The 72,089-nt window shown below is 34.2% G+C and overlaps 1 protein-coding gene across 1 annotated transcript; it reads right to left on the bottom strand.

Annotated features, from left to right (window-relative positions):
• Positions 1-24,698: 24,698 nt before the first annotated feature.
• LOC149192831 (delta-selinene-like synthase, chloroplastic) lies at positions 24,699-28,767 on the bottom strand. The gene is made up of 10 exons (XM_089406454.1): positions 28,545-28,767; positions 28,207-28,394; positions 27,987-28,099; positions 27,195-27,415; positions 27,001-27,098; positions 26,815-26,907; positions 26,109-26,324; positions 25,826-25,967; positions 25,374-25,622; positions 24,699-25,289 (listed from the first exon to the last, which is right to left on the bottom strand). Exons 1-10 carry the CDS (start codon positions 28,671-28,673, stop codon positions 24,987-24,989), a joined length of 1,752 nt encoding a protein of 583 aa, XP_089262580.1. The 5' UTR covers positions 28,674-28,767; the 3' UTR covers positions 24,699-24,986.
• Between the last annotated feature and the right edge of the window lie 43,322 nt (positions 28,768-72,089).

Below are 72,089 nucleotides of genomic sequence, written 5' to 3'. Positions count from 1 at the left end.
TTTCCTTTTCAACAAGTTGGTATGTCAAGGTATCTATAATCATATTCTTTTCTTCTAAACATATTTTGAGTTTATATATTTCTTCATGAAAGTCTTCCTCTTCTAAAACATCCCAAAAATTATCATCGTCATAAGCCATGAGAAGTCTATAATCATCACTATTAGATAAACCATCACTATCCTCTTCTAAAATATCCCAAAAATCATTGCTATCATAAGCCATGAGAAGTATGTAATCTTGGCCAGTTTCATCTTCATCACTATTAGATAAACCATCGCTATGTGTTTTTCCTTTTCAGCAAGTTGGAATGTCAAGGTATCTATAATCATATTAATTTCTTCTAAACAGATTTTGAGTTTAGAGATTTCTTCATGAAGGTCTTCCTCTTCTAAAGCATCCCAAAAATTATCATCATCATAAGCCATGAGAAGTCTATAATCATCACTATTAGATAAACCATCACTATCCTCTTCTAAACTATCCCAAAAATCATTGCTATCATAAGCCATGAGAAGTCTATAATCTTGTCTAGTTTCATCTTCATCACTATTAGATAAACCATCGCTATCTTCATGAGTATAGTAACTCCTTTTATTCACAACTTGTTTTCTATTCCCTTTTGCATATTCCTTTCCTTTTTCATATTTATCTTTATGAGGACATCTAGTACCGTAATGATTGACTTTGCCACAAGCAGAGCATTTGAAGGGTAGCTTACCTCTAAACCTTCCAGAACCCCGTTGAAGCTTCTTGACAAAGTTTACCTCATCTTCTTGTTCTGAAATATGTCTTGATTCATTGTGTTCTTCCTTTCCTTTTGCTGAGGCTTTATATACAGCTTCTCTCATATATGATGGTCCTCCTTTTCTCATCTCAAAGGTAGTTAAAATTCCGTGAAGCTGTGTCATAGTGATATTCTGCGGATCTTGTTTTTCTTCTATGGGAGACACTTTTGATTCAAATTTACTAGATAAGGATATCAAAGCTTTCTCAACTAAGGTAACTTCCTTTATTTCTTCACCCAGATTCTTCATACAATTAACAACCTCATTTATACGTAAGAAGTAACTAGCTACACTTTCATCACTATGCATCTTAAGAGTTTCATACTAAATTCCTAGAGTTTGAAGCTTAGCACGTTTTACCAGAGAGTCTCCTTCATAGCTCTGAACGATTTTGTCCCATATTTCTTTGGGTGATTTGAGTTGCATGACTTTGACAAACTATGATTGTGACATACTTCCCAATAAAGTATTGACAATTTTGGCATTGGTTTCATATTGCTTTTTACCTGCTGTATCTGTAGGAATTGTTGTTGAAAATGTATATCCTCCTTCCACAATTTCCCAAACATCTATTCCAAGCAATTGTAGATAGGATGTGGTTCTTATTTTCCAATAAACAAAGTTGCTCCCATAGAATATTGGTGGTCTGATGGATCCCATGCTTTCTTGATTATTCATGTTGATGGATCTCCCTTCAAGCGATCAAGCTTCTTCTGAAGGACCTGCTCTGATACCAATTATTGGAAATAATAATGAGAGGGGGGTGAATCGGTATTATTAGATCAATAATTTTATTTCCTAAACAGATTTATATACGCTACTTCAGTGAAGTGAGCTAGCATGTACACGCCATTGTGATTAAGGAAACTAGTGTATATCCAGAGAACTTGTGATTTAGACAGTTTATCATGTTTGATCTTAAAGCAGTATATCAGAGATTTATTAGATAGTGCAGTAAAAGCAGAATAAAGCATCACACATAAGAAACACACATGAACACCAAGATCTAATGTGGAAACCCAATGTGGGTAAAAACCACCTACTACTGTCATCTTTGTCTTCTTTTAATAATAAGAAAATCTGTTTACAATCTTGTACTGGTGCAGACTCATACCAGTATGCAGGCTTCTACCTGCAGAAGGTTACAACCTTCTCTCATTCTCCAGCTTCTACTAGAAGTGAGCTACAACCCCCTAGCTCTTGTACTAACCAATATATTTACTAGTACGTAGGTGCCAACCTACAGAAAAACTCCACTCTTCCACCAGCGACCACGTTTCATGAATTTTCAGACATGATACTCCTGGATCACAACACCGCAATATGAAGGCCACGTTTCATCAAATTTTCACACTGGACCCATCATAACTTTTAAACTTAAACTGCATCAACCAATATTCAGATAATCTAAACAATCAGATCACTGACACCAGAACACTGTGTTGAACCTAGAACCCTGCATCATCATTTAGAACAAGCTGTAACCGCAAAAAGAATGCATTAGAGTGTATACGCTACTTGGCTACACCCAAACTGCGTGTATACACTACTTCCGTTAAATGAACCTACATATACCTTCAAAACTACTGGAAACATAAACTTTTGAATCAATTCTATACCAACTATCAATATTCTTAATATCTACTATCAACTTTCATAGCTTTACACAAGCGGGGACAGAGATCACTTCTTATCACTTATACAATCATTCAAATTCCAACCTCCTTATGCATTCAGTTTTACATTCAGATCGAAGAAGACTTCATTGACAGACAATAGTAAAATAACAGAATTTTATTAGATAGATCAATCATATCTGAAAAGAAGTTTTTCTTTTGTATACACTACTTGAAAGAACCGAACCTACATGTATACGCTCTTTGGCTGAGACGAACCTGCATAAAAATCTACAAATATTGACTCAGAACTTTTCTGCAATTCCAGACTTCAGACAAACCTAGATCATGATAGATAATGAATAGAATAGGCGCAAAACATCAGATCTAGTCTCACCCAATATCAGATCATTCAAGAATAAGTCATTTCAAGTCTCATGATTCTTGATCCAATATTGAACTCAAGGTACACATGAATATTTCAGATCTAGTCCCAATCATAACCCTGCAACATAAAATATACCTCAGATAGAAGTATTCCTTAGAATCTTATTGCTTGCTCTTCTGGTCGAATGATCTTCTCCTCATTATATACTCTTAGGCCTTTCTCAATACCTTGGACCAAAACCACTTAGGATCAATACCTTGGACCAAATACCTAGGGTCAATACCTTAGACCAAATACCTCAGACCAAATACCTTGGATCAATACCTTGGATCAAAATACCTTGCACCAAATACTTGGTTTTCCAACATGTACGTTCTTTTCCTCCTATGAAAGTGTGTGTATACATTATATGCTACTTTTGTTCTGTTAACCCGTGTGTATGTGCTTCTTGGACAAAGTGAACCAACGTATACCTCTCTTTATTCATTCTTTGGAGTCTGATCTGTAACCCTTTGTTGTTAACCTTCTGCACTGTGAACTGTCATCTGAGAGAGTTGCCATCAAGGACAACACCTGTATCATAATTCCAACAATGCACCCTCCAAGTCTCACGAATGGCATCACGATAGATACATGTATGTTTCAAAAGCTGGTGAAAGGGTAAACTCACGAGAAATGTATCATAATTTAAGGTCACTGGTGGGTCACGACGCAATGTTGGTGATCTCCTAATCTCTTCATTTAATGGAACATGCGCAATAGCCAATGGCGCTCGCATGTTGTCTGCAATAGTCTCCCATGTCTCACCACCTAGCTACAACAACTCCTCTAGCTCTCTAGGTAATACCATGCCCCGATATGGTAGTGGAAATAATCTCAGATGTGGTTTCACATGCCTAGGGTCGCTACAAGCCCCCTCGTACTCATAGGAGCGTCCCATTCTGGTACCATAAAAATGAGATCTGGTATCAGAGCAATCTGGCCTCCTATGTAACACAAACTTTGCATATAAATTCTTAGAAAAATAAAATGCAACCTAGTCATGGTTGGGGAACTAGCACCAAGCTCCAATGAATCTATCTTACATGAAAGGGGTTGCATGAATATTACTAAAATATTTAAGTGGGATTGGACCTTTATGTCGATCAGGGTGATCAGGAGGGATTTCAAGCAACTCCCCATGAACTTAAATGTCCATGGTGGCCTCTTTCACCACCTCTAAAGAATCTGGACCTCTAACCTCATGCCTCTTGACCCTATGTATGAACTATAATATGTGGCTATGTGGGCTTGACATCTGGTATGTCTCGATCAACCTAGTCATGTTATCTAGCATCAAAGAAAATGCAACATCATTCAATGAATTGGTAGGGGTATTCTTTATCTCTTTTGTGATCTGTGTATGACTAGTCGTAACATCATATAATGTGATATGATTCATAGCATCATCCCGCGAAGGGATCAATGTTGCACTCTGAGCCTTAGCTTCAGCCTGCTTAGGACATGTAAATCATAAACATAATTTAACATATATATAATTAACAAAGTAGAAGCATAATAACATATACATTAAATTCAAACACATAAGTTGAAGACAATTTAAAAATTAAGGAAAATTTCAAGACATAAACACATAAAGTTTAAAGATGATTTAAAAATGCAGGAGGTGCGCTTGGAATAGGTAAAGATGGTCCACTTGATGTACAAGAATGGTCATCAATAAACACAGAAACACTACCTCTGACACTCCGACTCGCGTCGAAGGCAAGATCTACTGGGGAAGCACAAGCTCTTAGTGGGCTACATGATCTATCATGAGCCTGACCGCGTATAACAGACACTCTTGCACTATGATGGCCTAAAATTGGGGCGCGTATATGGGGTGCCTCAACATATTACATATAATACATATAAACTAATCCAAGAAAAAATTGTTGACAAAAAAACCATTTCTAAACTCAAGCAGAATAATCAAACGTGAAGTCCTAAACTTTAGAGTCCATTTTTTGATAATTTATCAACCAAAATACATTGAGTTGCATGTAAACACAATTGAAAGAAGTGATCAAATCTACCCTCATACTTTTTCTAGTTTCTAAATAATTAATTTTATTCATAGCACAACTATATGTAAAAATTTGAAATAAACCTATTTAAAAAACTAATAAAATTCCATGTCAACCAAGTACTCCAATGGACTTTATGTTCTTAATTTTTTTACTTTGAAACATGACATGTATTAGGTACAAGTACTTGAAGACAATATTTCTTTTACAACACACTACATAATGAAGCAATATGGTACAAATTAGAAAAGAGTCTAAATGTTTTTATTCACTAGACCAAATTCTCTTTTCATGATGGATTTAATTTATCTATCAATAATGTGTTGTTGAAACATGAACTTATATATATAATTATATATAGTTATATGTTAAATGATATATATATATATATATATATATATATATATATATATATATATATGATGATGATGATGATGATGGTTAATGTCCGCTGAGACCAAATAATGATCTATCGGACCTAAAAAGACAAATTATTTATTTATTTTGACTTAAGATTTTATTCATGTGCTCAAAAAGCTTGGAGAGAAGCCTCCCGAGTTCACTATAATTTTGGCATTGTAAAAGGCTAGGAAGGTCAGTATATATATATATATATATATATATATATATATATATATATATATAATAATGTTAAATAATTATAAAACTATGCTCTGTTAATTAATTTTATATTATGTTATAAACAGTAAATATAGAACTATAATATATCTAGCTATGTGATATGTTGTAACTTTATAATCTAGTTAAATACATATAGTTATATTTAAATAATTATATGATTACATAGTTTTGAAATAGTTATAGTTACATTACATGCTATGTTATATGTGAAATTTAACTTTATATTATACATGTTAAATAATTATAGAGTTACATGTTATAACTTTATGTTATGAACTAAATAGTTATAGAACTATGTTAAGTTATGTTATATAGTTATATATATGTTGTGTAAAATGTTATAATTATGTATAGCCACATGATATCTATATATATATATATATATATATATATCACAAAATTTAATCTTTTTAGATTATTAATTTTAAAGATTAATATCTTATTTTTAAAAATAAAATCGTATTATATTTATTATTAAAGAAACTAAAATATAATAAATTTAAATTTAAAATAATTAAATTAAATTTATTATATATAAGTAGAGGTTCACTATGATCAATCATATTTATCATGTTAATCTCAAGCCCCTAATTTACTTATTTATTCGTTATAGTTTTTTTGTTTTGTGGTTTTGTAGTTTTTTGGGGTATATTTCTCGTCAAATTTGCTTGAAATTTAAAATGAATTTAAAATGACAAAAAAATTAAAAGTTTTGAAAATTTATTTCACAAAATCCTAAAGAAAAATTTTAGAACCTAAAAGAATTAGAAAAAATAAATTATTTTTACGTTTGAAAATCAGAAAATGTGCATTTAATAAATAAAACATTACATGTAAGAAACAAATTTAAAACATAAATTATAGTTTTTTTGTGGTTTCAAAGTGTTTTCGAGGTTGTTTTGAATGATTCTTTTATGGTTTTCTAGGTTCATTTTGTGGTTTTTTAAGTTGTTGTGAAGGTTTTTGTTTTTATGGTTTTCTTGGCTGGTTTTGTGATTGTCTAAGCTTTTTTGAAGTGTTCTTTTGGGGTTTTCGTAGTTTTTGTATGGTTTCATGGTTTTGTACATGGTTATTTTTTTAAAATTAATTTATTACATTCTGCAAAAAAACAAATAAGAAAGACAAAGAATAGAGTACCTACCTCTATTTGAGACTTTGCAATGTTGGCGAGGTGGTTGACAATATTGATTTGAAGGCTTCATTGCTTGATCAAGCTCCAATAATCTCGAATGAGCTATTATCCAAATCTCTATCGAGCTTTTGTGGTCTATGCAAATGGCGCGCACATACCGCTGGAGAAAGGGCATGATCGAGCCCTATGTCTTGATCAAGACTTAATGCTCAATGAAGGGTTAGTTTTTAACAATCAATCAAGCTTCTGTGTTAGCACCCAAGGAGATCGATTGAGCACTCAAAAAAATCTAGATTATGCACTTAAATGGCTCGATATAGCTATTATTGTTTCCACCCAAATGCGCCCTATTTTGCCAAAAATGTATCCCATCTCCATTTTTTTGCCTACGATCCAATAGTGTATTACAACACCCTACAAACTAGCTAGTTCATATCTTCTTCTTTGATGCCTAATAGGGGATACTTCTACATTATAACTTGGTTCTTTAGACAAATAAAAACTCTTATCTAAATGTGTAGGTGAATAGTGATGTATTTGAGTTCCGGTAGCACTTCTTAGGTGGATGTATTCTCTATAGTTATCCCTCCTTACATGTGTTCATATTTCTTCCTCATGCCTTTAACTTAATCCATTATCCATTTTCCTTTGTAACTAACCTATACTTTGAAGCAACTAAATATTTATTAAATTCTTCTCCTTGTGTGCTCTTACTATTATTTCATTTTGAGTTCTATAACTGTAAACTTCCATCCTAAAAATCCTCATATTCTCTACCATTTATGTTAGCTCCACTATACTTCTATGTCCATTTGGTTCTATCTCTTGATTAGAACAAACTATGTTTTAGGCCTTTAGCATATCAACCTTAATTGTAGTCTATTTGTGAATCTTGAATGTTTATGATCTAAAATTCCTAAGCATGGTTTCTTCTACATGTACCCTTAATTATGAAAGATGTCTAAGAAACCATTGTTGTTAAAAATTTATGTGTATTGAAATCTTTTGTGAATTAAATCTATAGTTAACTTTGCATCCCAATTACTAAAGCCTATAGGTACACTAAAATAGATTCTAATCCTTTGGGAACATTTTCCTCTGAATTATCTTTCTAGTGACTATACGCATGCCTCATTCTATTTACTAAGATAAAATTTACAATCTTAAGAAATTTTCCATTTCTATTCCATTATAACCCATTTTTACTATGTAGTTATTATTAGAGGCTAACTTGTTCCACTTACAAAAGAAAATATACTAGGAACCAAGAAATTTCTTATATTAAAAATAGATAATATTATTGATTTTTAATACACTACAATTTCCATATTGGAAATTTGATGCTCAAATTTAATTTTATATTAATATAGAATTTTAAAGTTTTCTATTTTTACCTTTTCTACAGTCTTAGCATTTTTAGAAAAAATGGTTCTCTCTCATATAGAGCATTTCCAGAAAGACTTCAATAAGGAAAAAATTTCTATATTAAAGTGTAGGTAAAATGTTGAGTAAATAAATACTTCGAATTTTGTGATATGGGTCACTATTCCTCCTCGTCTATGGAAAAAAAAAGAAACTCCAAAAAATTCCCCTAAATATTAGATTTTGGACTCCGTTTGTGCCTTCATTTCAAGCCACTTAAAATTTGACAAAAACCCTAATTATGTATCCTCATGTATAATTTTTGGATTTACTACAAAAATTTCATCAATAATAGGGCCTCTATGAAAGGGTAGTACCATGCCCTTCAAAAACCACTAATTTTGTTTTCTAAAAAAATGTAGAGTTGGCCACAAGCTCATGCTAGCACTCTTATATCTCTTGGAATGGTATATTTAACTAGAAAATTTCACCCAAATTTGGTGTTAATCTACCCATTTCATGGTCAAAACAAGCATTTGAATCCTTGTTTTTAACACATTTGTCTTCGTTAAATGGTAATTGGATAACATGTAATGATGCAAGGATGATGATAAGGCACCGATGTCCATTTTTTAGCCCCTAGTTCAGCCATGTCATCATCTCTCTTAGCAAGATCAAGAATTTCTTTATCAGTATTCATCCAATTCTCCCATTCAAGGTTCCTTGATTTTTTCGATTACAAACTATAAAATCCACTTTCATAATCTATAAAATGGTTTCATAAACAATTTTGGAAATTCTTTCCTTTTGGTGAAAAACCTCTTTGCCATTTTTTACCTAAAAGTGTGTTTTGGCAACTTACAAAATGGATCGAGTTTTTGTGAACCTGGAAAACCTCTTTCTCAGCAAGCCTTGAAAACCCTTTGTGAAATATTCTTGTAGATTCCTTGAAATGTTTTTAATGGATTTTTGAAAATTCTTTAAAAGGCCCTTTTGGTGGATTTCCCAAAACTCTTTTAGTAGTTTCTAGAAAACTCTCTAAAATTGCTCCTTTGATGGATTCGTCAAAACTCTTCCTATGGTTTTAGTGTATTTTTGAAAATTCCCTTAAAATATATTTAATGGGATTCCCTAAATATCTTTGGAGAGATCTTGAAAAACTCAACAAAACCTCACTTCATAAGCCTTAAAAACCCTCTTTTAATTGGCAAACTTTGAGAAACTTGCTTTTCAGGGATCCTCGAAATGCAATGAATTATTTTCAATAGTAGCCAAAATGTATTAGCTTCTTTGTAGCGTTGTTCAAAAGAATTCTTATTTTTGGTGATTTTGGAAAACCTTTTTTCGAAGGTCTACAAAAAACATATTCAATGAACTGAATAAAATAGAGATATTTTTAACCAACTTTACTATGATCTAAATCTTCTATTTCTAATCAAAATAATCTAGGTCAGAAATGGTTGTACATAAATTTTCAACATTTACGGAGGGACGCAACGAAATCTCTAAGCTTATTTTTATATGGGGAATTCCAACCTACTACTCACCCATTCAATGCTCCATGACCATCATGGACACAATTTAATCTTAGAATTTGAGTGCCTTTTAGATTTAACTATATTCACCCAGTTTTAACATATATTTAAACTTTGCAATCATAAATTTGACAAATTAGCACTACTCTTTGTTGATAGAGGTCCAATTATAGAACCTTTTCTCTAACACCATAATGTAATATGTCCATCTCAAAACCATGGTAGCAATGAAAATTTAAAGGGAGAAATTTCGCAAATGGGGTATTTTTTAGATATTTTCTGAACAAAAAAATATTCGCCAATTTGGTTGAAAATTCACCTACCTATATATATATATAATTAAATAGATGATATTCACCAAGAAATTACCAATTTTAATAGTAAATTACATGTTTTTTATTAAATATTCACCTACATTCTATATGTATGAATTTTCAAACAAGAATAATTGCCTACAATATTATATATAGGAAAAATATTAAATCCTTAAAAATCACCCTCTATGGTAGCTTAAGAAAAATTCTCTACTTTTAAAACAAAAAATAATGTGCCCAAAGCACAAATAACCTCAAGAACTCTGTTTTTAAACAAATTTCCAAATTTCGATACTAGTCTAACTTTAAAAAATAAGCATAGAATAGAAACAACTCATGCAAAATTGGGCACACACACATACACAAAAAATATTAATTGTTTAGAAACAAAAAGGTAAAAACCATAACTCATTAAATTACATCATGAATCTTCACATTCTAATATTTAAACTTGGAATTGCAATTACAAATAATATTAAAATTTACACTCGTACACATATAAGATAAAATAGGGTAGAGACAACTTGACAAGCTAACAAGATCAAATATCGTGACGCTTGAGTTCAGGGAAACTCTAGCTCAATAAATTCCACTTGGTATTTGTGAGTAACTTAGTGGTGCTAAGCTTGGTATTGTGTGATGACATCCCCAAACTATGTAATAGTGCCATTCTGGAAGCATACTCTAGCCTCCATGGAATCTGGGAACAAATATTTGGAACTAGTCTCTACTTCCTTTCGAAGCATGATCAAAATTGTTAGCACTTGGACAGAGACACCAATGTAGTTGTCCATCTTTTATTTATTCACCTCCAAGTTGTCCTTGGTGGAAATATGTCTCACCTGCTCCAAGTATTCCTCTATCTCTTTTCTGACCTAGCTCCTGGGTTTGGCTTTAGTGAGTAAACCAACTCATGGGATATTGTGGGTCTTCACCAAGGAATCCAGACTGTTGTATACCCATACATAAGAGGCCTGCATGTTACCAATGAATGAGGCAAGTTGTTTGTTATTTTGGATCAACATTTTCACTCTTTCTTTCTCTAGCTCTGCCTGTGGCCTCATTTTATTAAAAAAATCAAGCGGTGCCCCTTTGTATCGCATTTTATATTCATGCATGACAACAATTATAGCTTTCACATTTCTGAGAGTTTGATAAAGTCTTGACACTATTTTTGCAAGCCAAAAACATGGAAAACTTCCTTATGCATGGTAAAAATCTCCTCATAAAGATCTTTCATGGTGTCTCCAAGTGTCGATACTTCATTAAGTATAGTTGCCTCTTCATTTCCTCTAAGTGGAATTATGCATAAACTGCGTTCTGAGCTACTCCGCAGAGCTATTCAACCTATTTCTTGGGAGTCTGTGAGTTTAATTGTAGATCTAACTAATTATAGGTGAATCAATGTGAAGCAATTGTAGAAACGTAAAAAGAAAGAGGAAAAAAATGTGTGAGGAGAGTTGCTACAAAGGCGATCACCGGCGTGCAAAAAGAGGAAAATAAATGCAACACTTATGAAAAAACCGAAAAAGTGAAAAAACATTTCTAAAAGATAATACAAGTTAAAATGCCAGCAACCATGAAGAGAAACAAGTAAAAGAACACTCATAGAAGAAAAATGACAAAAAGCAATAAAAAAAGCGGCAAAAGGTGACAAAAGAAAAAGTCATCCGGAAAAGCGACAACAACTCCAACGAAGGTTTCGTGATTTCCTTGGGAATCCTAGAGATCCAAGATCGAATGTAAAAATGAGCTCTAGAGGTTTCCATTAAATATATTTTGGTGGATTAGGGTTTATGACGTGCATGCCTAAAATCAAGGAAAAAACAACACTTGGCGGAAATTTCAAAAAATAGAGACCATGATACCTTCAAGAAACTAATGATGAATCACTATTTTCTAGGGATTTATTTTTTAGTTCTTTTTTTTTTTGTTTTTTTCTTTTTCAAGAAACTCGGCATGCACACTGCTTGGAAATATTGGGAAATTATATGGAACTGGGAAATTTTTTGTCTCAGTGCATTGCGTAGTTTTTGAGCTCAGTGATGGATTGCCCAGTTTCTGGGCTTAGTATTGGGTTGATTTCCATGATTGCATAGTTTATGAGCTCAAGCGATAACTTCTAATATAGATTGTGCAATTCTAGTCATCAAGGTTGGCTTGCCCTCATGGATTTCACAGTTTCTAGAGGCAAGCCTAGAATTGTTGTAAGGCCAAGTCAAGAAAGTTAGATTGTGACTTAGAAAGATCATCTTAGTGTGAAAACAATAAAACACAATCATATATGAGAGGGATAAGCCTCAATCAAAACATGAATACTTGATTATAGTCCAAGGTGAGCTCATCTGAACAGAAAGGGAGGCTCCAAAATTAAAGCATAGGAAAAATTATGGAGGGTGGTTGTAACCGCTACAACACTTGGCAACACAATGGTAGAACTCCATCTCTCTGTATGATCTTGTCTCATGAAAAACAAGCATAACTCTTTAGGAATTGTTTTATATTTCATTGATTACCATAGCTTATTCACTTATCTTGCATTAAAAATAGTCTCTACCATTCTCTTCATAGGCGGCACACTAAACCAAGCTAAGTCATATTGAGATTTTTCAATTGGGGATTAGGAGAATATAGCTACAGAAGTGAAAATAAATGTCAGAGTCTTAATTTTCATCTCTAGTGTTCCTCCATTGCTAGCAAGCCTAGACAATAACTCGACGAAGTCACTTGAGGAACACAAACATTGCTCTGCTGCTAGAAAGCCTTGAAAGTACCCTAGCGAAGTTGCTTGCTTCACCTATATGCATAGGGAGCCTTTCTCTTCTTTCACCTTTATTTTTATTTTTTTAATTTTTGTCATTTTTTTCATAGAACTGTACATAAGCACTTATTTATTTAGGTTTATTGCTTTGTATCTTCACAATTAACTTTTCCAAAATGTATACTCAAATGTTCTCTCAACACTAGTTAGTGTTAATAGCTATTTTTTTCTTACCCAATCTTCCATTGCTCCATTCTCTTTCATACTATCATCTGTTAGTTAGAATAGTACATAAGAGTAGTTTTAGTTTCATATGTGTGTGTGTGTGTGTTTCCTATTTATGCAACTAATTCTTAGGGAACATTGAGTTCCTTATGTACTTGGGTACTATTATGTGCTTTCCATACCAATAATCAGGTTTTCTAGATCCTCTATACACTTCTACAATTTGTAGCAAATTAGATCACATACTACTGTAAAAGGTTTCTTCTAATTGCACCTATTTACATAGCTATCCTTCCATTTAAATCCTTAACAACCTTTCATGCAGTTCTAAGTCTTTCCATGCCCTTTCCTTTTTCTATTTAATTTACTATTATAGGTAATCATACATAGATAACATGAATTACTTCTACCTATATACCTTGTGCATATTCACATACTAATTTACAGTGTATTAATCAACATGTGTTGTCTTTGATTAGAAGGTTGTATGTTGTTCATAATAAAAATTAGCAACAATTAGCAAATTTTGAGTTTCAGTAAGTTTAACGTGTGCATATTTCCAAAAATTTTCAATCATTTTCTTCTCTACAAACAACTACTTAACACATGCATGCATCAATGTGAACTGATCTAAGCATATATTTTCGCTATCCACTAAATTCTTGAAGTTGTCATATGTGACTCTTCCTCATTAAGGTTTGTCATTCTCATTTCGAGCACTATCATATGCATTTATTTTCTTTAAGGAGTCTTATGTGCCCTCCTCTGCCTTTGTATCTAAAGGTTTGTGATTTTACTTTTCATTCAAATATTGAGTGAACTTTTCTACTTTCCACTTGCCTTTAAAAAAGTTCCATTGTTGGCAACGATACCAGCCAATTGTTGTCTCATGTTTTTTTCTATTTCCAATAATTGGGTTCGTGGAGGTGAAGTTTCATCTCCCAACTAAATCCAAATCTAATCTCAAGTTTATGTCATTGTTGTATCATTTTCTTTTTATTTCATAACACCACCATAGTAACAATTTAATTAGTTTTATGAGACAGCCAATGTACAAAATTAAAGATATGGTTTAGGCCTTAGGCCTCCAAATTTGAACCTACAACTCCAATACCATATGTAACATACCCTTCTCAAATACCAAAAAAAATGTCCTGATTGATATAATTACAAGATCAATAACATATTATTCCCTTATTTCTTCACACTTCTGAGATTCACTATAATATTCCTTCTTCATTTTCCAAAATTTTATGTCTTCATTTAACACTTTCATAAGGAATTTTTAATAATGTTGGAGCCTTGATTATTAATTTTATCTATTGCATTTGTAAACTTGTTTCTTATATGTAGTTACCATATGTTCCTTGCTGTCTACTAACTTTATTTTCATGATTACTGTGATTCTTAATAGATGTATTTTCATCTAGGCATAGGTTTACATGGTTATGATCTTTATATACCATTTATGGTTCACATGTGTTGAGTTAAGATTTTATTTCTTTATAATTTTTATCTGAGTTATATATTGTCTTGATACATATGCGCCCGTTAATTCCCTTTTTAATTTGAAGGTGCACTTTATGTTTGGTTTCATTATTCATTAACCATATAAATTCACTCACTCACTTTCGAAACCAAAAGGGTTAAAGATCCTTCCATGTGATTAATAACACTTGTCAATTTTTAATGGAGCCAACTCACTACATTCACATGTTTTTCATGTTCCATGGCCAAGATTTAACACAGAAATTCAACGGCTAAGGTAAGAGAAAGGAATAGAACTAGGTAAAGTTTTTTGTTTATTGTTCATTTTCTTTTGTCATTTTTTTGCCACTAACTTGGTTCTTTCATCTGGCGAATCCGAACAAGGGTTTCAAACCCTGCCCTTTTTTGATGGCAGGTGTTCTCGATTTCCTTGGCCATTTGTAATTTTAGGGTATTCGACTTCCACTTGGTCAAGTGTCTTCACGAACGTTTTTTATTTCACAGAGGTAGCTTCAAATTTCTCCCCTTATTTCACTGAGTTTTTATTTTGGGACTTTTCATAATACAAAATTGTAATTTCTAACTGCTACAACCTTTTTGTTACAGAAGAACATAATATTATTTTCTTATGCACCATTCTTAGACTTTGTTTGACCCCTTTTTAAGGTCAATATCAGATTTCTAGAGGACTTCAAGAATTTTCTTGTTTACCCATTGGTTCATGTATTTTTTTCTCTATCCCTAGGGTTCTTATTTTGTAACTATGGTTAATTTCATTTTATACCTTTATCTTCTTTGTGTATTTTTTTTTTTTGAGTTCCCATGTTTCCAATTCATTTCTCCTTCAATTTTTTAGGAGGAATTTAAGAGACAAATTCTCCATGGGTCCTAACCTTTAACCCTACACGTAATTCCCTCATGCCATTTTCCTAATTTCTACTACTGCTTCTTAAAATGGAATTTCTCCTTTGACTGTATATCATTTCGAAATTAAACCATTAAGGGGTTTTCATCAGTTGGTATTCTAAAGCTGGAACAAAAAATATGGCCTGCTCAAGGTGTATATATGGTTAACGAGCTAGGTTTTATCCCAACCATTATATTTAATCCTTGATTTAATTTTGGTCTATATTCTGAGAGTTCTTCTTTTAACATTTAATTGTTTCTAATGGTGAAGGGTTTTTTTGCAATTACTCACTATTGACTCTATATTTTATAACTTGACATTTCTTTGAGGGTTTAACCTTTTATGTGATTTTCATCACATAGGTTAAATTTTACTACTTGGCTTCCCTTCTCTACCAAGTACCTCCTACTTCACATACTGATTCCAAATATATCATTCCCTTTATTGTAATTTTTTCATACTGAAGGAAATAATTTCTTATTGGTGAATCCTTACACGTAACTTGAAATTTCTTTATGTGACTCCTATTCATATCCTTGTCAATATAAGGGCGAGCTCAAGCTTCATCCCGAGAGTTTTATTACATATTTTTGACCTGTGCAATGCCTAAACACTTCATTAATGTTGAATGTAGCTTTATTTAAGTCCACGGTTAATCAGTTTCACTCATCCACACATGCCCAATCTCACATAAACTTTGTATATTCAATTTTTTTTTTATAAAGATATTTTGTACATTGGTTCCCTTTTAATTCTATAGAGTAGGTTGTTCCCACTTTCCCTTGTATTTGGTCTTCTAAACCATTTCTCTACCTATCAATAGATTTTTTTTTGGTATATGTTGTGTATTGAGTAATTGTTCCTTGAGAAAACGTTATATTTACTACTAGCATTGATTTCATACTTGGGGAATGAATTCCACTATATGTATGGAAATAATATGTACAATTCCTTTATGTTTACCTCATTATATGCACTCTTTGCATCAACTTGTTAGAATATATTATTGATATGAAGTGTAAAAGCACTATCATCACCTCTACGGAGATCTCTCATTAGTTTTCAATTTTTCATTTTATGAATTGGGAATTTAATTATAGCATATTGTTTAGTTACCATTGCTATGATGTTCATTTCATGTTTTCTTATTGGAAAATAAATAATTAGTATTTCTCCAATTTCTAGAAGTCAATTTATTGTTTTAAAATAAATTACCCTTGTATTTCGTGTTGGGGTATTATTTTGTTCAATAGTTTCCTTTTAGTGTCTATGTTGTCTAAACATATAAATATCATTTCCTTGTGACCCATAGTTTAATTCATTGCTCCCAATTTGTCATAAATCCCTTTTTATGCCTTAATCAATGTCTTCTCTAGAAAGGAAATTCCATTGGAAATATGCATAAAAGATTAATCTAATGACCTTATATATGTTATACCTAATTGCGGAACTATATTATATTTGTATGTACCATTTTTCCTTATAATTATATTTAATATGCACAAACATCAATTTATATCCCTTCTTTATCCCCCTAACTAGATTAATTATGAATATCCATTCTCTTCTATATCCTACAACCATATCAGTATATTATTAATCACTGTCATGAGTTATAAAAATCAATATATATCTCTTTTCTAGTCTTTAACCAGACATACCCATATATAATTAATGGTGCATGCATAGAGAGTATAAGAAATATCACATAACATTCACCCCTAGTAATAATGCAAATTTAAGATTTCCTAACTGTAATAGCATTGCTACGAATCCTACTGGATAGAGCACGTTCCTCTCAACCAACCAACTACAATAAACAAATTCCCCTTGAGCTGAGACTTTTTACCTCCAATAATAACAACTTCTTATGTATTCCTTAGTGGTATTTTTATCTCTTCCTAGGAGACTTTTCCTTGGAAATATCCTGGTTTTTGTGCTTTCTTTTACTTTTCACCCAACTTAGTATTTCTCTCTAGATAATTTTTTAACGTAATATTTCTCTCCCATTATAATAATTTCTAATTATTAATTTGGCATAATATTTCTTTCCAATTATGTTATTTTCTTAATAATTGATTTCTCTCCCATGTGGACTTGGCCAATTAATAGCTTTTGTAGAATAGGAAGAAGTCTCTATTACTCATGCTCTCTTTCACATAGTTTTCCCAATGTAAAACATTTATTGGAAACATAAAATCTAATTGCATAACCCCTTGTGTAAGACCTTCGAGTTGCGGACACCGGGCGAGGTCGTTCACGAGGGCGCGCGGGTAGGCACGCGGGCGCATGGGCGCACGATGCGACGGACTTGCGACGGAGTGCGGAAACAATGCGACATAAGTGGGATGATACATACGACAATGTGCGAAGTGCTTGTGCGGCTAAGTGTTGGAGCGCACCTTTATATGCGATGAACAATTACATACAAGCCGACTTGTAATAGAGTTATATGTGGGCGTGTGGTAATGAACTGTGGGGTTGGCCATGGGGCTGGACACTCCTCCAAACTCATGCAGAGGTGTGTATAAACAAGGAGAGCCTTGAGCTCATTTGCACCAATGAACTTGGTGTCTTCTCTACGCACAAGTAAGGGGTAAAAACCTGCGCAGATTTAGATAGTGCTGCGCATAACTCATGCGCATTATCCAAGTGCAGTTTCGAGAGTTGTCTTGTGCCAGTTGAAGCAAGGGTATGGTATACCCGGGAGTTCAATGTATGTTTGTGCAGGACTTGGTGGAGAGATATAGGTGGCTCGGGTGAGCACTTCTCTTTGTGCAAGGGTGCACACGATTGTAAAAGGATGTTCTATGCCTTGGTTGTAAAATATTCTAAGTATAGACTTGGAGTTTTGCCAAGTATACTTGATGATTGTATTATTGAAAAACTAATATAATATATTGTCGGGCAGACTCACATTACGGGGAGTTGCCCCTCCCCTTTATACTTGTTGCAATTGTTGTTCTCGGTTTAATTGCATGACGATAATGAATGAGTATGGACTTCATTAAGTATAAAGGATAATTGCTTTTACTTAGTTGCGAAACACAAACTAAGTATGTTAATGTGAAAGTAGGCGTAGTCCACGAATGTTAGTATTGGTGAAAAGAACGCATTCGGTGGTGCCGCACCTCGCTATAAGCGGTTGGAAGACTACCGCATGTGTAGGGGCATGACAGTTGGTATCAGAGCAAGGTTTGCTCGTGAAGCTTGGGAACAGGTTCAGGTGTTGAAGCATTGAAGGCAGGGTACACTTGACAGGTGAGAACAATACTTCGGTTTGAAGCAAGTGTGCATACACTTGGAAGTTGGTGACAGGTACTTGCAGGTGAAGGAAACCGTTTCACACGAAGTGGAACAAGGGTTGGTTCAGGTTGCAGGTGACTTGGTAAAGATGTCTATCTTGCAGAAGTTGGGTTATGCTACCTTTGAAGAATTTGAAGGAAGTCTACTTGAAGAGTCAGCAAAAGTAAAACAAGGATTTGCAGAATGTGGCAAAAGGTTGTTTGAAACAAGGGATGCTCTTCGTGCCTTGGTCAAGGAAGGGATTTCTGATGAGAATAGAGAAGAAGCCCTTCAACTTGCAGAGGAAGCAGACTTGATTGAAGCAGAACTCAAGGAGCTTGAGATAAGACAGAAATTGAATCAGAGGAAGTGGGATTGCCTAGCTCTTGAAGTGAGGTATCTCTTAGCCTTGAAGAGGAAGGCTGAGTCTGATGGAAAGAATGAAGATGCTTCTGTGGGGATGATGCAGATACTTGGTGCTTCTGCTACTACGGAAGTGGCCTCTAGAAGGGATCCTGAAAGGAACAAGTTGGAGTATGTTCGAATGAAGGTTGGAGGTGCTGATGTGCTCACTATGGTGGATAGTGGGGCTTCTCACAACTTCATGGGCGAAGATACTGCGAGAAGAATTGGGCTGAAGTTTGTACCGGCAAAGGCACAAATGAAGACAGTGAATTCTCCTCCTATTGAGATTCTTGGTATAACTGAGAGGGTGGAAACTACACTTGGTGAATGGACCGAGAAGGTGGACTTCACTATAGTACGGATTGATGACTATGAAGCTGTATTGGGGATGGAGTTCATGAAACAATTTGATGCTATGATCGTTCCACATTTGAAGAAGCTCTACATTTATGATGGAAGGGAAGATGTACCCATTGGTGTGCCAACCATTGGTGTGACTAGGCCTAATTGTAAATTGGGAGTAATGCAAATGAAGGATAAGGAGAAGATGAACAAGCGGTAGTCTAGTGTTGAGGCAAAGCTTGTGGGGCAGTCATTGGTCATCAAGAAACTTTCAGATAGCATCTTGGATTTGACAAGAAGGCTAGAGCTGGTGGAGGATGATGATGATGATGAGGGGGTATATGTGAGGCCGGATGTCCAGAAGGAAGACCAGGTCGCTTATCTACAAAGGATGGAGATTGAGGATCCTGATAGGCGGATCGAATTGATTAGTGAGGGAGAGCCTTCAAGCTCTACTCCCTCTACATCTTCTTAGATGGATGAAGAAGATGGGGCTCATTGTTAGCTGCTCATGGCAGTGAGCCCTTAAGCATGTTTGAGCAGGTATGACTGATGGTGCAGGGATTGCTTGGCATCAAGCATCATGACATGTTGCAGATGAGATGGATGGAGTTTCCATGGACCTGAGCATGGATTATGGAGATAGATTCTTGATGAGTCAAGGATGTGGCAGATGTTTGAGGAACAGTTGATGATGGCATGAGGATGTTCACTCCCATGGAATGAGCGTGATGGTTGGATTAGCTACCCAACTAGTTCAGACATGAGGTCCGGAAGTGTACAGAGATGTGTTGGCATTATGCTGGAGTATCATGACAAGGTTCACATGGTGATATATGGATCGAGATGACATCTTATGGAGAGCATATCGTGGAGGTGCATACCTTGGTATGGTGAGCTTGGTGGCAGTGGTCATTGAGCCGGGACATAGTGGAGAAGAGTCTCTACATATGTTGCAAGGATGTTTGCCTTGCGAAGAGGAGTTCACATCACAGTTGAGTGATGATCTTGGTGGATGGCTACCGGGATGATATGTTGTCGAGGACGACAACGATTTCAGGTGGAGGAGGATGTAAGACCTTCGAGTTGCGGGCACCGGGCGAGGTCGTGCACGAGGGCGCGCGGGTAGGCACACGGGCGCGTGGGTGGGCGCACGGGTGCACGATGCGACGGACTTGCGACGGAGTGCGGAAACAATGCGACATAAGTGCGACGATACATGCGACAATGTGCGAAGTGCTTGTGCGGCTAAGTGTTGGAGCGCACCTTTATATGCGATGAAACAATTACATACAAGCCGACTTGTAATAGAGTTATATGTGGGCGTGTGGTAATGAACTATGGGGTCGGCCATGGGGCTGGACACCCCTCCAAACTCACGCAGAGTTGTGTATAAACAAGGAGAGCCTTGAGCTCATTTGCACCAATGAACTTGGTGTCTTCTCTACGCACAAGTAAGGGGTAAAAACCTGCGCAGATTTAGATAGTGCTGCGCATAACTCATGCGCATTATCTAAGTGCAGTTTCGAGAGTTGTCTTGTGCCGGTTGAAGCGAGGGTACGGTATACCCGGGAGTTCGATGTATGTTTGTGCAGGACTTGGTGGAGAGATATAGGTGGCTCGGGTGAGCACTTCTCTTTGTGCAAGGGTGCACACGATTGTAAAAGGTTGTTCTATGCCTTGGTTGTAAAATATTCTAATATAGACTTGGAGTTTTTCCAAGTATACTTGATGATTGTATTATTGAAAAACTGATATAATATATTGTCGGGCAGACTCACATTACGGGGAGTTGCCCCTCCCCTTTATACTTGTTGCAATTGTTGTTCTCGGTTTAATTGCATGATGATAATGAATGAGTATGGGCTTCATTAAGTATAAAGGATAATTGCTTTTACTTAGTTGCGAAACACAAGCTAAGTATGTTAATGTGAAAGTAGGCGTAGTCCACGAATGTTAGTATTGGTGAAAAGAATGCATTCGGTGGTGCCGCACCTCACTATAAGCGGTTGGAAGACTACCGCAGGTGTAGGGGCGTGACACCTTGGTTCCAATCCTAGCCTACATAGTTGGTACCTTCAAATTTGGAATGGTCGATTTTTTTCCAAAGTGTCCATTCTTAAATGTCACAAAAATAATTTATTTAAAGATAAATAAAGATGAGATTCACCTAATTTTTTTTTATTAAATTTACCATAACAAACCCAATGGTAGTTACCAAAACTAACGTGACAAAAAAATTAATTTAAAGAAAAACAAAGATGAGATTCACCTAACTTTTTATTACATTTACCTTAACAACTTTGGTTTCCAAAACTAATACCAAAACTATTGCAACAATTCCTACTTCATTTATGAATTTTTGTAACGATTGAAGAGGAATATAAGATTGATTGTAATTTTCTTATAATAATAATATAATGATAAAACAACAAAAACTTCGAGATATTTCCCTAACAAAAAGTTAGAGTTTTACTATGCAAAATATTATATACTATTGAATTTTGTGTCATTTTTCTTCTGGTTAAATGTTTGCATAGACTTTCAAATATCAACAATATTAACCATAAATAAAATATTTTAGTTTTATCATTAAGCAAAATAAATTTATATAAAATGTTAGAGTTTTACTATGTAAAATATTATGTACTATTCAATTTTTTGTGAGTATTCTTGTGCTTAAGCTTTTGCATAGACCTTGAAATACCAACAATATCAACCATAAATAAAATATTTTAGTGTTATCATTAAGAAAATTAAATTTATATCAAGTTTATATATAGAGATATAGTAATTGAAAGTAAGAAAATTCCTTAAAAAATAATCTTAATTTGGATGACAAATTGAATAAATCATTGTCCACTTGATATATATATACCTATAGATTTGGTTAGAAAATACTCATATATATATATATATATATATATATATATATATATATATATATATATATATATATATATATTCTTTCATAGTTAAAGTGGCGTGGACAAGTTCTCTTTCTCTATATATATATTTCCAAACCAGCATAGATTTGTCTTTACTCTATATTTATCATGTGTATATATATCTGAACTAATATAGATTTATCTTAACTCTATATATATCATGTGTCAAGAAATACCAAACCCTTTATGGTGCAACCCATTTAGAGAAAAAAAGGGTGAGTAAATATTTACTTCTCTAAATATTTGATCCCTCTAAAATTATTATGGATTCCAAGATAAGATGAATCTAAGTTGATATTTTATTTCCCCAACCATGAATTCTATTAAAGTTAAATTTTTTATATTTATAAGAATATTATTAGTGATTTTCTAGACACATAATGACATATACTTAAATTTTGTATTCTTATTTGGTTGTTAAACATTTTTGTAGATAATTACAAGGGTTTTTACAAACTCTTCTAAAAATCTCAATTACTTTAAGTCATTGGAACATTGCTCATACAATTACTGCTATAACCAAGAGAAGTTAAAGGGACTCTACAAATCATTAGATATGTACCATAGCATTAAATTTTTCAAAATAGAAAGGATAATTATAACAATAATATGTTGATAGGTTTGTCTATTTTCGAATAGGGATTCTAAATTTTAATTAATTATCAATAATTATGAGGTGAGTGGTAGGGACTTAATCTCTATGAAATATTCTAGAATACACTTAATAGTAAGCATATGCTAAGGTTGATGTTTATCTCAAAATAGTTATGCCCTTGGTTCCATTTTAGTTATATCTACTAATTTAAAAAATGTCTTTTAAACATGAGTTTTAACAAACTTTATAATAAAAAAGAGGCCAATCTCCTTGATTAAAAATGTTATTACAAATTTTATTTATATATATCTATCTATCTATATATATATATATATATATATATATATATATATATATATATATATATATATATATTTGTCAAAAAACAATAACCTGAGTGTTGTTAACAAATTTAATTCCCCATTCACCAACAAAATAATTGAAAATATTAAAATAAATATCTTTAATCTTACAATTTCACCAATTATTTATATATATAAAACAAATATTTTAATAAACCATTTAAATTATATAATTATAATAATAAAATAATAAACCAAAACCATACTTAGTGTTCTCGTTTGTATTGTAAAAATCTTACACGTACAACCATATTACTTTATATGCATTTTTAATATTTTACCTAATAACTAATCATATTTTGTGCATTTTGATACTTATCGTTCTTTTCTTAAGTGTTTATTGTATGGTACGAATTTAAACCTATAACTAAAATACTTTATATACATTTTTAAGATTTTATTTAATAACTAACATATTAAAGTCTTATAATTAAATTGCTTTGCGTATTTTAATATTTTATATAATAATTATTATAACTCAATTAATTTATATACATTTTGGTATTTTATATAATAGCAAACCATATTAGAAGAAAAATGTAGGTGAAGACATTTTCATCTAACACTTATATAATATTTAAAAAAAATTGAATAAAAAAATTGCATTTAGCTTATTTTAAATATATTTTTAGTATATATTAATCTCATAATATTTAAGATATTATTATTTTGAAAATTATACTATATTATAAAATAATAAATATTTAACTTTTTCAAATTAAAAACAAAATAATCATTTTAATATTTTTTAAAGTTTATTAAATTAAATATTTCAATAAACCATTAACAAAAAAATATATAATTTTCATCAAAGGAATCTAATAAATCCTATCAATTTTATCATCGCAAAAATCACTATTAAAACTCTAATTCTAATTTTAAAAGAATAAATTTGATCAATTTTAAGCATCATAATAATTACTATAAAATTCTAACCTTAAATACATATAAAAATAAATGGCATTTTCTTATAATTTGGTAAAATTTGTAGAGATATTTTTGAAATTTCTATATAAATGGAATTTTCTTATAATCTACTAAAATTTATACGGATATTTCTGAAAATCTTTATACAAATTTTATAAAATGGCATTTTTCCATAATCTAAGCCATATTTCTGAGAATCCGAAAAAAATAAAAAACAAAAAAAACATTTTAGTTAATAATTAAACTACACTAAAAAAAATTGATACCATTATTTAAAAAAGAAAACAGAAAAAAAGAGAGTAAATCTAGAAATTGTATCTAAAGAGAAATTGAAGTCCTCTTGCTGTATTGAAAGTGAACTTCCACTAGAATCTTTAGTGATATTTCTGACCATATGTGAAACTATTTTGAAAAAAAAAAAATTAATTTTAGTTATAATTAATTAAACTACACTAAAAACAAATATAAATTATAAAATTGATACCATTGTTAAAAAATAAAAAGGAACAAAGAAAAAGAAAAATAACCTAGAAATTGTAGACACGTAATAAGTAACATGGTACAAATCCAACCAGCGGAACATTTTACAAATTCAACCAACTATAAGGAAAATATAATACATTTTTCAGTATGATAAAACATATAAGAATACAGTAGAAAAATGGAAAATGGTGCAGCGGTGATTGCGTGATGATTGTAATTACGGTACACGATACTTGGAATTTGTCGGGGAACAATTTCCACGGGCACTTTGGCAGAACTTGGCTAAACTACGTCCATAAACATTTGCACTAAAACTCTTATTCTTACTCGCCCCACTTATTCAAAACATACTTAATACACACGTAGTAACAGTAACATATTTAATACACAGACCTAGTAACAGCAACCCGGTCGCCATTATTCCTTGATAGGCACTTGATCGACGAGAATTTTGAATATTTGGTCCTTCACTTCCTTGTTAGATACGGAGAAGCCGTCTCCGTATCTGTACAGAAATTGAAGTCCTCGTGTTATATTGAAATTGAACTTCTTGCAACATAATGGTACACTGTCCTCCTTAAGATACTCCCGATTCAATTCCTCAAGGGAGAGATGAAGGATGCCCTTGATGTGATTCATCGCATTTTCCACGGTAGAATCAGGATTGTCTTTAATATAACAAGCTATACTCGAAGCCATCTCCCCGTGTTCCTTCTCGTCCTTCATTGCAAATAGTGAAGACGAATCAGTATTTTGCATAGAACTGTATGCATGCAAATAAATCTCGATTTAGATGCCAAATACCTCGAAATCTTTCAAGTCGTCGATGAGTCTGGCCGTAAATTCTGAGAGCCCCTGCATCTTAGACGGAGAATATATTTGCTGCAGAACGTTGTTTGGGAGAAGTTGACCCATCAACAGAAGGGGAAACAAATTTAGAATACACATCCCTGAGCTAGCGCGAGCATTCTTTATGTACTCATTAAACGTGGGCATATGAGCAGTCGCTATCCATTCCGCTTCCTGCAAATAAGACTCAAGATATCGCTGCCACTGAAAATACAACCAGGGAAAGTACATTAATGGTTAATCGTTAATGTGTTAATCTTCTTCCCCCTTTCAATTAAAAAATCTCAAAAGGTCTTTTCCACCGTCAATTGGCTTCTTAGTAGGTCGGTGGAAGTAAAATGAAAATACTAATAACATCCCATTAAACTAATCCCACTACAGAATCGCATATCTTCCTAAACACATACGCTATTGCACTTTAATGTGGCTGCCATATCCCGCTTTTGCACTTTGACGATTTGATCAGCCACTTCATTCGTTGTTTTGAAGAAAAACCGGAATATAATTTTTATGGGGTCTGGAAGGTCATCTATCAGTGAAAGATCCCATCTGAAAATGGCACAAACAGTAACGAAATTGAAAATATTCAAGATATATACCAGGCGCAGAAAATATATGATTCGAATATTCTGGGAAACTACAAATAACTCAATTGGCAATTTGCACAAAGTCTGTATAATTTGAACTCACCGTCTGACGGCCTCTGTGGTGGTTTTCAGTTCGTCCAAGAGACCGTGAGTGTCATAGAAGTCATCTAGAACAGTTGCCAACACACAAACTTGTGCCATGGCAATTCTGCTTTGAGAGAATTCGGGCTCGGAAATGCATGTAGCCGCCCAGAAAACAAATTCCACGTGACGTATCCTATAGAAATTCAGCTGGGCAATTTCTGACTCTCGCCACCACCTACGTAGTACAAAAAGGTATTGCAGAGGGTCATCTCTTATCATGATCTGCCAAAATTCACAATGAGTATATATTTATTCTGCGTAATATTAACGAGTTTTATTTAATTACAACCACATTTAGGTATGGAGACTAATTTTTTCTGTAATATTAGGAAAATGTTTACACTGATGAATTAATTTGCAGATAGTTATTATGAATGAGATTTACATTTTAATATTATTAATAATATGAAAAGAAAATACCTCTGGTTTAGTTTTTGACCGGTCACAGGTTCAAAGAGAATGGAAGTTATTTTGGGAATTAAACTTATCAAGAAGTCTAAAATATATAATTTAATTTAATACAAAGTAAATTGTGATAATAAATATCCTATTATGGGTGAATAAGCTTATAAATACTTTTATTTCTTAAAATTCAACCTGTATTAAACTGTTAAAAAACGCTCTCGACGCTATAAACTATGAAAATGGCAAGTAGCAATCACTACCTTGTAATAAACTGTAACTCTTTCTGATGTATGCATTGCAGGATATTGAAGTCCAATTTGGCTAACTCCAGAACTTTTTGGTTGAAATTCGACCTAAATAAAAATTTGGAAAGAGGATTTAGTATGGCATTACAATTTTCGTAATTTGAAGATAAGTCTAATATATATAATTAAGAGGGCCAGTACTTGAGCCACGAGCTGTTTTGTCCATATATTTCAATAAAGCTCCTTGCCTCCCATCTGGGCGCACTGCAATACCAGGGAAACTCCAACGCGTACTTTACCTAAACAACAATGATGAAGTTAAATCCTTTATAAACCATGGACACCATCCTTCATTTAATTTTAATTAAGATCTTCAAAATGTGTTTGCTGTCTACCTCTTCCAAAAGACTTTGATCTACGTCGGTCACATCCCCGCGTCCAGCTAAAACTTGATTTAGATATTCTCTTGTGAAAGCGTTTGCCTCTTGCATCACTTTTTCTCCGGGAAATGAAATGTCTGAAGCTCGAAGTAACGACAACATGCTTCTCACTCGTTTATCTCCGGTAAAATTGCAGAAGAACTTCGCGTTTTCGCCCTTGAAATTCTCCAACACACCTGTTTGGAAACTTTGGAATATAAGTACATAATTGAATTAAAAAAAAAAAAAAAATAAGCATGTGTTTCGATAGTAAAATTGTAGTTAAACACCTACATCTATTCTCTTATTTTTTTTAAAACAACTACATCTATTACATTAAAAATTTCCAAGACATTCGTTCAATGTTTAGTAATATAAAAAATAAATTAAAGATTAAAAAAACTTTTGATGAATGCGTCAGCGGATAACACCTTTTATGAGCCCATTTAATATTCGAATCCCGGACGGAATTAACAAAATCCCTACAAGATCAACTACAACTAGGCCATCCTCTTTTTTTTTCCTTAATGCAAATATGTATACCTGCTGTTTGTTATCGAGGAGATTCTTTAAGAATTATCTACAAGCACATTAAGTAGGTTATTTGAGTTTGGAACTTGTCCAAAGTTCAATACTTATTAATAAACGTTTCACTTTCACCATTGAACTTAGGGTAGCCCAATATAGTGAGCTCTTTCGCTTATACTGCCTAACAATATTAGAAAATATCTTGAAGCTTTACATCAAATTAATTGCAGTTGATACCACCTGAAGACACGTTATATCGATGCAGTCGGAGAGCACGAAATCCTAAAGCTGTCGCGTTAAGATCTTTGCAGGAATCGCTCGATCCCACTCCGATGCCCTTTTCGTTCCAACATCTACTCAGCTTATCAGTCAGCATGGGAATCGAAAATAGCCCCAAAATCGGAGTGCACATATATGTAAACGCTAAATTAAATTTATTTATCTGTCCAGATTCACTTACCTGTAAACGTAATCCAGGGCACCTGTTTTTATTTCATGTTGAAAATGTCGATCAATTCCAAGGCATTCCAATGTGTCAACTATGTGAAGACGTTTGATTAGATCATAATTGCTATCTTCCATTTCGCTCAAAAGTAATTGCTTGATCTCCTCAACAAGCATTCCAACGCGTTCATAATATGCCGGTGCCTAATTACAGTTCAGTGCAATTAAAAAAAAACATAGAGAATGAGATAGATGCCATGATAGGCTCACAGGTAACAACCAAAAAACACACTAAAAAGCAGATGACAGAGCTAGAGATAGGTGCCATGTGAGAGAGAGAGATTGAAAGTATACCCCATAGGGCGAGTTGAGGGATTGTATGAACTCATCGTCCCACACGTTTCCGTGGCGATTGGCCGTGCGTCGAGGGATGGAAAATTCATTGCTCATTTTGGTGGAAGCAGATTCAGAAATCTCAGCCATAACAGCACGCTTTGCTATGCGATTTACTTAATGAGTGGACCATAGCGGCTCGCTTATATATATACACGCCTAACACTACAATTTCCTGCTTGACATAAAAAAATACGAAGCCTCAGATGACATCGTTGCTAAAAGACAAATCGCACAGAATATTTGAGAGAGTTCGCCTAACACTACAATTTCCTGCTTGACATAAAAAAATACGAAGCCTCAGATGACATCGTTGCTAAAAGACAAATCGCACAGAATATTTGAGAGAGTTCGGAGTATCAGACAAAAAATTTGGGATAATTTCTATGCCCTCCCACTGATAATATTATAGTGTGAAATCGTCGGAATATTGGTGCTTTCATGGAAATATGGATTATACGCACGAGAAAAGCTTGAACGTAGCTAATTAAACTATGTCATATATTTTTGCAACATTCAGTCAGAGTAAAGTTAAAATTAAACTATATTTTATATATATTTGCGAAAGGTCGGCGAGAGTAAAGTTAATATTAAACTATATTTTATATATATTTGCGAACGTTAAGTCATAAAGTTAATATGAAACTATATTTTATATATATATATATGCGGACGTTAAGTCGTAAAGTTAATATTGAACTATATACAATATATTTTTGCTAATGTTAGGTCAAAGTTAATTGCATGATGTTAGGTGAATGTTGGGTGTGTTTGAAGGGAGTGAAATTGAACTTTAGTGCATCTCAATTCCTATATTCTATTAAACTATTATATTAATAATGTTAATTATATTATTAATATTGACATGTGTTTGATGTTTTTAAATTTACAATATTCCTAATATTTTAAATATATGTCCGTTAATTTTTAATTTTTAAAATATTATAAATTAATATAAATAAAAAGATTTATATGAGTAATTAATAGTTAGCATTTTTGTTTTTTTTCATATAAAATTATATAGGACAGAGATCTTTGGTTTAAGCACAAGAGTCAACAAAAGATCTGTTGTAGTTTAGTGGAACGTCGATATTTTCACTTTACCAAACAGGAGTAAGTCATCTCACATGAGGTGTGCTATGCCCTTACTAAGATGGAGATTAGGACCATGCGTCAAGGAGAGTTATGCAAATACTATCATTCCCATCTACTCTAAAAACCATAACATTTGACATATATCATCACAAAGCATAATGAGCAAAACATCCAAGAGATAGAAGACATACATTCATTCATATGAAAAAAATTGAAGAGGCGCATCCAACTAACACATTTAGAACCATAATGAAATCCTGCAACTCTTCCCATTAACTTAAAGCATCATTACATTCTCGCTCTATCACCATTCAAATAGGAAAAGGAGACCGAGCATATAAAGTATATGAGAATCAAATAAACACAGAACCATGCTAAGTTTCATAGACTTGGTGGTAGCATCTCAACATATGAGATTTTTCCTCTCGTTTCCTTTTCCTTTAGGTTTTATAAACTTCACTAGCCTGAATTGCCAGTCACTTCCTCAGATGCCACACCCTTTCCTTCATGGTTTCTTCTGTGGCTGAGATGTGACTGCTCCATCTCTCATTGATGACTGTTGCGGCTCAGCTGCACTTGCATGTCCCCATATTTTCCACTTACCAATCTTCAGTGTCTAATGGATCTTGGCAAATTTTCTTTCTTTCCTCAGTTGTTTCCTCCACAACTACCCTTTGGTCACACTCGTCAAAATGTGTCAAAAACTTTGTCCCGCAAAACAAAGGACCCAACAGGCCCCGACCACAATCAATTGACTCATCCCCGATTCAATCCTTTCTTTATGTTAATGTTTCTTCTTGGTACTACAGGGCTCCGACTTGTCCTACATATTCTTGAATCGTTTCTCCATGTGTTGCAGGTTCTCCTTCAAATGAAGGACCCAACTATGGGACAGATTGCTTGGCTACAATCTTGAATTGTGTATAGACAACAAGGGTTGACCACTAGGGATCCCTGAGGGTGCTATCTTGCTCAATAAATTTTGCGGTAACTTTAGTTGTTGATTGGCTCGGTCTTGCATTCAGTAGAGCATTCCACTAAGTATATTCTTTTGTGCAAAGTTGTCGTAGTTTCTAGAAATGGATCCTTGTTGATCGCTTGAGGTCATGAAGTAGAGCATTGGTTGCGTGCAAGTCATCCTTAATCTGCTGGATCTGCTTCTCAAGAAATCCACTCTATGCAAGAATATCTTGTCACTGGTTGAGGTCGGGTGTGGTCAAGGCTTCATTGAACAACTAGTGAGCATGTTGTCACAGAGTATATACCGATTGATTTTTCTTGGCAAAGAACCCTGACCAATCATGAAACTGAGTGAAGATTTCTTTCTCCTCTCTCGTAGCCTGATGAAGGGATGCTTTCAGATAAGCCACATCAGTGATCTTCTGCTCAATGTCTCTGGCATACTAGGTGGCAGGATCATGGAGTGCGCTTTGGCTTGCTGCAATAGTCTTCTGAAGCTTCTTGTTTGCCCTAGTGTCCACCTGAAGGTAATGATGAAGTGGTGTCCACCTCAAGGTAATCGATTGGAAATTTGCACAAAGTATCTATAATTGGAGTTCACCTTCTTAGTCTCTCTATGATGGTTCTGAGTATTTCCAACGAAACATGAGTGTTATAGAGTTTATCTAGAATCATTGAATGGTATGGATTTAACTTTCACACATTATTTTAAGATATTTATTTTACAAGTCACATATCAAAAGGTTGATATTTATGTGAAAATGGTTGATATTTATGTCAAAAATTGTTATGTCATTTTTGTATTTTTAATTAAATTGATTAATTTTTAAAAGATGTCAAAAAAATATGGGTTATGGTTTGTTTGGCATGTAGTAGGAAACTATGGTATTGACCCATGATATTTTAACAAAGCCTATATACATTTCAGTGATCTTCATAATAATATCAAAATAAATCTCCATCATTCGAAATATTGTCATATATTTAACCCATATACTAATAATATTGTTATTTAAAATAAAATTACACTGCAAATAATTTTTATAAATTTTTTGATTTTGACAATATAAAATATATTATCAAATGCTTTTATTTCTATCAATATTTATCAACTATTTAATTTATATAATTATATATTGATAATTGAAAAGGAAAAATTTACATACTTAATTGATGAAAAATAAACTACCGAAGAAAATTAATAATTAATGTTTTAACTTCCTCAAATTTTCTGTTTACACCTCGAATACAACTATTTCATATACATTCCAGAATTTTATATGATAACAAACCGTATTATAGGAACATTTAGTAATTGCACAGGAAAAATTATTCATTTAACACTTATATAATACTAAAAACGAAGTGGATAAAAATAATTTCATTGAGCATTTATTGGTATACAATTTAGTATTTTATTTAATAAAAAAATATATGATAAAAACAATTTCATTTAACATATATTGGTATACAATTTAGTATTTAAATATTATATGATAAGAAAATTTTGTAAATGAATATGAATGATTTTTTATTTAATAATTATTTATTAAGATAACTACATTAATCAATATGGTTGATATATGTCAATAGAGGTATGAGGTATAGATGTATACCAATCACATGCACAATCACATTATCAAATATAGTTAAAAATTGTTGATAAGCATTAATGGTAGTAGTAATAATAATAATAAAATGCGTAGTCTAACTTATAGGCTAAATAATTATTTTTCACCAGAATTCACCAAAATTTGGCAATACAATTTCAAGATTTTTTGCTCTTTAAAATACATTTTTAAATGCATAAATAGATTTAAAACCCTGGAAAACCCTTGGGGCATTCGAATTATGCGGATTAAAAAATTTCAACTCAAGTTTAACCAGAAAAAAATGTTGTGAAAAAGGTCATTTAGTCAATAAATTAGACTACGCCATAATAATAATAATAAATAACTATTATAATAAAACTATTATTCTTATTATTATAACTAATAATAATTATTAATCTATATTAATTATTGTTAGTTAGTTATTATTATAATTATTTTAAATTAATTATTTTTATTATTCAGTAATTACTATTATTATGATTATTGTTATTAATTAATATTATTCATATTTTTAATAAATATTATTAGTTTTATTGTTAATTAAATATAATATCATTATTAATAATATTAATAAACTAATAATAATAATAATAAATAATGTAATCTAACTTATAGACAAAATGATCTTTTTCACGATAGTTATTTTGGTTAATTTTAACAGATATCTCGTAGGGATTTTTAAAAATTTGAATTTAAGTTGTTTAATTTGTAGAATTTGAGTGCACAAAAGGGTTTTTTAAGGTGTTGAATCCATTTATATTTTCAACAATTCATTTTAAACAATAAAAAAATCACAAGTTTTCTTGAATTTTTTACCAAATATTGTTAAAAAAGTCGATTTTATCTTTAAATTGGACTATGACATAATAAATTAATACTACAAAATAATATTAATAAACTGTAATATTAATTAATATACATATTAATTAATTAATATAAATATTAATAATTAATATTACTAATAATCAATATTAATATTAATAAAAAAATATTACTATTATTATTAATAAATATTAATAATAATAATAATAAATTAATATTAATGATTAATAATTAATTTATTCATTTTGTACACAATTAATTAATTATTATAGATAATTAACTAATTAAAATAGTAAATTATTTTTTGTTAATTAATAATTTTAAAATAATTTATGCCGTTTATTATTATTATTATTATTGGTTTATTAATTAATATTATTATTTTTAATAATAATTATAAACTTAAGGAATAAATTCTAAAACCTTTATATATTATAAACTCAAGGGAACAATATTAAACTTAAAGGGATTAATATTATAAACTCAATGTATAACAACCTTAAGATAAATATTTTAAACCCTAAAATAAACATGGTTGACTATGGTTCATTTTCATATTGATCTGTAAATAAGATCTATGACAAGTAATAAGGTATTACAGACTCATGTGCATGGATGTGCCTATGTTATTTTGTGCAATGGATCGATCAGATTGCGAAATACATAGACTTTGAGGTAGTTAAAAACTATAATAGACAAACATATACAAACACAACAGATTTAATGAGGAGTTCACCCTATACTCCTGGGCTACATCTCTTGGTCCAGCCTTCAGTGGTGGCCTCTCTCTTAAGTCTTCAAACATAGTTTTTATAATATTGAGCTCAGTTTGAGCCTCACACACAACAAATGCATTTACAAGAGCCTCACTTGAATCCCTCAAGCTTCCTCTGGGTACACAAACTGCCTCACAGCTCTCAATCTCTGTCCTAACTCTGTTTTACATTTGCTTGCAACATTGCCTACCTGTTTGCTCTCTCTCAGTGGCTTTTAAAGCCAACCGCGCTGCCTGTTCATTTCATATCCTCGGCTCTTAGTCTCCCCGGCCTCTGAACGCTTTGAATCCCTCTACCAGCATTATACAATCATTGCTTAATGCATGGAGAGGAGGTGGCCACCCATTCCGTAGCGCTAGAGTGCCTCAGGTCTCTAAAATGCCTGAAATGACCGCGCTCTGTTTTTACAGTGAAAATACATTTTAACAGAGAAATTCCGCCAAAAATCAATATACCAGACTTCAAAGTCCTTTAAATATGATTTATTCCCATATTGGGTCCACCCACATGTCACTATCGCATATCGGGAGGAACCATTCCTTAGTATTTTGGGAATACATGAAAATCGCGAAAATACATTAAAAAGGGCTCTGTTATGGACTTGAAATTGTATCAAATTTCCTTTATAATGCTATCGCATCCAGTTGTCGCATGGTGTATTGATATCGGCTCCACTCCATGTTCCAACACGATATCGCATATTGCACATGACCCCCACCGATTGTAGCCACTCCTCTACACAGTTCCGATGTGACGCGTCAATGTGATACATCGCAATCGCTCATCGCAATAACCCTTGTGCCATCGTAAGTGCTCTGCTGCATCCTCCGATAGTGATCCGACGATGTAATATGGGTTGTTGATCTACGCACTTGATCGACGGTGCATATTAACTCCACCATTCGTCGTCGCCATATATATGTGTTAAGCGTCGATCTCTGCTGAAGGTTATCACCGATTGCAATTACCGATCCAATCTGGACCGTTGATCGGCCAAATCGGACGGCTACTGTGCATAACTTGTTCCGCCTTCAATTACTGTATTTTTCTCATTGATTTCATAGGTTTTGGGCCTCCCGATAGTGTTTTTCTTCATTCTGAAGGTTTTCTCCGCCATGCTAAGGGCACCCCTTTTGTGATATTTTTATCCTTTAAAGGATTTTGGGCCTTGGGAATGGTTCTTTAAAGTTTCATGAAGACTTAGAGAGTTCTCTTGGATCCCCTTGGATCATGCCTTCCCATTGAAAAAGGATTTTGGACCATCAAAAGTTGGTTTTCAAGCATCAACCAAGTGAGGATACAACTGCCTCACTTGTCCAATCTCTATCCATTTTGCACTGTTGGGTTTTGAACCTTTGAGTCCAATCCTTAGGTACTCAACATCTCCTTTGCGCGTTGTCCTCACCTTCCTGTCCAGAATTGTATCTTCCAGTAGCTCATTTATGTATTTAGGCAATAGATCATCAATGAAAGGAAATTGACTTTGTTCTTCAGGATCTTCAATTAATGAAGTTTGAAACAGTAGATGTGCATATATGCTGGCAGATCAAGGTGGAAAACATTCTCACCAATTTTCTCAGGTACCTTAAAAGGCCCATAACTTATTGGTTTCAACTTCTTTCCTTCACCTTGCATTCTATCCTTGCTGATATACAGCTAGACTTGATCACCAATGTGGAAGCTGTGCTCCACCCGATGTTTATCATGCCTTGTGTTATATTTGGCTTTGCTCTTTTCCAGTTGTTCCTACAATTCCTGGTGAATTTCTTGGATCTATTCAATGAATTTGGTTGCTTTGTCCACATCATTGTGTCCAACAACTATTATGTCTTTTTCGACGACAAAATCCAAGGGAGACCTTGGTATGAAACCAAAACAGGTTTCAAAAGGAGGTCTCCATGTAGAAGAATTTTTAGCACGGTTGTAAGCATGTTGCACATAACATAAGTTTTCATCCCAAAGCTTGGGATGCTTGCTGCATTAACCCCTAAGCAACTGAATCACTGTCTGGTTGACTACCTCTGTTTGGCCATCTGTTTGTGGATGGAAGGTTGAGCTTTTCTTCAGCTTGGTGTCCATTAATTCCCACCGCCTTGACCAAAACTTCCCAACAAATCAGGAGTCTCGATTAGATACTATGGAAGTGGGTAACCCAAAATGCACCCAGACATGCTGAAAGAACAATTTCGTTGTTTGTTCAGCTGTAATATACTTATTACAAGGTATTAAAATACACATTTTGCTAAACCTGTCCATAATAACACACAAATAGTCATGACCTTTTCTAGATTTTGGCAGTCCTCCAACAAAGTCCAGGGCTTACTTTTTTATTGCTGGGCTTACTCTTAGCACACATGGTACACCCTCTTAAATATCTAGAAACTGTTTCATGCATTCTTGGCCAATAACAGTATCTTTGTAGTTGTGTAATTGTTTTACTTACACCGAGATGACCTGATACCAGAGAAGTATGTGCTTGCCTAATTATATTAATTCTCTCTGTTTGTGGAATGCATAGCTTTCCCAAATGATACAAGAGTCGGTCCTTAACATAGCAATCCAATTCTTCTACCTTTTTTCCATTACTTAAAGCTGCATATACATCTTTAAAGTCTATATCTTGAGCATATTGTTCAATGTAGCCTTCATTCATTACTGAGTTATGCTTAAGTATAGTAGATGCATTTATAATTGGTCTGGACAACATATCTGCAACTTTATTGTGTATGCCCTTTTTATATCTGATGACTAAATGAAACTGTTGTAGGAAACCCATCCACCTATAGTGTCTTGATTGCTGCAATTTAGTTTGTGAGTGCAAGTATTGAAGTGGCTGATGATCAGTATGTATAACTGTTTCTTTTCCCATTAAGTAATGTTTCCACTTTTTCACACTATGGACTAATGCATACAATTCTTTATCATATGTAGGATAATTAACTACTGCAGAATTAAAAGTCTCAGAATGGTAGCATATGGGTTTACCATCTTGCATCAACATTGCTCCCATGGCATAATCACTAGCATCTGTTTCGATCTCAAATGGTTGTTAAAGATTTAGCACTGCTAGTATTGGTGTTGTACAAATTTTTTCTTTCAAGGTGTCGAAGGCTTTTTGCTATTTGCCTCCCCACTAAAACACCTTGTTCAATCCTGTCAAAGCATGTATGGAGCTGCAATTAAGGAAAATTTAGCAATAAACTTTCTCCAATATTGTGCTGCACCTAAGAAGCTTCTAACTTCTCTAGCAGACTTGGGCTTAGGCCAGTTTACAATGGTTGCAACCTTAGCGGGATCTATCTTCAGTTCACCACCCCCTACAATATGACCCAAATAATTCAAAGATGTTTTACCAAATTCACATTTTGACAATTTAACATAGAGATTTTCTTGCTTTAAAACATCTAGAGTCTGCTTTACATGCTTTAAATGTTCTTCCCATGTTTTACTGAATACAAGAATGTCATCCAAATATACAATTACAAAATCATCAATAAAAGGCCTGAGTACATCATTCATTACTCTCATGAAAGTGGCAGGAGCATTAGTTAAGCCAAAAGGCATAACTAGCCATTCATACAACCCTTGCTTTGTTTTGAAAGCAGTCTTCCATGCATCTTGCTCTGCTACTCTAACCTAATGGTAACCACTATGTAGGTCCAACTTGGAAACGTAAACAACCTCTTTCAGCTGATCCAATAGATTATCAATGTGAGGAAGGGGATAACGATTCTTGATCGTTATTTTATTCAGTGTTCGGTAACCAATGCATATCGTCCACGAACCATCCTTATTTCTCACCAACACTATTGGGGATCCACATGGCGATGTGCTTGGTCTTATGAACCCTTTCTCGAGCAGTTCCTATACTTGCTTCTTGATTTCTGCATTCTCTAAAGCGGATAACCTGTACATTCTGATGTTAGGCAATGGAGCATCTTGTTGCAAATTAATATCATGTACAATTTCCCTTTTTGGTGGCAGACCTTTCAGTTCTTCAAATAAGACATCATACTCTGAAACAACTTTTTCTAAATCAACATGCTGTTTAGCATCACAGCCTTCAAATACATTGGTTTTATCAGGTTTCTTTTCCTTTACAACCATCAGTAAAAATTGCTTGCATGAATTTACAATTCTTTTCATCTGCCCTGATTTTATGAGAGTATTATTATTCTTGAGTTTATGAGCTCTTACAATATATTTGATTCCATCTTTAACGAGTTGATACTTATTTTCAACTCTATAGAATATGGCTTTTCTATCATACAAGTAAGGACTTCCTAAAACAATTCCACATATATCCAAGGGAACAATATCTAACTCAACCTCATCCACAAATGCTGACCCAAAAGAAAACCTAAGTTTACATTGTCTAGTCACTTGTAGTTTTGCTTTATCACATACCCAACCTAATGGATATGGCTTGTTGTAAGGTGTGGTTAGCAGTCCCAATTTTTTTACAATTACTTCAAAAATTAAGTTCACTTGTGAGCCACTATCAAATAAAGTATCAATCTTTTGATGATTGGAAATAACTCTAATATGAAAAAGCTCACGTCTTCTTCTCTCATTTTCTTCACTATCAATAGTTTGCACAGAATTACTAGTAGATACTTCAGAATTTTTATTTTTTATACCTGTGGCTGCAATTTTTGTTTCATGACCTGAGTCTGACCCCAAATCTTTTTGTATGGTAGCAAAAACCTTCTTCTTCTCACCATTGAACTTCTTGGGTTTCAGCTTTGGATGCAAAGACCAGCAATGTTCATCATCATGTCCATCCTTCTTGTAGTGAGTGCATGAAGGTTTGGCCTTTTGTACAGCATTGGCCTTCCTCTCTTTCCATTTCTGCTTCCTCTTTTCCTTGTTCTTGCTTGTAGTGGGTTTTGATGATCCCCCAATCTCTGGGTTTACATTCTTGTCTCTAGCCTCTAGATGGGTAGCCTGAACAGATACTTCATCTATGCTAGTAGGGTTAAACATGAGAATGGTATGTCTCAAATAACTATGTATACCACCTATATACTTCAGCAAAGTTTCAGGTGAGTCTAAAGAAATGCCTAGAATCAAAGCTCTTTTTCTAAACTCTTGAGTGTAACTTTGTACACTTTACCCTTTTAATTGAAGAAGAGTTTGCCAACTCATGGGTGTAACTTTGTACAATTGGATCTATTACATTAAAAATTTCTATTTCTAACACATTCGTTCAATGTTGAGTAGTATAAAAAATTTAATTAAAGATAAAAAGCTTTCAATGAATGCGTCAGCGGATAACACCTTTTATACGCGTCAGCTATGAGATTCGAATCAACAACATCAACTCTGTTTTTTTCCTTAATGCAAATATGTATCAATAATCGTTTGAGGAGATTCTTTAGTAATCATCTACAAGTACATTAAGTAGGTTATTTGAGTTTGGAACTTTTTCACTTTCACCATTGAACTTAGCCTAGCCCAATATAGTGAGCTCCTTCACTTATAGTGCCTAACAATATTAGAAAATATCTTGAAGCTTTACATCAAATTAATTGCAGTTGATACCACCTGAATACATGTTATATCGATGCAGTCGAAGAGCACGAAATCCTAAAGATGTAGCATTAAGATCTTTGCAGGAATCGCTTGATCCCACTCAGATACCCTTTTCGTTCCAACATCTACTCAGCTTATCAGTCAACATGGGAACTGAAAATAGCCCAAAAATCGGAGTGCGTAAATGTATTCATCTGTCCAGAATGACTTACCTGAAAACATAATCTAGAGCAGCTGTTTTTATTTCATGATCAAAATGTCGATCAATTCCAAGGCATTGGAATGTGTCAACAATCTGCATACGTTTGATTAAATCATAATTTCTATCTTTCATTTCGCTCAAAAGTAAATACTTGATTTCCTCAATAAGCATTCCAACGCGTTCATAATATGCAGGCCCCTGCTTCCAGTGCAGTGAACTGTAATTAAAATATATAGATGACAAAGATAGAGATAGGTGCCATGATACACTAATAGCTACAGATGACAACCAGCTGATGACAAAGCTACGGATTGAAATTATGCCCCATAGGGCGAGTTGAGAGATAGAATGAACTCATTGTCCCACACGTTTCTGTGGTGATTGGCCGTGTGTCGTGGAATGGAAAATTCAGAAATCTTAGCCATAACACTACACTTTGATATGCGATTTATTTAATGACTGGACAATAGCAGCTCGCTTATATATATACACACCTAACACTACAATTTCTTGCTAGACATCGATGCGAAATGACAAATCGGACAGAATATTTGATAGAGTTCGGAGCGTGAGACAAAAAAAATTTGCGAACGTTAGGTCAAAGCTAATTATAAGATGTTAGGTGAAAGTTAGGTGTGTCTGAAGTGAGTGAAATTGAACTTTTAGTGCATCTCAATTCATATATTTTTATTAAACTATTATATTAATAATGTTAATTATATTATTAATATTAACGTGTTTTATATATTTATATTTACAATATTCCTAATATTTCAAATATATATTACTTAATTATAAATATTTAATTTTTAAAATATTATAAATTAATATAGATGAAAAGATTTATATATAATTAATTAATAGTTATCATTTTTGCTTATATCTTTATTAAAATATTATATTAATAATGTTAATTATATTATTAATATTAACATGTGTTTTATATATTTGTATTTACAATCTTCATAATATTTTAAATATATATTACTTAATTATAAATATTTAATTTTTAAAATATTATAAATTAATATAAATAAAAAGATTTATATATAATTAATTAATAGTTAGCATTTTTGTGTTGTTAATGTTAGCATAAAATTATAGAGAGTAGAGCTCGTGGGTTCAAGCAAGGGGCCAATAAAAGATTCGTTGTAATTATTTTTACTTTGCTTAAGAGGAGTAAGTCATCTCACGCAAGTCGTGCTTCACTTTACTAAGACGCGGATTAGGACGAGGCAACAAGGAGAGTTATGCAAAGACTACTATTCCTATTTACTCTAGAAACCATAGCATCTGACATATATCATCGCAAAGTGTAATGAGCAAAACATCCAAGAGAGAAAAGACATATACATTCATTCATAAGAAATTTTTTGAAGAGGCCCATCCAACTAACACATTTAGAACCATAAACAAATCCCGCAACTCTTCCCATTAAATTAAAGCATCATTACATTCTAGCTCTATGACCTTTTAGATAGGAACACGAGAACGAGCATATAAAGTAGCTCAGAATCAGATAAACACAGGGCCATGCTAAGTCCAATAGACTCAGTGGCAATATTTTGGCATATGAGATTTTTCTTCTCGTTTCCTTTTGCTTTATTTTTTATAAAATTTGCTTGCTTGAACGGTGAGTCTCATCCTTGGATGCCACAACCTTTCCTTCATGGTTGCTTCTATGGCTCAGATGCCACTGCTCCATCTCTCATTGATGACTGTTGTGGCTCAACGGCACTTGCATGTCCCCATATTTTCCACTTACCAATCTTCAGTGTCTAATACATCTTGGTAGATTTTCTTTCTTTGCTCGACTTTTTCCTCCACAACTACTATTTGATCACACTACTCAAAATGTGTCAAAAACTCTGTCCCCAAAAGTAGAAGACCCAAGAGGCCCCGACCACAATGGATTGACTCATCCCCGAGTCAATCGGTTGTTAATGTTGATGTTTCTTCTTGCTACTGTAGGGCTCCTACTTGTTCTACAACTTCTTGAACTATTCCTTTGCATGTTGTAGGTTCTCCTTCAAATGAAGGGCACAACTATGGGGTAGATGGGATGGCTACAGTCTTGAATTGTGTATAGTTAATAAGGGTTGACCACTAGGGATTTGTGGTAGTGATATCTTGCTCAAAAATTTTTGCGTTATGTTTAGTTGTTGGTTGGTTGCGTCTTGCATTCAATAGAGCATTCCACTAAGTATCTTCTTTTGCGCTCAACTTTTGTAGTTTCTAGAAATGGATCTTTGTTGGTAGCTTGAGCTCATGAACCAAAGCCTTGGTTTTGTGTAAGTCATCCTTCATCTGTTGGATCTCATTCTCAAGAATTTAGCTCTATGCAAGAAGGTCTTGCTGTTGGTTGATGTGAGGTGTGGTCAAGGCTTGACTGAACAATTGGTGAGCCTATTGTCGTAGAGTATAGATCAGTTTATTTTTCTTGCCAAGAAACCCTGACAAGTCATGAACCTAAGTGAATACTTCTTTATCCTCTCTCGTAGACTAATGAAGGGATACCTTCAAATAGTCCACATCAATGATCTTTTGCACAATGTCACTCGAATACTGGGTGGCTGGATCAGGGAGCACACTTTGGCTTGCTGCAATAGTCTTTTGAAGCTTCCTAATTTCTTAAGCAAGGTTCATGCATGCAGTGTGGATGTGGTCACAATAATATGACAGAGTGCAGGCTCAAAATTCCTCTCGTGTGTTTTGTACTGCATCAACAATGACAGGCCGAAGAGCCTGGAATTCGGTGCTAATATCATCAATATGTTGTCATAGAACTTTCTTTTCCTATAGCAGTTGATCTCGTTTGGCCGCAATAGAGATAAGTTGCTCGTGTTTCTACTCATGTTCAGTTGTCATGGAATTGTCTAACACCTCTGCTTGGCGGGAATCCAGTTGAATGAAAGTAAACATTTAAGAGGATAACTAGATCTAAAGCTCATCAGGCAACATGGTAGCAGGTGGAGGGTATCAGGCTTCCAATGGTTGTCAACAGGCAACCGATTTATTAGATTGGCTTTGGGGCAAAGTCTACTACTGTAGGGTCTCTACAGTGTGGGTGCTACTGTGGCCTAAAACAGAATGTGGTGGCGAATTATGAATGGGGTTGTGGCTCTGGGGTGGGGAAGTTTTAACCTCTTGTCCCTATGAATTAGTGTGAATAAGTTTGTCGGATTTTAGTCGTGGGCGTGATGCTAGTAACAAAGATAATAGAGGTATTTTAACTTACTCCAGGGTTCTAGGTTGAGCAATGAGTGCATCTTTGTTAGTGTCAGTGATGGATTGAATTACAGAGTCGACCTCCATCTTGGTCTCAGAACTGAGTAGGTTGTCGGTTGGAGGAAGGTATTAAATGGTTGTGGAGGGGGAGGTTGTGCAAGGTGTTGGGTTGTGAGAAATTGGGGATGCAGTGGAGGTGGATTGTGAAATTTCCTCAATGATTTGGGTGTTGGCGAGAGAATGTGCTCCTTCACTAGTAAGATCAAAGACCTGAGCAAAGGTAACTTTAACGGGTTTTCGAGGAACTGATGGAGGTCAGGTAGTAATCAAACGGGTTTCCTGGACTATGGGTTTAGTAACAAAAAGAGGGCCAACTAGGGGAAGTGAGGCAACCACTAAGCTGAATGAAAAAGTATTGATCAGACTAACATTAAGAAATTCAGAGAAAATGGGCAGGTAACTTACTGACAACTTGAGACCCTTCAGGGTGTTGCGAACTAATATCATCGCTTTCTCGAATCTCTTCAAGACATGATTGAGCGTCTCTTCTACTACTTGCTTCCGAGACGTAGAGGGCCTCTTGCTAGGTAGTGGTCATGGTAGCATTCCTTAAAAAGAACATATCATCTTGTTGTCCAAAACCTCACCAATGGTTCTAGGGCAAGATAGGACTTTAGTGTGGAACGCCTCTTCCGAGAGAATGAAACGCACAATGATCAACTAGAATGAGTCGAGGTTGTTAACTATGGGGTGAATCCAAGTGGTGTTGTGGTGAACACCAAACCATATTTCATGTGAATAGTCATCTAAGTAATTTTTTGGATTCTGGGGATGACTTTGGTGAAAACTAGCATCTTTTCATACAATCCTGTGAAGGAGGCCATGTTAATTCCTTGTTGTTTAGGTCCTGTGGGGTCCTCCACAGGGGGGTACCTGAGTGCTAAGGGCTAATCTTTAGAGATTGGGGCTAGCTCTATGCTTTTAAGAAGACACCACTTCATCATTCCGAGAGATACAATGAGATATCCATAAATGAAATATGTTGCCCGCTTCCACTAACCTTATATATATATATATATATATAACAAAACAAGAATGATAAGCTAGAAACTATACCCAAATAATACTTTGAATTCCATGATGTTAGGTGAATGTTAGGTGTGTTCAAAGGGAGTGAAATTGAACTTTAGTTCATCTCAATTCATATATTTTTATTAAACTATCATATTAATAATGTTAATTATATTATTAATATTAACATGTGTTTTATACATTTGTATTTACAATCTTCATAATATTTTAAATATATATTACTTAATTATAAATATTTAATTATTAAAATATTATAAATTAATATAAATAAAAAGATTTATATATAATTAATTAATAGTTAGCATTTTTGTCTTGTTATTGTTGGTATAAAATTATAGAGGATAGAGCTCGTGGGTTCAAGCAAGGGGCAAATAACAGATTCGTTGTACTTATTTTTACTTTATCTAAGAGGAGTAAGTCATCTCACGCAAGGCGTGCTATGAATCTACTAAGATGCGGATTAAGACAAGATGGCAAGGAGAGTTATGCAAAGATTACCATTCCCATTTACTCTAGAAACCATAACATTTGACATATATCATCGCAAAGCATAATGAGCAAAATGTCCAAGAGGCAAAAGACATATACATTCGTTCATAAGAAATTTTTTGAAGAGGCCCATCCAAATAACACATTTAAAACCATAAAATAATCCCACAACTCTTCCCATTAACTTAAAGAATCATTACATTCTCGCTCTATGAACTTTTAGATAGGAACACGAGAGCGAGCATATAAAGTATCTCAGAATCAGATAAACACAGAACCATACTAAGTCCAATAGACTCGGTGGAAATATTTTGGCATATGAGCTTTTTCTTCTCGTTTCTCTTTGCTTTAGTTTTTATAAACTTTGCTCGCTTGAACTGCGAGTCTCTTCCTCGGATGCCACAACCTTTCCTTCATGGTTGCTTCTATGGCTCAGATGCCACTGCTCCATCTCTCATTGATGACTATTGCGGCTCAGCTGCACTTTCATGTCCCCATATTTTCCACTTACCAATCTTCAGTGTCTAATGGATCTTGGCAGATTTTATTTCTTTCCTCAGTTTTTTTCCTCCACAACTACCCTTTGGTCACACTACACAAAATGTGTCAAAAACTCTGTCCCCAAAATCAAAGGACCCAATATGCCCCGACCACAATGGATTGAATCATCCTCGAGTCAATCCTTTGCTAATATTGATGTTTCTTCTTGCTAGTGTAGGGCTCCTACTTGTTCTAGACAACTTCTTGAACCATTCCTTTGCATGTTGTAGGTTCTCCTTCAAATGAAGCACACAACTATGGGGCAGATTGGATGGCTATAGTCTTGAATTGTGTATAGTCAATAACGGTTGACCACCTGGAATTTGTGAGAGTGATATCTTGCTCAATAAATTTTGTCATAAGTTCAGTTGTTGGTTGGTTGGGTCTTGCATTCAATAGAGCATTCCACTAAGTATGTGCTTTTGCGCTCAACTATTGTAGTTCCTAGAAATGGATCTTTATTGGTGGCTTAAGGTCGTGAAGTAGAGCCTTAGTTCCACGCAATTCATCCTTCATCTGCTCGATCTGATTCTCAAGAATTTTGCTCTATGCAAGAAGATCTTGTTGCTCGTTGAGGTCAGGTGTGGGAAAGGATTGATTGAACAACTGGTGAGCCTATTATCACAGAGTATAGATCGGTTTATTTTTATTGGCAAGGAACCCTGACAAGTCATAAACCTAAGTGAATATTTCTTTCTCCTCTCTCATAGACTAATGAAGGGGTACCTTCAAATAAGACAGATCAATGATCTTCTACTCAATGTCACTCGTATACTAGGTCGTTGGATTAGGGAGCACACTTTGGCTTGATGCAATAGTCTTTTGAAGCTTCCCGTTTACTTAAACAAGGTTAGTGCATTTAGTGTGTATGTGATCAAAATAATATGACAGAGTGTAGGCTCAGAATTTCTCCAGTGTCTTTTGTACAACATCGACAATGGTAGGCCAAAGAGACTGGAATTTGGTGCTAATATCGTCAATATGTTTTTCTAGTGCTTTCTTTTCCTAGAGCAGTTGATCTCATTCGACCGCAATAGAGAGAAGTTGCTTGTGTTGCTACTCATGTTTAGTTGTCAAGGAATTGTCTGACGCCTCTACTTGGCGATCATCTAGTTGAATAAAAGTAAAGATCTAAGAGGATGACTAGATTTAAAGGTCATCAGGTGTCATGGTAGCAGGTGGAGGGTATCAGGCTTACAATGGTTGTGAACTGGCAACCGATTTATTAGATTGGAATCGGGGCGAAGTCCCTTGCTGTAGGGTCTCTACAGTGTGGGCGCTAGTGTTTCCTGCAACAGAATGTGGTGACGAACTGTGAATGGGGTTGCAGGTCTGAGGTGGGGAAGTTTTAACTTCTTGGCCCTATGTGTTAGTGTGAATAAGTTGGTCAGTTGTCAGTCGTGGGCTTGATGGTAGTAACAAAGACAATAGAGGTATGCTAACTGACTCCAGGGTTGTAGGCTAAACAATGAGTTCATCTTTGTTAGTGTCAGTGATGGACTGAATTACAAAATAAACATCCATCTTGGTCTCAGAACTGAGGAGGTTCTCGATCAGAGGAAGGTCTAAAATGGTTGTGGAGGAGGAGGTCGTGTGGGGTGATGGGTTGTGAGAAATTGGGGATGTAGTGGACGTGGATTGCGGAATTTCCTCAATGATTTGGGTGTTGGCAAGAGAATGTGCTCCTTTGCTAGTAAGATCGAAGACCTGAGAAAAGTAACTTTAACGGGTTTTTGAGGAAGTGATGGAGGTCAGGTAGTAATCGAATGGGTTTCTCGAACTATGGGTTTAGTAACAGAATGAGGGCCCACTATGGGAAGTGAGGCAACCACTGAGCTGAATGAAAAAGTATTGATCGCACTAACATTAAGAACTTTAGAGAACATGGGAAGGTAACTTACTGACAACCTGAGACCCTTCAGGGTGTTGCGAACTAATAACATTGTTTTCTCGAATCTTTTCAAGATGTGATTGAGTGTCTATTCTGCTACTTGCTTATGGGAGGTGGAGGGGCTCTCGCCAGGTAGTGGTCATGGCAGCATCCCTTAAAAGGAACATGTATTCATGTTGTCCCAAACCTCGCCAATGATTCTAGGCCAAGGTAGGACTTCTGTGTGGAACGCCTCTTCTGAGAGAATGAAACGCACAACCCACAACTAGAATGAGTCGAGGTTGTTAACCATGGGGCGAATACAGGTGGTGTCGTGGTGCACACCAAACCATATTTCATGTGAATAGTCATCTAAAAGAAATTGTGGGATTTTGGGGATGACTTTGGTGACAATGAGGATCTTTTCATACAATCCCTTGAAGGAGGCCTTGTTAATTCCTTGTTTTTAGGTCCTGTGAGGTCCTTCTTGGGGGGTACATCAATGCGAAGGGCCGATCTTTAGAGATTGGGGCTAGCTCTATGCTTCTAAAAAGACACCACTTCATCATTGCCAGAGATACAATGAGATATCCATAAATGAAATATGTTACTCACTACTACTAACCTTTCATATATATATATATATATATATATATATATATATATATATATATATATATATATATATATATATATATATTAAAAAAAAACAAGACAAAACAAAAATGATAATCTAGAAATTGTACCCAAATAATACATTGAATGTGGCAGAACTTTGTGAAACTACGCCCACAAACTCTTGCACAAAAATTCTTATTCTTAATCTCGCAACTTATTTAAGCTATGGCCCCATGCCCATGCACACTTAAGAAGCATAAAACATCTAGGACATACTTAATACACACAACTAATAACAGTAACCCGGTCGTCATTAATCCTGAATAGGCACCTGATAGAAGAGAATTTTGAATATCTGGTCCTTCACTTCCTTGTTAGATACAGATATGTCCTCTCGGTATCTGAAAAGAAATTGAAGGCCTCATGCTATATTGAAAGTGAAATTCTTGCAACACAATGGCACACTGTCCGCCTTGAGAAACTCCCGATTCAATTGCTGAAGTGAAAGGTGAATGACGCCTTTGATGTGATTTAAACCATTTTCCATGGTAGAATCATGGTTGTCTTCCATGGGATGGAAATAACTAACATGTTATAAGATATTTAATTAGAAGGACTGTAAATGCCTATTTTTCGATTTTGACCTTGGCAAAAGCTAACGATGAAAATATATAACATTAAATTAAGAGCACTATATATGCCCATTTTTTGATTTTGACCTTGGCAAAATCTAACCGTGAAACTATACGTTCACCTTTCATTTCATTTAATGCCCCTTCTCGTACTTCTTACCCATTAATGACGACAAATCACGAAAGTATGAGTGAACATTTTTCATAGAATTTTATGCATCTAATCTTTGTTAAACGCTCTCAAAATAAGTCTAAATTTATATGTCAAATAACTCAAAATATTTTATGTCGTGTATGAGTCTCATCGTTAATTCCTAACAAGAGAAGGATAACAAATTTACAATAAACACCCCTGAGCTAGGGAGGGCATTCTTTATGTATTCATGAAACGTGGGCACATAACTAATTGTTATCCATTGCACTTCTTGCATATAAGCCTCGACATATCGCTGCCACTGATCATCCAACCGGTGAAAGTACATTAATGGTTAATCGTTAATGTGTTAATCTTCTTCTCTCTTTCAATTAAAAAAATATCAAAAGGGTTTTTCCACCATCAATTGGATTCTTAGTACATCACTAGAAGTAAAATGAAAATACCAATAACATCCCATTAAACAAATCCCTCTAAAGAATCGCGTATTTTCCTAAACATTTTAATATGGCTATCATATCCCACCCTTGCTCATTAATGACTTGAACAGCCAATTCATTCACTGTATTGAAGAAAAACAGGAATGCAAATTTTAAGTGGTCTGGAAGGTCATCTATCAATGAAATATCCCATCTGAAAAATGGTACAAACAGTAATAAAAACGAACGAAAATATTCAAGATACATAAGAGGCCCATGATATATATGATTGGGATATTGTGGGGAACTAGGACAAATTCAATTGGAAATTTGCACAAAGTCTTTACAATTTGAGTTCAGTATCTCACTGCCTTAATGATGGTTTCGAGTTCGTCCAACAAAACGTGAGTGTCATAGAGTTTATGAGGAACCATTGAATGAATATTATGTGGATTTAATTTTCATATATTATTTTATGATATTCTCAGTACAAGTCAATTATTGAAGGGTTGATATTTATGTCAAAAGTAGTTATTTCATTTTTTACTTTTAATTAAATTAAATAATTTTAAAAAGTCAAATGAACATGGGTTATGATTTATTTGGCATGTGGTAGGAAGCCATGGTATTTATCCATGATATTTTAACAAAGTCTATATACACTAAATAATCTTCGTGGTAATATGGAAATAAATCTCGATAATTGAAAATGTTTCCATATGTTTAGTCCATATAATAATAATATTATTATTTAAAATAAAATTATAATGCTGATAATTTTATAAATTTTGTAATTTTGACAATATAAAATGTTAAACATATAATAATAATATTGTTTTTTAAAATAAAATTATAATATAAATAAATTTTATAAATTTTGTCAATATAATATATATTATGAAGTGTTTTTATGTCTATCAATATTTATTAGTTATTTAATTTATATAATTATATAGTGATAATTTAAAAAAATAGATTTAATTTTGTTTAGATAATCTTCGGCAAAATCACATAACCAATCTTTTGTCGACGCGTTTCGAACCAACCAGTGTGGTTCATCGTCAGGACAAGTTGAAGAACCAATCTGGCCTAGCTTGCTTAAATAGAGGTGCAGAGACTCCAGGGTTAATAATACCAACGGCTAATTTTGACCAATGACCCTAGTCAAATTAGTTAAATTAATATTTAAATATTTTTATATAGTTTTTTATAACTTTTTATAAAGGCGTTAATTAAAAATAAATAATAAATAAATCTAATATTAATTAATTATTAAGAGAGTTCTAAGTAGTACCCTATCTAATAATCTAATGGTTATATCGCATTTATTTATACTTGATATTATTCTAATATATTTTTACAAAGTAATAAACCCTATTAGGTAATGGTAATAATGGTAATAAATTTTAGAATATATTATTCCTATCTATTATTTAAATATAAAGGTCTATTCAAAATTAAATTTAGTAAGTTATATATGCTTATTAAATGATCTACTGAATAATATATAATTCCAAATAAATTGTTAACTCTTAATTCTTCCTAGAATTTAGCTCCTTATGGTAAAAATCAGATTTTAGGGTTATTAAAAACCAAACCAATATGTCGTAAATATCTATAAAACCCAATGGTTCAATACTCAATATTAAATCAATATTTTAAGTTTAAATATACTCACACTAATACTATTAATATATCATAATATACCCATAAACCTACCTTAATAATCCATATTTAATTTTGATAATAAATATTTCAATAAAAATAATTAATAGACATAAGTTAAAGGCCAACTCGATTCTAGGAATATAATAGAAATAATAATGAAATAAGGAAAAATCAAATTTAATTAAAAAATCGCCCAAAAGAATCAAAAACAGGTTAAGGTTAATTCACCAGGAAGCCCGAAGGACTTAAATACTCCAAAATAATAGGATAAATTTGCCAAAAGAGAAACAAAGGAGGACAAAAACCTTGGGACTTAACACAAAGGAGAATGAGGAGGCTAGGAAGACAGGGCTGGGACCCAGCAACGGCTAATCTTCCAGCCATCATCCCTATTAAGATTGTTCGGCCTTTTCTCAATCTCCAGGGCCTCTCTAAATTTGCGATGGTGAAACTGCGGAATTCTGGCAATGACTTGAGCCTCCTCTATGCATACATGATGCATAGTCTTCCCTGCATGCTCAGCCAGGGCCGAGGACTTGGTCCTACCATGTCTTAAGTCAGCCGAATGCTCGCTGATCCGCTGATTGATAGAACGACCAGTTTCACCAATATAGGGGGTCCCACAGGAACAGGGAATGATATAGACACCCTTCATGCTCTTAGGGTCAACCGGGTCTTTTACAGACCTGAGGGAGCCACGGATAGTATTGAGAGGTCTAAAAGTTGCGGATACATCAAACTTCCTTAGAATCCTCGCAATCCTATCTATGGTCCCTTGGATGTAAGGAAGGTTCACACCTAGAACATGATCCTTAGGAACCCTTCGGATTGAAGGCTCCTTCCTGGCCTTGAGGAAGGCTTTTTGACCGAGGTGCCTATTGTAACCATTCTTCTCAAAAACATCTAGGAGGTGAGCCTTCTTAGTTTCCAGGCTCTCCTTATCTGAAATTCTCACAGCACGGGTGGCAAGAGTGCTAAGAACCCTTAACTTCTGAGCGGGGAAATGATGCGACGAAGCATGCAAGTATTGCTCAGTATGCGTCTTCTTTCTAAACACCTGATGAGAAAAGGAACCATCCACCTTCTTCGAGATGAGGACATCCAAGAACGGAAGACAACCATTCTCTTCCTTCTCCATCGTGAATTTAATGGAGGCGGATTGGTTATTGATCTGGCTTCTCTCGCGGTTTGTCAACGGTTCTGGATCTGCGCGGAGAAGAGCCGAGTTACGTGAATGGATCAGGCTGTTCTGAGGTAGGTAGGGTTCCGGCCGAGGTTGAGTTGAAGACTTTGGGTTCAGGTACGTATTTCCAGAAAGGTTCGGATTTCCAGGGCAGTGTGTCGATAGTGGATGAGACCGTGGGTAGTGTTGCTGGTTTTGAAGACCCGGTTTCGGGCAAGAGGGCTTCCGTTTCGGTTAATTCGGATAGTAAGTTGGTTCCTCTTAATTCGAGCATTAACAATTGTAAGTATAATGATATAAATGGTTTATATGAAAGTAACAACGCTATCCATAATTCCAATGGTGAACGTGTTAAGGTTGGTAATAATAATAATATGGGTCCGCCTATTATTAGTAATATAAATTGTAATGAGGATTATATAGAGGGTTTATATAAAGATAACAACTGTAATGATAATAATATACATGATCTATATAAAAATAGCAATGATATCGATAATCATATTGATAATTCTAATAGTGAACGTATTAAGGTGTGTGATAATAATATTGGTCGGTCTATTATTAGTAATAACAATTGTAGTGATAATTATATAGATGGTTTATATAAAGGTAACAATTATAATGATAATAATATAGATGATCTATTTAAAAGTAACATTGATATCGATAATCATAATGATAATAATGGTCGGCATTCTAAAGTATTAAAGGGGGTTGGTCCCATTAATTGTAAGGCTGGTATTAAGAGTTCGTCGGTGATAAATTCAAGATCCCTCTCTCGAGGCAATCAGGTGGTGAATTTGTCAAGCTCTTCCTTTCCGCCCGCGGTTTTTGATCTCTTAGGGAAAGGTCTTAATTTTGCCCTAGCGCCTCGAAAAATCCCAGTTGAAGACATCATCTGCGATATTGAGTATGGCATCAAGAACCTTCCTGATAAGATTAAAGACACGATTAGGCAGGATTGTGCCGTCACCCTGAGGAGGGCTAAGCCTCCCCGGAGCAATATCAGCAAGGCTGAGTTTGAAGCTCTTAAGAGCTTGAACCAGAATCGTGATGTCGTGGTCTTAAAAGCTGATAAGGGTGGGGCTGCTGTTATCTTGGATAGAAAGGATTACAGGGATAAGATGCTGGACCATCTTTGTAATAGTGGTAGTTATAAGAAGCTTTCGAAGAATCCCCTCAAGAAGGTTTCCAGAGCGGTCGCTCTTGCGATCAAGTCGTGCAATTCCACGATTCCTCTAGCCCAGAAACTTATTGAGGGAAACCCCATCACTCCTAGGATTTATGGTCTTCCCAAAATTCATAAGGATGGGGTCCCCCTGAGACCCATTGTCAATACCATCGGTGGTCCGACTTACCTCCTGGCCAAATTCCTCGCCGCTAAGTTAAGACCCTTGGTTGGGCAAACTGAGTCCTTTGTCAAAGACTCAGCTTCTTTTATCGAGGATCTTAAGAGGGTTAATCTTGAGCCCGAGGACATTTTGGTTAGTTTCGACGTGGTCTCTCTTTATACTTGCATTCCTATCAATGAGGCCATGGCGGTAATTAATAAGCTGACCGACCCTGATACGGCTAAGTTGGTTGAGCTTTGCCTGACCTCTACCTTTTTCAGCTTCGAAGGAGAATTCTATGAGCAGACTTGTGGGGTTGCCATGGGCTCCCCCTTGTCCCCTGTGGTCGCTAATCTCTTCATGGAGGATTTTGAGTCTAAGGCTTTGGCCTCCTCTCGTCTCTTACCAAAGCTTTGGAAAAGATTCGTCGATGATACTGGTGTTGTCTGGTCTCACGGTCCTGACGAGCTGGATCGTTTCTTTTGTCACCTCAATAACCAATCCGCCTCCATTAAATTCACGATGGAGAAGGAAGAGAATGGTTGTCTTCCGTTCTTGGATGTCCTCATCTCGAAGAAGGTGGATGGTTCCTTTTCTCATCAGGTGTTTAGAAAGAAGACGCATACTGAGCAATACTTGCATGCTTCGTCGCATCATTTCCCCGCTCAGAAGTTAGGGGTTCTTAGCACTCTTGCCACCCGTGCTGTGAGAATTTCAGATAAGGAGAGCCTGGAAACTGAGAAGGCTCACCTCCTTGATGTTTTTGAGAAGAATGGTTACAATAGGCACCTCGGTCAAAAAGCCTTCCTCAAGGCCAGGAAGGAGCCTTCAATCCGAAAGGTTCCTAAGGATCATGTTCTAGGTGTGAACCTTCCTTACATCCAAGGGACCACAGATAGGATTGCGAGGATTCTAAGGAAGTATGATGTATCCGCAACTTTTAGACCTCTCAATACTATCCGTGGCTCCCTCAGGTCTGTAAAAGACCCGGTTGACCCTAAGAGCATGAAGGGTGTCTATATCATTCCCTGTTCCTGTGGGACCCCCTATATTGGTGAAACTGGTCGTTCTATCAATCAGCGGATCAGCGAGCATTCCGCTGACTTAAGACATGGTAGGACCAAGTCCTCGGCCCTGGCTGAGCATGCAGGGAAGACTATGCATCATGTATGCATAGAGGAGGCTCAAGTCATTGCCAAAATTCCGCAGTTTCACCATCGCAAATTTAGAGAGGCCCTGGAGATTGAGAAAAGGCCGAACAATCTTAATAGGGATGATGGCTGGAAGATTAGCCGTTGCTGGGTCCCAGCCCTGTCTTCCTAGCCTCCTCATTCTCCTTTGTGTTAAGTCTCAAGGTTTCTGTCCTCCTTTGTTTCTCTTTTGGCAAGTTTATCCTATTATTTTGGAGTATTTAAGTCCTTCGGGCTTCCTGGTGAATTAACCTTAACCTGTTTTTGATTCTTTTGGGCGAATTTTTTAATTTAATTAAATTTGATTTTTCCTTATTTCATTATTATTTCTATTATATTCCTAGAATCGAGTTGGCCTTTAACTTATGTCTATTAATTATTTTTATTGAAATATTTATTATCAAAATTAAATATGGATTATTAAGGTAGGTTTATGGGTATATTATGATATATTAATAGTATTAGTGTGAGTATATTTAAACTTAACATATTGATTTAATATTGAGTATTGAACCATTAGGTTTTATAGATATTTACGACATATTGGTTTGGTTTTTAATAACCCTAAAATCTGATTTTTACCATAAGGAGCTAAATTCTAGGAAGAATTAAGAGTTAACAATTTATTTGGAATTATATATTATTCAGTAGATCATTTAATAAGCATATATAACTTACTAAATTTAATTTTGAATAGACCTTTATATTTAAATAATAGATAGGAATAATATATTCTAAAATTTATTACCATTATTACCATTACCTAATAGGGTTTATTACTTTGTAAAAATATATTAGAATAATATCAAGTATAAATAAATGCGATATAACCATTAGATTATTAGATAGGGTACTACTTAGAACTCTCTTAATAATTAATTAATATTAGATTTATTTATTATTTATTTTTAATTAACGCCTTTATAAAAAGTTATAAAAAAACTATATAAAAATATTTAAATATTAATTTAACTAATTTGACTAGGGTCATTGGTCAAAATTAGCCGTTGGTATTATTAACCCTGGAGTCTCTGCACCTCTATTTAAGCAAGCTAGGCCAGATTGGTTCTTCAACTTGTCCTGACGATGAACCACACTGGTTGGTTCGAAACGCGTCGACAAAAGATTGGTTATGTGATTTTGCCGAAGATTATCTAAACAATGTTATGGATCACAGAAGTCTAAATTCCTTGATAGATTTAATTTTTTATTTTATTTTTCTATACTTAATTCATGAAAGATAAAATACCAAAGAAAATTAATAATTAATATTTTCGTCCTCAAATTTTTTGTTTACACTTGCAACTGAATTATTTCATATAGATTTTATAATTTTATATAATAGCAAATCATATTATTTGAAAATTTAGTAATTGTACTAGAAAACTTCTTCATCTTACATTAGGTAATACTAAAAAAGAAGTGAAAAAGAAATCATTTTGTATGTATTTGTATATAATTTAGTATTTATTTAATAAAAAATTAGATGATAGGAAAATTTCGTAAATGAACATGAATTATTTTTCATTTTTCATTTATTTACTAAGACAAACACATTAATAAATATGGTTGGTATATGTCCATAGACATATAAGTGTATACCAATCACATGCATAATCACATTAACAAATATAGTTTAAAAACATGGATAAGTGCTAATAATAATAATAATAATAATAATAATGTGAATAATGTTTAGTCTAAGTTGTAGATGAAATAGCAATTTTCATCGAAATTCACCAATATCTTGCAATGCAATTTCAAGAGTTTTTGTTATTTAAAATACATTTTTGAATGCATAAATGGATTCAAAACCATCAAAAACCCATGGGGCACTCGAATTATGCAGATTAAACAATTTAAACTCAAGTTTTTAAAAATATCTGTGAGCTTTTTTATTAAAATTAATGAGAAAAATGTCGTGAAAGAGGTTATTTCGTCTATACGTTAGACTACATCATAATAATAATAATAACAATAATAATAAAAATAAAAATAAATAAATATTATAATAAAAATATATTTTTATTATTATAATTAATAATAATTATTAATTTAGGTTAATTATTGTTAATTAGTTATTGTTATAATCATTTTAAAAGTAATTATTGTTATTATTGATTAATTACTGTTACTGTGACTATTATTATTAATTAATATTACTCATATTTTTAATAAATATTATTATTTTTATTGTTAATTAAATAAAATATGATTATTAATAATATTAATAGTAATAATAATAAATGACTTGGTCTAACTTATAGGCAAAATGACCTTTTTTCAGGATGGTTTTTCTTGTTAATTTAAACCTAAAGCTGGTAGAGATTTTTAAAAACTTGAGTTTAAGTTGTTTAATTTGTAGAAATTCAGAGCCCCAAACAGTTTTTTAGGGTGCTGAATCCATTTATGCTTTCAAAAATACATTTTAAATAACAAAAAATCACATTTTTTCTTGAATTTTTTTACCAAATTCCTTTCAAAAAGTCTATTTCATCTATAAATTAGACTACTTCATAATAAATTAATATTATAAATAATATTAATATTAATTAATATACATATCAATATAAATTTTAATTTATTAATATAGATATTAATAAATAATATTACTAATAATTAATATTAATATAAACCCAACGGATTTATATTACACCAAAGGATTAATATTATAAACCCTATGAATAACATTATACCATAGGAATATGAACCCTTAGATTAGTAAACCCAAAGGGTTGATATTATAAACCGAGCCGAATAATAAAACGAAGGTATTATAAACCTTATGATAAATATTATAAGCCCTAAAATAAACATGGTTGAACATAGTTTAGCATGCATGATTTTCATATAGAGACAATCTTTGTTAGAATTTAACGTCACATCATGGTTGACCATGGTTGATTTTCATATTCAGAAAATATTTGTCTCAATGTGAAATTGTACCATGGTTGACCATGATTATGAACCCAAGGGATTAATTCTAAAACGCAAGATATTATAAACTAAGGAACTAATATCAAACCTAAGGGAATAATATTATAAACCTAAGTTATATAAACCCCAAGAGAAATATTATAAACCCTAAAATAAACATCGTCCACTTGGTTTACCATGGTTTATTTTCATATTGATACAATCTTTGTCAGAATTTGACATTGGATCATGGTTGACCATGATTCACCATGGTTGACGATGGTTGATGATAGTTGAACATGGTTTATTTTTATTTTGAGACGATATTTCTCACAATGTGATGTTGGACCATGGCTAATGATGATTATAAACCTAAAGGATTTATATTAAACAAAAGGATTAATACTATAAACCCTATGAATAATATTATACCCTAGGAATATGGACCCTTAGATTAATAAACCTAAAGGATTGATATTATAAAACCAAGAGAATAATAAACCCAAGCATTTATAAAACCAATGGATTAATATTATAAACCTAAGGTATATAAACCCTGTGATAAATATTATAAACCCTAAAATAAATAAGGTTGACCATGATTTACCAGGATTTATTTTCATATTGAGACAATCTTTGCCACAATTTGACATTGCACCATGGTTGACCATGGTTGATTTTCATACTAAGACAATCTTTGTCACAATGTGACATTGTACCATGGTTGATCATGATTATAAACCGAAGTGATTAATTCTTAAAATGCAAGAATTATAAACCAAGGGAATAATTGCAAACCCAAAGGATTAATATTATAAACCCAAGGTATATAAACCCCAAGATAAATATTATAAACCCTTAAATTAACATGGTCTACCATGGTTTACTATGGTCCATTTTTATATTGAAACAATCTTTGTCACACTGTGATGTTGGACCATGGTTGACCATGATTCACCATGATTGATGATGGTTGATGATAACTGAACATGGTTGATTTACATATTCATACAATCATGATGAGCCTCATCATTGGGTAACTATATGGACCTTAATCCACCTCCTAGCTTAGTCAAATCAAATCTTCTCACAATTTATTACATATTTCGATTGTATTTTGTTTAATGAGATGAGTCAAAGTGAGATATTATACCTAGTGGAGTAATGTGCATTTTTTTGATTGCAGGTTTTTGAGATAAAATCATGGAAATTTTGGCTAATTAAAGGTTAAAACTCGAATGAGACAAAGAGGAGAGATTGTAGGAGGTGAATCCTCCTCATTTACTCCTCAATCATTCGAATATTCCTCCATCAATCACACTAGCTCGGAGTACAAGCACCCAAGTCATGGAGATCAAAAGGCAACCGAGCAAGTGACAGTTAAAGAGCTAGTTTATCTCGAGTTTTGGAGCGGAGCCTCCCTATATTTAAGGAATTCATTGGACACTTTAGTTGTATAACTAAAGAGGCCTAGAGCCTCATTAGGATTCGAATTATTGCTATAAAAACACTATTTATTTTCGAGTTCAAGACTTGTGGAAGACATTGTTATGTAATTTTTTGTTTTGATAATGAGAATGAGTAATAACTTGATCCAGCACTGAGTTAACTTAGAGGGCTGAAGCTCTTGGTTTAGGGCCCAACACTAGTAGCCAAGGATCCTCTTCTTGTATTTCTATGCTTAGATTGATTTCATAGATTAATGGTTGAATTGTCTTTAGAATTATTTCATTGTAGGTAGTGTAGATATGATTAGTTTTATCATTAGTTTTCTTCCATTTGTGCTTTACTTCAACAATAGTTTAGAAGAGACAAAGGAACAAAAAAAATCTGTCAATATGTGGTTTTGGCCTCACTCCTTCCTTCAGGGATCATGGTTTGAGGAAAGAACTCCTATGCAACCCCAAAAAGACAAAATTCTACTTTCTCATGGAATTTAGGGTTTTATGTGCTTAGACAAGCATTTGATCAGATTGCAAGAGTAGGATCTAGTTATCATTATTTCTATATTCAGTATTAGATTAGATATCATCAACGTCTCATCTTGTTCTACAAATTTTTCCTCATGGATGAAGTAGACAGCTAGCTCATGAGATTTTGTTTTCCTTAGATATTTGAAATTCTTCTTGTTTGCATGATTTTTGGGTAAACGCCAACCTTTGATATAGTGCAGGTGTTTTAGAAGTATAGAGAGATTTCATAGACAACAACCTCATTCCAACTTCATCCACCCATGGTCCTCACTTTCTTTCACTAAAACCTTACCAATTTCATCATTTCACAAGGAAACATCACGAAGCTTTTTGAGCAAATCCAATCATCTCCCAACTTTGGTTTTGAGTTCTGAAGTGGTCCTAGGCACTCGCTTGCCTCATTTCGTCCAACAAACACCTTCCCTAAGCCTTCCATCACCTTCAACATCCATCCTTTTTCTCTCGGTTGTATCTTGTAGAAATACAGGGGATCCTATAGGTTTTCAGGACATCTTGTAGAAAGCACTAGGACATCTTGTAGGTTTACCTGTAGTGGCCTGTTTTGAGGCCGAATTGAGGAAAAATCATATAGGAAGCTAGAAAAGTGTCCCTTCTTGTCTCCCAAGCCCTTTGACCATTCACCATCATCCCTAAGCCACTTGATACATCACGAAAAAAGATTAGCTTTCAAACTTTCACATAAGAAACAAAAAAAGAAAAACGGATTTACTTTGTTCATTTACATGCACAACAGTAGAAGGTTTGATGGTTTGAATCTGCATGCTTAGGATAGTAGGATTGCATACATGTTAACTTAGCATTCTTTTGAAGCAAATCCTCTTAGCAGTTAGTTAGAAAATGGTGTATTTTAGCATTTGATTTTAGTCTTTTTCCTTATTGTAGTAGACAAGCTCTTTTAGAGTAGATTTCTCTTTCCCTCATTGGTAATCAAGCTTCTTCTCAATCCATAGAAGACTCGTTTGAAAAACCTTAGTGGTCTATCGCCAATTTAGCAATGACAAAGAGCAGACCCATCACATTTACTTTTGTATACAGTACTGCCACCTTCAAGTTTGTATGAACCTTGGGTTGGTAAAGTAAAGTTGGTAGCCCAAGGATTTGCAGCATTCTTGATGCAATACTAGTGCTCATCAGTTTTTGGTGCCATTTCCAGGGAGGTGTCCGAGTAATATATGATTATTGTTTTCTTTCTTCCATTTCTTATCTTCGACATTCTGTTATTAGTTTCATTTCTGCAAAAGTAATTTAGTTTTCTTTCTTTTCCATTCTAGAAGTAAGATTTCATTCAAGCAGTTAGTTTCCATTTAGTTTGTAATTTCAATTCTGCAATTATTTTCAAATCTTGAAAAAACACAAAACAAAAAAAAAACACTTCTTTCATGCCTCATATGAATAGGGACAACTTAGGGAATTTTTTGCCAAATACCCCCACCGCTTCAAAGAGCCAACCTTCCCTCTTCTTCGGTGGCTGTGAATTCGAGGAACTCTTAGGTGAACAACCACAAATATTTGAGGAACCTACAGGGGGAGAAGAAGAAGAAGAACCCATTCTTATTGACCCAATGTCTGAAAATAGAAATGAAAAAGGAAATAGAGATAGAGTTGAGGGTGCCTTTCCCATTAGAGAAACTAATGGGGATACCAAGATAAAGAATATAAGCCCCTATTCTCTTCCTCATTTCCATTTCATGACCTCAAAAGATCCAGAGACTTTCTTGTTCTAGTTTGATGTCATATGCAGAACCTATGATTACACCAATGATGAGCAGAAGTTGAAACTATTCCCATCCACTCTCAAGGATGCAACTTTGCACTACTTCATGGGTTCACCTGGGATATCATCACAACTTGGGCTCAGATGCAACAAGCCTTCAACAAAAAGTATTGAGACTGCTACAGGTCTAAAGACACTAAAGAGGAAATTTTTAGGATGACCTTAGGGCATGATTAATCTCTAGAGCATTATGAAGAAAGATTCCATTTTAGCTACAAAAGGGCCAAGTTCACACTTGACCCTGAGTCATTGAAGCTAGTCTTTCTTAGAGGTGTAAGGGAAGATCTTCTGGATACCCCAAACTTGCTAGCGGGAGGGGACATCTACCAGCTACCCTATGAGGATATCGAGACTGTCTTTAGGAACCATTCTAGGGTAACTAGGAAAAAGGGTAGGGGTAGTCAACGTATGGTAAGTCCATACTCTTCCAATACATCCATTAACGGTGAAATTGAAAACATGTTGGAAGATTTCGCGAGTGAGATGTTTCAAAATGTTGCCCTAAAAATGGGAACTATGCACATTAAGAGAAAACATGAGGAAGCAGAGAGAGCCTTAGCCATTTTCTGCCCTAGAGGCAGAAGGAGGAACCCTAGGAATGAATTGCCATTAAACCTGATTGAATTCTGCTCAATCTATGAAGAAAACCACTCCACAGACAAGTGCCCTCCTCTAGCTGGACTAAAAGTTGTATATCAGGGAGCTGAAGGGGTGACTGAACAGATCTGCTACATAAATCAAAAGAGACCTCATGGGCCTCGGCCATACCAGAAGGGCATGCAAGGGTCATCCCATGCATATTACAACCCCAACTAGACCACATCCATTCCCTCTTGGGGGCCCCCTACTCATTCTTCCTAGTCTACACCTCCTCCTTGGTCCTTTTCACCTCAATACCATTCCCAGCTGACTAGCTAGTCATTTTAACCATCTGCTCCACCACAGCCTTAGTGGATGCACTGCCTTAGGGGTGGAGGACCCCATACAATAATTCTCCAGCTTTATTGCTTTCACCACCTACTCAACCACAAATTTTACACCCTACTCCACCTAAACAACCCCAGATTCCTGCCCAGCCAAATTCAAACCCTGATAATAGACATGCATAGCAGGTATACAATGGAGTTTCATCCTATCCTGCTTATGCTATGGAGATTCAGGAAATCAACATGAGATCTGGGAGAGTACTCTTGGAAAACAAACCTCTACCTCCACCTAGGGAGAGTGAGGAAGAAAGAGAGGGAAGAATGCCTAAACTAAATCAACCACCCTTTCTTGAGAGATTAACCCAACCACTCGAGCCTACCCCAGAAGAGACTGAAATTCTGGGAGAACTAAAAAATCTATGTGTCAAAATTCCACTTCTCCAAGCCATAAAGGATGTACATATTTACAACAACTTGATTAAGGAGAAGTGCTTGAAACATTAAGGGAGGCGAAAAGGAGACACCCAACACTATACCTTAGAAATAGCCATGGGAGGAGGACAACCAGATGAAGATGATTTGATTAAACACATACTTCAAAGTGCAACTCCCAATACATTGTCCTTAGAGGAAATAGTAAAAGAAAACGAGAACAACCATCAAATTGATCTATGCTTAACTGACACAAACCCTACCCATGTCAAAACCATAGAATTCGGCCCTGTGAGAACTATGAAAATCAACCCATCTCTTTCTGTACACCAAGAATAAAATTTGTACAACATGCTAAAGGAACATCTAAATGCCTTTGCTTGGAGTTATAAAGAAATGAAGGGAGTGCAGCCCTCGATGTGTACTCACCACATTTATATCAAAGAAGGTTGAAAACCAGTCCGACAACCCCAAAGGAGAATGAATCTAGCTCTCAAGGATATAGTCAAAGAAGAATTGCAAAAGCTGGTAGATGCAGGATTCATTTATCATATCTCTGACAGTGAGTGGGTCTCTCCTTTGGTGTTGGTTCCAAAGAAAAATGGGAAGTGGAGGATTTGCGTCAATTACAAAGAGTGAAACAAAGCCACAAAGAAGGACCATTTCCCTCTACCTTTCATTAACAAAGTGCTAGATGGCCTCATAGGGAACTTTTTTTTCTCTTTCCTAGATGTGTTCGGCGGCTACAATCAAATCCAGATCAGCATAGAAGACCAGGATAAAACCACCTTCACTTGTCCTTGGGGTACTTTTGCCTATAGGTTCCTTCCTTTTGGACTATGCAATGCCCCTTCCACATTACAGAGAGCAGCCCTGAGTATCTTTGTCGAGCTAGTCCATGATGCAGTAGAGGTTTATATGGATTATTTTACGCCCTATGGGTGTGATTTCCAAGAGGCTCTGTCCAACCTAGGTAAGGTGTTGAACAAATTCATTGAAATGAACCTATCCCTTAGTCCCAAAAAATGTTAGTTATTAATGACTGTAGGGACTGTGCTAGGTCTTTCAATATCCCAGCAAGGACTTCAGGTGGACCCAAACAAAATAGGCATCTTCCAAAGGGTCCCACCTCCGCAAAAGCAGAGAGATGTCAGAAATTTTCTAGGTTTAGTTGGATACTATCGAAGGTTTATAAAAGACTTCAACAAGTTAGCTTCTCCTTTATTTGGGTTGTTGGCCAAAGACTCTGAGTTTGTATGGTCAAAAAGTTGTCAAGAGGCCCTTGACACCCTAAAGGACAAGTTGACCACTGCTTCAAGTTGACAAGTGAACCTTTGGTTCTGGGTTCAATATAAACTTCTTCTTCTAAATCTCCATTTAGGAAAGTTGATTTTACATCCATTTGGTATACTTTGAATTTCTGAAAGATAGAAAGAGAAAGAAACATCCTTATGGCTTCAAGCCTAGCAACAGGGGCAAAATTTTATTCAAAATATATACCTTCTTGTTGAGCATACCCTTTACAAACAAGTCTGCCCTTGTTTCTAATGAGTTGTCCATTTTCATTCAGCTTGTTTTTCAATATCCACTTAGTTCCTATAATATTTTTATCATGACGTCTAGGAACTAATTCCCATGTATCATTCTTTTCAATTTTTTCAAGTTCTTCATCCATGGCCTTGACCCTACATTCATCTTTGCATGCTTCATTTACATTTTGAGGTTCGGTGGAGGATAGTAATGATAGATAGCTTGAGGTCCCTGTAATGGTTCTTCTTGTCTATACACCTGCCTCTTTTTCCCCTAAAATTTGAGTTTCTGGATGATTTTTCTGAACATACCTGGACGGAGTATTTTCTTCTACCCTATCTCTTATTCTGGTGCTTCATTGGTTTCTTCTTCAATATCATTTTGATTTGTTGTGGGAAAATAATCCCCATCTTCTTCATTGTCATAATCTTCTGTTTCTATCTGTTTTGGATTTTTGCATGCTTCATCAACTAGAACATCAATGCTTTCAACAATTTTCCCAAGTGTTTTATTATAACATTTATATCCTTTACTTCTGGAAGAATAACCAAGAAGAATACCTTCATCTGCTCCGGCTTCAAACTTACCAAGTTTCTCATCAATCCTTTTGATAAAACATTTGCTTCCAAAGACTTTAAAGTATTTTACAGTAGGAGTCTTACCATACCAAAGTTCATGTGGAGTTTGAGTGCTATTTACCCGAAAATTTGCTTTGTTGAGAATAGTCACGGCAGCGAATGCAACTTCACCCCAGAATGTTGCAGGAGTTCCAGATTCATCTAGAATAGCTCGAGCCATTTATTGAACTGTTCTGTTCCTTCTTTCTACCACACCATTTTTCTAAGGAGTCCTTGCAGCAGAGAATTTCCTTTTTATTCCATGTTGTTCACAAAAGTAAAAGAATTCATCCGATGTAGATTCCCCTCCTCGATTAGATCTGAGGCATTTGATTTTTCAATCTGATTCATTTTCAACCAAGGCTTTGAAGGCCTGGAACTTTTCAAATGCTTGATCTTTATGCTTTAGAAGACCTATCCAACACATTCTGGAAAAATCATCAATGAACAAAATAAAGTATTATTCTTCACGAGGTGACGTTTTCCTTGATGGTCCACATAAATCAGCATGGACAAGTTCAAGAGGCTTACTCACTGACCCTTCTTTTTCCATGAAGTGAACTCTGGTTTGCTTACCGATTTGACATGGTTTACATATTGTATTTTTTGGGATGCTGATATCTAGAAGATCATGAACAGCCTTGAGTCTGCATGCTTTTCTTATTTGAGAAATGCTTAGATGTCAAAGTCTCCTATGCCACAGCCAGTTTTAATCATTTTTGCTTATATAGCATTGTTTTTTTCCTCCCTTGAGTATGTATAAGTTGTTTAGAGTTCCTTTACCTTTGATGATGGTCTCTCCTATATCAAGCACACAAACAACACATCCATTTGATCAAAACACCACTTCATTTTCTTGATCACACATTTGACTAACACTCAACAGGTTATGCTTTAAACCCTCTACATACATAACATTTCCAGCTTTAACCTTTTCTTTCAAGAAAATATAACCTTTACCTTTTATGACAGCAGGAGTGTCATTTCGAAATGAGACACTCTTTTCCTTTTCTAAGGCATTATATGAGTGAAGTTTTTCTTTGTCACCTATCATGTGTTTGGAGCATCCACTCTCGATGTACCACTGATTTTCTTGTCCTTCTGCATACAAGGCTATACCACATATTTTTGTTTGAGATTTATTCCTTCTCCATATCTTGGGATTTAATGCCGTTTACTCCTTTCGAGATCTTTGCCGAAATTTTCTCCTGCATTCAGATTCTTCATGACCAAAGTTGTTACAGATTGAGCATTCTATTTCATTTTCAAGAGGAGAAAAATTATTATAGGAACTTCTCTTGATTCCTGTTACATTCCTTTGATTTCGTGCTTCTCTAGTCATGATGGTTTTGTAAGCAATGCATTGAGCAGCTTTGTGCCCAAAATTATGACATGAAAAACATTGCCCATTAAAGAAGTTCCTGCGACTATCGAATCTATTAACCTGGTGATTGTAGTTTCTATTGATATTCATCTTTGGAGAAAATTGAGTATGATTTTCCTGAGGTTGGTTGTGGCTTCTATTCATTCTTGGAGTAAATTGAGTATGATTTACCTGGTGATCAGCTTTATGCCTTTGCTAACGATTGTCATACTGTTCACTGGTCTTTGCTGCATCAAGATAGCTTTTGATGGAGGTTGACAGCTTCTGCGATTGAGATGCTTCTTCAGTATATCCAAGACCTGTCTTTATCATAGGAGAATGTTGAACTTTGATAATTTCATTTAAAGCTTCTAATCCTTTAACAAATCTAAGATTGAGAGATTTCTTTTTCTCAAGATCCTTTCTTAGACCCACAATTTCACATTCTAGTTTTTCATTGTGTTTTTCCTTTTCAGCAAGTTGGTATGTCAAGGTATCTATAATCATATTCTTTTCTTCTAAACAGATTTTGAGTTTAGAGATTTCTTCATGAACGTCTTCCTCTTCTAAAACATCCCAAAAATTATCATCATCATAAGCCATGAGAAGTCTATAATCATCACTATCAGATAAACCATCACTATCCTCTTCTAAACTATCCCAAAAATCATTGCTATCATAAGCCATGAGAAGTATGTAATCTTAGCCAGTTTCATCTTCATCACTATTAGATAAACCATTGCTATGTGTTTTTCCTTTTGAGCAAGTTGGTATGTCAAGGTATCTATAATCATATTCTTTTCTTCTAACCAGATTTCGAGTTTAGAGATTTCTTCATGAAGGTCTTCCTCTTCTAAAGCATCCCAAAAATTATCATCATCGTAAGCCATGAGAAGTCTATAATCATCACTATTAGATAAACCATCACTATCCTCTTCTAAACTATCCCAAGAATCATTGCTATCATAAGCCATGAGAAGTCTATAATCTTGTCCAGTTTCATCTTCATCACTATTAGATAAACCATCGCTATCTTCATGAATATATTAACTCCTTTTATTCACAACTTGTTTTCTATTCCCTTTTGCATATTCCTTTCCTTTTTCATATTTATCTTTATGAGGACATCTAGTAGCATAATGATTGACTTTGCCACAAGCAGAGCATTTGAAGGGTAGCTTACCTCTAAACCTTCCAGAACCCCGTTGAAGCTTCTTGACAAAGTTTACCTCATCTTCTTCTTCTGAAATATGTCTTGATTCTTGTGTTCTTCCTTTCCTTTTGCTGAGGCTTTAAATACAACTTCTCTCATATATGATAGTCCTCCTTTTCTCATCTCAAAGGTAGTTAAAATTCCGTGAAGCTGTGTCATAGTGATATTCTGCGGATCTTGTTTTTCTTCTATGGGAGACACTTTTGATTCAAATTTACTAGATAAGGATATCAAAACTTTCTCAACTAAGGTAACTTCCTTTATTTCTTCACCTAGATTCTTCATACAATTAACAACCTCATTTATACGTAAGAAGTAACTAGCTACACTTTCATCACTATGCAACTTAAGAGTTTCATACTAAATTCCGAGAGTTTGAAGCTTAGCACATTTTACCTGAGAGTCTCCTTCATAGCTCTGAACGATTTTGTCCCATATTTCTTTAGCTGATTTGAGCCACATGACTTTGACAAACTATGATTGTGACAGACTTCCCAATAAAGTATTGACAACTTTGGCATTGGTTTCATATTTCTTTTTACCTTCCGCATCTGTAGGAATTGTTGTTGAAAATATATATCCTCCTTCCACAATTTCCCAAACATCCATTCCAAGCAATTGTAGATAGGTTGTGGTTCTTATTTTCCAATAAAAAAAGTTGCTCCCATCGAATATTGGTGGTCTGATGGATCCCATGCTTTCTTGATTATTCATGTTGATGGATCTCCCTTCAAGCGATCAAGCTTCTTCTGAAGGACCTGCTCTGATACCAATTGTTGGAAATAATACTAAGAGGGGGGTGAATCAGTATTATCAGATCAATAATTTTATTTCCTAAACATATTTATATACGCTACCTCAGTGAAGTGAGCTAGCATGTACACGCCATTGTGATTAAGGAAACCAGTGTATATCCAGAGAACTTGTGATTTAGACAGTTTATCATGTGTTGATCTTAATGCAGCATATCAGAGATTTATTAGACAGTGCAGTAAAATCAAAATAAAGCATAACACATAAGAAACACACATGAACACCAAGATGTAAGGTGGAAACCCAATGTGGGTAAAAACCACCTACGACTGTCATCTTTGTCTTCTTTTAATAATAAGAAAATCTGTTTACAATCTTGTACTGGTGCAGACTCATACCAGTATGCAAGCTTCTACTTGCAGAAGGTTACAACCTTCTCTCATTCTCCAGCTTCTACTAGAAGAGAGCTACAACCCCCTAGCTCTTGTACTAGCCAATATATTTACTAGTACGTAGGTGCCAACCTACAGAAAAACTCCACTCTTCCACCAGCGACCACGTTTCATGAATTTTCAGACTGGATACTCCTGGATCACAACACCGCAATATGAAGGCCACGTTTCACCAAATTTTCACACTGGACCCATCATAACTTTTAAACTTAAATTGCATCAACCAATATTCAGATAATCTAAACAATCAGATCACTGACACCAGAACACTGTGTTGAACCCAGAACCCTGCATCATCATTTAGAACAAGTTGTAACCTCAAAAAGCATGCATTAGAGTGCATACGCTACTTGGATACACCCAAACTGTGTGTATACGCTACTTCCGTTAAATGAACCTACATATACCTTCAAAACTATTGGAAACATAAACTTTTGAATCAATTCTGTACCAACTATCAATATTCTGAATATCTACTGTCAACTTTCATAGCTTTACACAGGCGGGGACAGAGATCACTTCTTATCACTTATACAATCAATCATTCAAATTCCAACCTCCTTATGCATTCAGTTTTACATTCAGATCGAAGAAGACTTCATTGACAGACAACAGTAAAATAACAGAATTTTATCAGATAGATCAATCATATCTGAAAGGAAGCTTTTCTTTTGTATACACTACTTGAAAGAACCGAACCTGCATGTATACGCTCTTTGGCTGAGACGAACCTGCATACAAATCTACAAATATTGACTCAGAACTTTGCTGTAATTCCAGACTTCAGACAAACCCAGATCATGAAAGATAATGAATAGAATAGGCGCAAAACATCAGATCTAGTCTCACCTAATATCAGATCATTCAAGAATAAGTCATTTCAAGTCTCATGATTCTTGATCCAATATTGAACTCAAGGTACACATGAATATTTCAGATCTAGTCCCAATCATAACCCTGCAACATAAAATATACCTCAGATAGAAGTATTCCTTAGAATCTTATTGCTTTCTCTTCTGGCCGAATGATCTTATCCTCATTATATACTCTTAGGCCTTTCTTAATACCTTGGACCAAAACCACTTAGGATCAATACCTTGGACCAAATACCTAGGGTCAATACCTTGGACCAATTACCTCAGACCAAATACCTTGGACCAATACCTTGGATCAAAATACCTTGGACCAAATACTTGGTTTTCCAACATGTACGCGCTTTTCCTCCTATGAAAGTGTGTGTATACGTTATACACTACTTTTGTTCTGTTAACCCGAGTGTATGTGCTTCTTGGACAAAGTGAACCAACGTATACCTCTCTTTATTCATTCTTTGGAGTCTGATCTGTAATCCTTTGTTGTTAACCTTCTGCACTGTGAACTGTCATTTGAGAGAGTTGCCATCAAGGACAACACCTATATCATAATGCCAACAATGCACCCTCCAAGTCTCACGAATGGCGTCATGATAGATACATGTATGTGTCAAAAGCTTGTGAAAGGGTAAACTCACGAGAAATGTATCATAATTTAAGGTCACTGGTGGGTCACGACGCAATGTTGGTGATCTCCTAATCTCTTCATTTAATGGAACATGCGCACTAGCCAATGGCGCTCGCATGTTGTCTGCAATAGTCTCCCATGTCTCACCACCTAGCTACAACAACTCCTCTAGCTCTCTAGGTAATACCATGCTCCAATATGGTAGTGGACATAATCTCAGATGTGGTTTTACATGCCCAGGGTCGAGCCCCATCGTACTCATAGGAGTGTCCCATTCTGGTACCATAAAAATGAGATCTGGTATCAGAGCAATCTGGCCTCCTATGTAACACAAACATTGCATATAAATTCTTAGAAAAATAAAATGCAACCTAGTCATGGTTGGGGAACTTGCACCAAGCTCCAATGAATCTATCTTACATGAAATGGGTTGCATGAATATTACTAAAATATTTAAGTGGGATTGGACCTTTATGTCTATCAGGGTGATCAGGAGGGATTTCAAGCAACTCCCCATGAACATAAATGTCCTTGGTGGCCTCTTTCACCACCTCTAAAGAATCTGGACCTCTAACCTCATGCCTCCTGACCCTATGTATGAACTATAATATGTGGCTATGTGGACCTGACATCTGGTATGTCTCGATCAACGTAGTCATGTTATCTAGCATCAAAGAAAATGCAACGTCATTCAATGAATTGGTAGGGGTATTCTTTATCTCTTTTGTGATCTGTGTATGACTAGTCGTAACATCATATAATGTGATATGATTCATAGCATCATCCCACGAAGGGATCAATGTTGCACTCTGAGCCTTAGCTTTAGCCTGCTTAGGACCTGTAAATCATAAACATAATTTAACATATATAATTAACAAAGTAGAAGCGTAATAACATATACATTAAATTCAAACACATAAGTTGAAGAAAATTTAAAAATTAAAGACAATTTCAAGACATAAACACATAAAGTTTAAAGACGAGTTAAAAATGCAAAAGGTGCGCTTGAAATAGGTAAAGATGGTCCACTTGATGTACAAGAATGGTCATCAATAAACACAGAAACACTACCTCTGACACTCCGACTCGCGTCAAAGGCAAGATCTACTAGGGAAGCACAAGCTCTTAATGGGCTACATGATCTATCATGAGCCTGACTGCGTATAACAGACACTCTTGCACTATGACGGCCTAAAATTGGGGTGCGTATATGGGATGCCTCAACATATTACATATAATACATATAAACTAATCCAAGAAAAATTGTTGACAAAAAAACCATTTCTAAACTCAATTAGAATAATCAAACGTGAAGTCCTAAACTTTAGAGTCCATTTTTTGATAATTTATCAACCAAAATACATTGAGTTCCATGTAAACACAAATGAAAGAAGTGATCAAATCTACCCTCATACTTTTTCTAGTTTGTAAATAATTAATTTTATTCATAGCGCAACTATATGTAAATATATATGTAAAAATTTGAAATAAACCTATTTAAAAAACTAATAAAATTCCATGTCAACCAAGTACTACAATGGACTTTATGTTCTTAATTTTTTTACTTTGAAACATGAAATGTATTAGGTACAAGTACTTGAAGACAATGTTTCTTTTACAACACACTACATAATGAAGCAATATGGTACAAATTAGAAAAGAGTCTAAATATTTTTATTCACTAGACCAAATTCTCTTTTCATGATGGATTTAATTTATCTATCAATAATGTGTTGTTGAAACATGAACTTATATATATAATTATATATAGTTATATGTTAAATGATATATATAAAATGTTAAATAATTATAAAACTATGCTCTGTTAATTAATTTTATATTATGTTATAAACAATAAATATAGAACTATAATATATCTAGCTATGTGATATGTTGTAACTTTATAATCTAGTTAAATACATATAGTTATATTTAAATAATTATATGGTTACATAGTTTTGAAATAGTTATAGTTACATTACATGCTATGTTATATGTGAAATTTAACTTTATATTATACATGTTAAATAATTATAGAGTTACATGTTATAACTTTATGTTATGAACTAAATAGTTATAGAACTATGTTAAGTTATGTTATATAGTTATAGTTATATATATATATATATATGTTGTGTAAAATGTTATAATTATGTATAGTCACATGATATATATATATATATATATATATATATATATATATATTATATATATATATATATATATATATATATAATATATATATATATATAGATATATCACAAAATTTAATCTTTTTAGATTATTAATTTTAAAGATTAATATCTTATTTTTAAAAATAAAATCGTATTATATTTATTATTAAAAAAACTAAAATATAATAAATTTAAATTTAAAATAATTAAATTAAATTTATTATATATAAGTAGAGGTTCACTATGATCAATCATATTTATCATGTTAATCTGAAGCCCTAATTTACTTATTTATTCGTTATAGTTTTGTTGTTTTGTAGTTTTGTATTTTTTTCGGGTATATTTTTCGTCAAATTTGCTAGAAATTTAAAATGCATTTAAAATGACAAAAAATCTAAAAGTTTTGAAAATTTATTTCACAAAATCCTAAAGAAAAAGTTTA

Source organism: Pinus tabuliformis, chromosome 2_2 (assembly GCF_031772625.1).
Source record: "Pinus tabuliformis cultivar Carrire ecotype Pingquan chromosome 2_2, CPIR1, whole genome shotgun sequence".
NCBI lineage: Eukaryota > Viridiplantae > Streptophyta > Pinopsida > Pinales > Pinaceae > Pinus > Pinus tabuliformis.
The sequence above is the reverse complement of the archived record's forward strand: the minus strand, read 5'-3'. Positions and strand labels throughout refer to the sequence as shown.

What these genes read in the sequence shown, in the direction of transcription:
- LOC149192831 (XM_089406454.1), bottom strand. Translation starts at nt 28,673, where the DNA reads ATGGCTGAGATTTCTGAATCTGCTTCCACCAAAATGAGCAATGAATTT. An exon ending in CCCTCAACTCGCCCTATGGG is followed by an intron (nt 28,395 to 28,544) that starts GTATACTTTCAA and finishes AACTGTAATTAG; the next exon opens with GCACCGGCATATTATGAACG. An exon ending in ACGACTTGAAAGATTTCGAG is followed by an intron (nt 25,290 to 25,373) that starts GTATTTGGCATC and finishes TTTGCAATGAAG; the next exon opens with GACGAGAAGGAACACGGGGA.